The sequence below is a fragment of the Pan paniscus genome, chromosome 6 (assembly GCF_029289425.2).
Source record: "Pan paniscus chromosome 6, NHGRI_mPanPan1-v2.0_pri, whole genome shotgun sequence".
Taxonomy (NCBI): Eukaryota; Metazoa; Chordata; class Mammalia; order Primates; family Hominidae; genus Pan; species Pan paniscus.
In genome coordinates, this window is record NC_073255.2 from 99,357,728 (window position 1) to 99,429,816 (window position 72,089).

Genomic DNA, 72,089 nt, shown 5'->3' on the forward strand with positions numbered 1-72,089 from the left:
GATGAGAAACTTGTTGGGAACTGGAGTAAAGATGACCCTTGTTACGTTTTAGCAAAGAGACTGGCGTCATTTTATCCCTGCCCTAGCAATTTGTGGAACTTTGAACTTGAGAAAGATGATTTAGGGTATCTGGAGGAAGAATTTTCTAAGCAGAAAAGCATCCAAGGGGTGACTTGGGTACTGTTAAAGGCATTCAGTTTTATAGGAGAAGCAGAGCATAAAAGTTTGGAAAATTTGCAGACTGACTATGCCATGGAAAAGAAAATCCCATTTTCCGGGGAGAGATTCAAGCCAGCTGCAGAAATTTGCATAAGTAGCAAGGAGCCTAATGTTAACCTCCAAGATGGGGGGTGGGGGTGGGGGGTGGTGGGGGGGTGTGGAAAATGGCTCCAGGCCATGTCGGAGACCTTCAGGCCAGCCCCTCCCATCACAGGCCCAGAGGCCCAGGAAGAAAACGTGGTTTTGTGGGCTGTGCCAAGGGATCCCGTACTGTGTGCAGCCCAGGGATTTGGTGCCCTGTGTGCCAGCTGCTACAGCGTGGTGGAAAGGGGCCGACATACAGCTCGGACTGTGGCTTCAGTGGGTGGAAGCCCCAAGTCTTGGCAGCTTCCACATGTTGTTGAGCCTGCGGGTACACAGAAGTCAAGAACTGAGGTTTGAGAACCTCCGCCTAGATTTCAGATGTGTGGAAATGCCTGGATGTCTAGGCAAAAGTTTGCTGCAGAGGCAGGGCCCTCATGGAGAACCTCTGCTAGGGCAGTGCAGAAGGGAAATGTGGGGCCAGAGCCCTCACACAGAGTGTCTGCTGGGGCACTGCCTAGTGGAGCTGTGAGAAGAGGGCCACCATCCTCCAGACCCCAGAATGTTAGATCCACAGACAGCTTGCACCGTGCACCTGGAAAAGGCACAGACACTTAATACCAGCCCACGAAAACAGCCACGAGGGAGGCTGTACCCTGCAAAATCACAGGGGTGGAGCTGCCAAAGACCATGAGAACCCACCTCTTGGATCAGTGTGACTTGGATGTCAGACTTGGAGTCAAAGGAGATCATTTTAAAGCTTTAAAATTTGACTGCCCCGCTGGATTTCAGACTTGGATAGGCCCTTTAACCCCTTTGTTTTGGCCAATTTCTCCCATGTGGAATGGCTGTATTTACCCAATACCTGTACCCCCATTATATCTAGGAAGTAACTAGCTTGCTTTTGATTTTACAGACTCATAGGCGGAAAGGGACTTGCTTTGTCTCAGATGAGACTTTGGACTATGAAATTTTGGGTTAATGTGGAAATGAGCTAAGACTTTAGGGGACAGTTGGGAAGGCATGATTGGTTTTAAAATGTGAGGAGATGAGATTTGGTGGGTCCAGGGGCGGAATGATATGGTTTGGCTCTGTTCCCACCCAAATCTCAACTTGAATTGTATCTCCCAGAATTCCCACTTGTTGGGGGAGGAACCCAGGGGGAGGTAATTGAATCATGGGGGCTGGTCTTTCCTGTGCTATTCTCGTGATAGTGAATAAGTCTCACCAGATCTGATGGGTTTATCAGGGGCTTCCACTTTTGCTTCTTCCTCATTTTCTCTTGCTGCCAACACGTAAGAAGTGCTTTTCACCTCCCGCCATGATTCTGAGACCTCCACAGCCATGTGGAACTGTAAGTCCAATTAAACCTCTTTTTCTTCCCAGTCACGGGTATGTCTTTATCAGCAGCGTGAAAACAGACTAATACATGTACCCAAATATAAATAATGGCTAGTCAATGCTGCATTTAACAAATGTTTAGAAATATTAGTTTTTTAAAGGCTATCGTAAAATATATAGGTGTGTTTGTGTGTTTACTCACTCTCAAGCAAATGTAAGTGATAACCTATCTGCATATCATTTTCCCTTCTTACACAATGAATTAGTTGAAACACAGAATTTCTAAGGTTACTTCTGGTTTGGTTACACTTTTTGCACATATGTCTCCCTGCAGAGATGTGCGTATTATATTAGTACACATATAAATATAAAAGCTGATACTGGTTATGGAGAAAAGATGGACCATTTGCTACAGTCTTTGGTAATAAATTCATAAGTCACAGGTTGGTAATCATTTCAAGACAGTATTAATTGGTTTGCCTCTTTTAGCAAGCCTAATGTAGATTACTAAAGGAAGTATATAGATTAGAATACTCCTTAGCTCAACTACAAATTTTAGAATCCTTTCACATCTTGCTGCAAAATTTGTTTGTCTATTATGTTTTATTACAATGTCTTCTGCTTTGCTAGATTTTGCTTTACTAATTGGGAAACTGAATGGTGGAAATCCATGTGTTAACATAAATTAGGAACTTTTTTTTCCTCGATGATACAGGCTAAATATGATCTCTCCCAAAGGAGCAAGATCTATTATAGCAGAGAAAATTGACTCAAAGTTAAAGAGATGAGGTTCATGTTGAGCCAGAAATGAAAAACAACATTTTTTAACTGTTTGAAATTCTACGATAATACCTTACAATATCACTGACAATATAACTTAGTCTTAGGCAATATTTACCTGACTTATCAAACAATTTTAATATATATTTGTGGAATATGAAAGAAAGTTATATTGTCATATGCCATGGAGTGGGGAGCAGGACTCAGAAGCATTTTGCTGATGACCAGGAGAATATTCATGATTTAAATAATAAATTATAGAGTTTAACTATATAAAATGTATGACTAAAAGCTCTAAAGCAGATAACACAGTTTTAGTGAAGCACTAAATAAGTGAGAATATTTTATCTGTGAGGGTAATTTGAGGAGCACTTTACCATATTAAATACTAATAGTTTTAGAAAGTTCATGGGCATCTCAGATTATTTTCCTTTCAATTATTTTACAACTACTTTTTATGATACCTAACACATACACAAAAGTATAAAAATATTACAATAATCCACCAGATAGCCATCATACAATACCAATAGTTGTCAATGTATACTGTTTTATTTAATCTTTATTCTTTCTTACTCCTCTCCACCCCAAATTATTTTAATCCAAAGGTTAGACATCCTATCCTTTCATCCATAAGAAGTTCTTAATTCTAAAGTATTCAATTTTCTAATTTTTTTCTTATTCTAGTTTTCTGTTGTCTTATTTATGAAATCTTTCCCTATTACAAAATTAATAAGGTAGTCTCTTAAATTCTTTCTAAAGTATAGTTATTTTATTTATTATTGCAATTTTATGTCTATAATGCATTTAGACTTGATTTATAGGGGATTGTTTCTACTATGTCTATATACATATCAGTTGCCCAGTATAATTTCTTGAAACTCTCATCTTTTTACCATTGCTCTGTAGTTTCATTTTGACAAACATCAAATGACCCCATGAACATTTACAAAATTGGATCATGTATCAGACTGTAAAGCAATTCCCCATCTATTTCAGTTGATTGAAGTCACGAAGGTTATAATCTCTGATCCTAAATAATTATACTAAAAATTGAAACAGATAACTAGAAAATTCTCCATATCTTTAGAAGTTAAGGGAACAGAGAATATTTTAGAATGAATGAATAAAAATACTATGAGATCCAGTTAAAGCCAAATTGAAAGCTTATATATTTGCCCCTAAATGTATTTTTTGCTGGGTATAGAATTCTAGGTGGAGTTATTTTCTTTCTGTTACTCGAACATTTCAATTTTTCTAGTTTCCATTATTTTTATTATAAAGTCAGCTGTCTTGTGAACACTTATTTGAAGGAAATCTTTCCTTTTTTTCCACAACTGATTTTAATATTTCTTGTTTTATTTGGATTTTATGTAGATTTTCTATGTTGTGTTTAAGTATAAATTTCTTTTCATTTTTTCCTCTAGGGAATCATAAGACTTCTTCAATTTACAGTTTGTTATCTTTAATCAATTTCAAAAATATTTAGACACTGCTTCTTTTCCTCTCCCTGTCTCATCTCTCAAGTTAAAATAAACCAGCTCTTCTCTTTCTCAATTTTATGTCCTCCCTCTCCGTTAGTAATTCCCATCATTTTTGTCTTTCCATATCTCATTCTAGATAGTTTCTTCTGACATATCTTCAGTTCTTAATTGTCTCTTTGGCTGTTTCTAATCAGCCATTAAATCCATCTATCAAGTTGTAATTTGTTATTGTATTTTCAATTTCTAGATATATTTGAACTATTTTAACATATTCTATTACCTTTATAGTCTCCAATACCCTAACCAAATTTCAAACTTGGTTTACATTTCATGAGCTTAATAATAATTGACTTTATGTTTGATAATCCATTACTTATAGCTACTGTGTTTCTGCTTTTTGTGGTTCTGTTACTTCTCAGTTGGTTATAGTATCTTATCTTCTTATGTGCCTGGCTATATTTAATCATGTGGTATGTCAATTGGATTGAAAAATTATTAGACTAATTGGAAGGCTAGAATACTGTTACTGTGTTACAGGGAAAATTTTAATTTGCTTCTTTGAGACACTTGGTAGAATGACCAGTCCTACACCACCCCAATCAATTTTTTTCCCTGTGGATCAAGAATATTCAAATTTGTATTATACTGATTTTGTATAACTAAGGCAAAACTTCTTGACTATTAAGTCAAGCAATGGGAAGGCTTTTCTGTAACTTTTTAAATAAATGTGTTATGGACTGAATGTTTGTGTTCCCTCAAAATTAACATGTCAAAATCCTCACCCCTCAATGTGATGGTATCAGGAGGTGGGACATTTTTTAGGTGATTAGGTCATGAGGGTGGGTCCCTCATGAATGACATTAGAGTCCTTATAAAAAAGACCCCAGAGAGTTGTCTATCCCTCTTTCCACGGTGTGGGAACATAGTGAGAAGATAGCCATCTATTAACCAGAAAAACTACTAAATGTGCTGATACCTTAACATTGGGCTTCCCAGCTTCCAGAACCATGAGAAATATGTGTCTGTTGTTTATACCACCTAGTCTATGGCATTTTTTAAAAGCAGTTTGAACTGACTCAGCCAAAGTGTATATCTTGTCTTCCCATCAGACTACATATTTTTCAAAAAAAACAAGCTTGTTAAATATTTTATGAGCTCAATATGGTGTTATTTACATTAAAAACCTTTATAAGTTCTAATTTAAATCAAGAAAAGTATACTGTGATGAGAATCAACAGAATTACTAAGAATTCTGAACTAAATCTTGACAGGGCCCATAAAAATGATTAACATTGATATATTTACTTTGATTCAAAATTAATGCTTAATAGCTTCAATAATTTCTCCTTACATTGATGATGAGAATCCAAATGTATTAAAATAACTGTTTTATTGATGTCTTTCATTGCCAAAACACAAGGTTAACTCCTGTGAGAGTTTCCAGGCACTTTCTATGTTTATGACTAATTCAGATGACATTAGAATTATATTTCATCACTAAGTACTTACTGTAGTTGTAGTTGTTTTTGTGGAAGAAGTTGACTGTGTTGTGGTCCAGGGAAGGACATGAATTATGACTGTTGTAGTGGCTGACAGCTGACTAGGCTTATTCCCACCTAATTCATCAGTGACTTCAATAAGTAGCTGGAAAGTCATAGGGCTCTGAACCCACTGAAATACCTCATACTGGAAATTTTGTGTGATGGCCAGAAAGGAGGATTAACACCTAGTCTCCTAAGTGTGAATTGATTATTTGTATTTCCTGAGAATGATTAGGTAATAAAAAGGAAATAAAATTACATTATGTATTGTGATTTCTACTGTCTTACATTTTTATTTTAAAATATGGTTCATAATATATTTCCAATGGTTACAAAATATCTCACATGAGTATCTTGTAAAATAGCAGAGAAATAACATTTTTGAAATTATATGACTTACCTCCTACAATTGAATAGCTCAGATGTTCCTGTGGAGAATCTTTGTCTGAACAGTTGAGCTGAATGAAAGGACTCAACAGTGGAATAAATTTGAGTTTCCAAATGTGGTGGATTGCATACAGGAGGCTCATCATTCATATTCTATAAAACATAAATATATTCTATTTCAGGTTATGTCTTAAAAATCTTGCTGTACTTCATAAATTATTTGACTAATTTTAGATGCATTATTTTCAGCTTTATAACTGCTAATTATTTATTGCTCATCACTTACAGTTCATCTTGAATAATATATTTTAGTGTTTCGTCACAGATACTTTCTAGTTTGAGGATACTCAGAAGTAAATTCTACATCTTATTTTTAATTTTATGAATGAGGAATTAATTTTTATTTAATAGATGCCTATTTCCTATGTAATAAGGCTAGGACAGATAATCATGACATTCATGAGATTATTGAATTTTAAAGTTAGATTGGAAACTTAGTGGTATAGACATTATTAATCTTTAAATTATTATAGACAATATTAATAATTTCCCTTTATTCCAGAAGATACATGACATCAAGTCTCTTAAACAATATCTCAGGAGCATTCACCACCTAAAAGGAAGCGTATTTCACTATTAGACAATCTTGTTGTTAGAAACATTCACTTTTAATGATTTCAAGTCCTTTTTTTTGCATGTAAACTCAGCATAGATTTTGTTCTAAAGAAATTCACATTCTAGTAGATCATGTGACTTGTTTCAACCATACCGATGATTTCAGCAATTAGATTGACAGCGGAATTATATTATCTTTGGGAATGTTTACATTATTTGACTCTAGATTATAGAATCAAAGAGCCTAAGCTTTGACTTTGATACAAACTGTCTGATAAGCTACTTGCCACCATCTTTCTTCTTCCCTGTAACGGACATTGCTAGTCTATTAAAGTAACTGTTTCATTGATATCTGTCATTGCCAAAACATACGGATAACTCCGTGAGAGTTCCCAAGCATTTTTTATGTTTACAACTAATTCAGACTATCTAGAATTATGGTTCATTCCTAAATTCTTACTATAGTTATGGCTCCTGAAGAATATACACAGTCTCAGAGTTATTTTCAAAGTAATACTCAACGAAGACACTACTAATTTTTCAGAATGAAATGTAAAATCAATCCAATTTATGCCCTTGATTTAAGAAAATGAAGTGCCTACTTCAACTTATACTTTCCTTACTTTCCTTAGTAATACTTGAGCATCCTTGGGCTCTTCCTCTTTGAACAGTTAGTTTCTTAGAAGCCCACCTGAGAGTGCAGAGCAAATTCCACTGTATTTTTCTCTCCACTGCAGATGCAGCTTGGTTTGCTGGATTGTCTGCTGGAGGCCATAAAGGACAGTGGCTAATATTTAAACTCAATTTCACTATTTAAATACTGATTCCTTTAAAATTAAGGCATTGTTAACCATATTTCCCAGGAAATGACACATCATTAGTCTCCCTCTCTCCTTCCAAGTATAGCTTAAAAAAGGGAAAGATACCATCTGTTCATTCACAATATTTTTCATAGCTGCTTTAGTAATAGTACATAATAATAAAACAACTAATATTTATTGAATATCTACCTACATTAATACATATACCACACAATAACACCATGAAAAATATCCTGCAATAGAAAGTGAAAACAGACAAAATAAAATGTGCAAGCTCAAACATAAATAGAGAGAACCTGAAGTCAAAACACATAACTCCACAGTCCAAATTTTAACTGGTGTGCTATACTGCCTCTCTACTTAATACTGCTTTCTACTTCACCATTATCAGAGTTTACACTGTTACCAAATGTTCTGCTTCTGTTATGTGCTCTCAGAAAAAGTCTCCTTTATATCTTAAAAGATATTCTGAATAGTGTCACTTCATTGAAAGAGGGGCATTTCTCAGTCTTTTAAATGATTGTTCAGTTTCCATGCTCTCAAAGCTGTTTCACATCTAACAAACTCTGGTTGTTCTGTTTTATGATTTCTTTATGTTTAATTTTTTTTTTTTTTTTTTGAGACAGAGTCTCACTCTGCCATCCAGGCTGGAGTGCAGTGGTGTGACCATGGCTTACTGCAATCTGGACCTCCTGGGCTCAAGTCGTTCTCCCATCTCAGCCTCCCAAGTAGCTGGCAGCATGCTCTATACCCAATCAATTTAAAAAAACTAAAATTTGTAGAGATGAGGTCTCTATTGCCCAGGCTTGTCTTGAACTCCTTGGCTGAAGTGATCCACCTCCGTTGGTCTTCCAAAGTCCTGGGATTACAAGCATGAGTCGCCATGCCAGGCCGTAAGCTTACATTTTAAATAAAATTCTAAACACTTTCCCCTTGCTGATCAAATATTTTTTAAATTAACCAGCCATACTTGTAACATTTTAAACTGAAATTTTGGTTATAAAACACTTTCAAATCAAACACAGGTATCTAGGTTTGTCTATGAAAAGAAAAATTATTGCCCAGTATTTAAACTAAACTCTCATTTCTTCCTATTTGTTTCTTTCCATTTTATAAGAAAGGAAAAATATGTACATATATATTTCAAGAAAATACCTGTATAAAACCAGATGTGGAAAAGATATTGAAGGCACAAACAGAAAAACATTGCAGAAATCAATAATCAATGGCTATAATAAGATGTGGGTGGAAGTTACTGTTAAAATACGTTTGTTTATTGTATTATCTTATATTCTGATTTTCCCTGGAGTAGAATAAAAATTTCAGAAAAACTGTTTTCCTTTGAGCTAGAGAGAATTTGCTATTAATATGAACACACACTGAAATCCACTCCATTACTTAAATAACTCTCACGTCCTATAATACTGTTATTTAATTTTATATTATCCTTAAGATGCCCCTCCCCCTTAAGGAAATGATATTTCTTCCATGTAAGGAATGCTTAGTAACCTTTCTAGGAGTAAGCTGAGAGTTCTTCAGATAACTATATTTTTTGGACCTACTGATCTACATAGCTTTCTTGCTTTGCAGAGTGTGAGTGCTAAGTTATAGAGTTTTATGCTATAGATACGTTCATACAAACTACAGATACATTTCACATACAAACACACACACACACATCTATATCTAATGGCTGAGATCCTATGATTACAGAACAATCAAGCTGTTTTAAATCCTCAAAACTGGACATTGGCAGGGTTCCTCACCTCTACAACTTTGCATGATGTGTCTCTTCACAGAAAATTCATTTTACCACTCATTTGCCCACTGGACTTACTCATTCCTTCACCTTTTCCTCTCTCCTCAAGTATTCATTTGTGAAATAAAGCAGATATACTGAACTACTAATACTACTGATTGGAATATGCAGCAGGTCTTCCATAAACAATATATTATAAGACAATATATTATTTAAATTTCAATTGTCTCACACTAAAAAGTCATAGAATAGCACTTACGACCTCTAATGGCTTGATTATGGGGGTTCTAGCGTAGTATCATCACTGTAAGCATAGTGTCAATTTATAAAGAAGCAATGAGAATTGTTTAAGAACAAGCACTTTATGGTTATAAGAACAAGAATTATTAAATGGGAAGAGCATGAGTTAGTTAATTGAATTGAAATTATCCATGCATTTTCTTATGAAGCTTGTTACCTTTAAAACTGAATCCATATCAATACTATGCAGCCATAAAGAAGAATGAGTTCATGTCCTTTGCAGGAACATGGTTGAAGCTGGAAGCATCATTCTCAGCAAACTAACATAGAAACAGAAAACCAAACACCGCACATTCTCACTCATAAGTGGAAGTTGAACAACAAGAGCACATGGACACAGGGAGGGCAACATCACACACCCGAGCCTGTTGGGGGTTGGGGGGGCTAGGGGAGCGAGAGCATTGAGACAAATACCTAATGCATGCAGGGTTTAAAATCTAGATGACGAGTGGATAGGTGCAGCAAACCACCCTGACACATGTATACCTATGTAACAAATCTGCATGTTCTGCACATGTATCCCAGATCTTAAAGTTAAATTTTTTAAAAAAGGGAATCCATATCTTTAATGAGGACTCAACAAGCCTAAAGAGAGTAAAAGCATTATTAAAAAGGATAAAGTAGAAGGACAATATCCTTAGTGAGTATAATAATATTCGTTATCCAGAAATTGTCAAAAGACTTTCAAAAATATTTATATGATTATTTATGGCTTTTATTTATTGGTGGCTTCCAAGTTCATCTCTTGACCTAATTTTCTAGAGCTGTAATTTTTCAACCATCTTTTTGCCATCTCCTCTATATTTTTGGACTCTGAGAACATGTTGGAAGGAAGAATTATTCCTTCTCCAATATCATTATGACTACCCTTTAAGCTAGTTCTTAACATTAAGCACTAGGAGACTCTGCCAGTCTTGAATCCTCAGTTCCCATTTCTGAGGTGCTGTTTCTATGACATGGGCTTTAATATATTATGCCAATGTTGCTTGCCAGAATTAATCTTGGCAAAAGACCATGATTTCTCTAACTGAATCTCCAGTTACAACACAATATAGCACATCCACGTTTCTAAATGTTCCCAATTAAAATATTAGAACTATTGGTCTGTGGAAAATTGTTTGATACAAATCTACAAGAGAGAGAGAAAGTTTTTAGCTATTTATAAACTTTAAATAATTGGAATTATTAAACTTCTGGAATGCTCATACTCTAAAATTTTGTTACATTTATTTATTAAGTAAATTTCAATAACTAAAACAAACAGCCAATTTATCTGGGATATTTTTAAAAACTGTTCCCTATTAAAGAGACATAAATTAAGTTGGAATTATCTTTAATAAGAAAAAGATTTTAATTTCTGTATTGTTATATACTTAGCTAATATATTATAAATTTTTAAATATTTATTAAAGAAACCAAAGCTATCTATATTTTATTTTTAATACATGATCTCAATATAGAAATTATAATTTTAATATTATTTCTTATTATTTTCTTCTTGCATTCTGGAGATAGGATAGATTTTTTTAAGTGTAAAATTTGTGTCAATTATTAGAATACAAATAAGATAAACTTCTGGACAATTTGGACAGCTAAGAGCCATTTCCTTAATATAAATTTCAGTTAAATGAATTATTTTACATGAACGCTTAGTAGAGTTGAGCCAATTTTTAAATAATAACATGCCAAGCGAAAATGGACACTATATACTGTTTCCTATTACCTGAAGGAGGGTAGTAGTCATAAAATTATGAAGCTGAGAACTCACTCTACAAGAGGAAAGTAAGAGCCTGAGTACTTGTAAATAAGACATTCTCTTGCAGAAATGTTTAGAGAAAGTGTGAAATTTTTATATTTCTTTTAACATGATAGACAATTATTTGTATGAATATTCAATGCCTATTAGGAGTTCATGGACAGACAAACAGGTTTATATAAACCCTTAGTGTTTTAAAATTTTGGCCCTCATAGATTAACAGACTAAATGGTGATAATTTGGGCAAAACTCTTTGAATGTAATATTCTATAAATTATATCACATATAAGTTGGTGACAAGTTCATGAAGCTTTTATTTTGGTCTCTACCTATATATTTACCAACTATAAAAAACAAAATGGAATTCTGAATTTCCCAAATCAGGTAAAATTAGTAAATTTTTCAGTTCATAAAATAATCAACTCTATTAAAGAATCCCACTGTATTTCATGTTATTTTTAACTATATTTGACACCAAATCTCTCAAGAACAAACCCATCTTCAAACGTGAAGAATACTTACTATATATTATAAAGATTACAAACACAATCACTTTTAAATTTATACAATACTAATTTAACATAAAATGATTCTTTACATTTTTGTTAACATAAACTAGTTTGCTTATATTCTTGTTGAAATTAGTACTTAACCTGGGCAACTTCTATTATTTACAGTGATATAATGTTTTCGTTTTAACTAGAACTTTAATAATCAACATTAGAGTATGCCATAGCAGTTAAGCTCCAGGAGTTTGTTTCTATTTGATAAGATAGAACTGGAAACATGAAACAAAAACGATGTGCTAACTCCAGTGTTACTGTTAAAGTTCAGAAGACACAGTGATAACAGTTAAGAAACAGTTTATAGAAGACTAACAGGCAGTAACATTCAGAATTTACTATAATGTCATATAAATATTTTTGGCTTGTTTACATTTTGAATAATCAGACAAAAATTCTCTAAATTTAGGATTTTATTATATATATTTTAAAATAAATGTATATGCCGTTATTAATTAATGTAAACTCAAATTATTTTATTGACTTTGAAAGGTAGAAGAAATTTAGAGATTTTCTAGATTAGAAGTCATCAACTGGGCTGTACATCAAAATTTGTGGGGCCTTTAAAATGTAGCTACTCAAATCTTAACTATTCATGTCTTCTTCCCTATTTAATTTATATATATATGGAACTGAAGCCTCATCATTTCAAAACACAGTTCAAGTAAAAGTGTTTCAAAACACAGTTCAAGTAAAAACACCGAAAGGCATTTCTTTTTCTATTGACATTTATGCTTTTGCACCTGTAGATGTCTCTATCTTTTGGTACGTATATGCATACTTATATATGTATTTATATACATATCTATGTATATATAATATTATACCTGTTATATTTAGATATATATTTGTATATCTATATTTATATATGTTCATTTATACTTGTACATATATTTGCACATATATAATTACATATATTTATAATTGTGTGTGTGTTTGTGGTTATAGACACATATGCACATGAGGGGATACTTGGGGATACCAGAGCATAAAATGCTAATTATAATACCTAATTATGTATGTTTAAGACATGGACAGATGAGTGAGGGAGATGTCTTCATGTAAAGGCAAGATAAGTGCTTTTTCTTGTTTCAAAACAAATGGAGAACAATATAGTACATTTATTATTCCTATAAATGAGAATAGCTGTGATCTCTGGTGAAGAGCATAGTCTGACTTGGAAAGGAAGGAGATCCCAGAAGGCATTTCTGGTACAGTGGTGCACAATCAATCAAACCAAAGAATTCCCAAGTTCCTAAACTGGACATTGGTAGCTTGATTGTTTCTGTTTGTCAATGTAACATGCTCTCTGCTAAATAAAAAAATCATAAATGTAATCGCAGTATTACATTTGTAGGTAATTGTACATATAATCCATAATATAAAACTACCAAACATTAATAATGTGTTTGTACACTTTTTAAATATTGTTCTAGAAATTGTGGGAAAACATAATACCATATGGCAATATGTCTAACTCCAAAAAATGAACATTATAGTTGTGAGATAAAACATTTATATATTAAATCTTTAAAAAATTCTGTATGCTAAATCAATCACCTGAGAGTGTTTTAGGTTTTTAGAGCACAGAAAGAGACAGCAGTTAGAAAAGAATTCTTACAGGAAGTAGAGGAGAAATACAGTACAGAAATTCATCTTCAGCTAGAAAAAAATTACAATTTATTATTTTCTTTTTTGCCATTATAAACGGCCAGATAAGAAAACCTCAAATCCTTTCAAAAATTATGTTTCCATTTTCATTTTACTAAATAAATGTATGTCCAATTGTTGGTTAATGTAAGATCCAATTTATTTCACATAATTTGAGTATAAGAATTAAGTTAGAGATTAGTCTGTTTTTGAATTGTCTGTTCCGGAATTATCTGAAATTCTTAAAAATTAAAAATACCTAATTTTCCAAGGATTCTAATTTTGTAGGCCTATGATGGGTTCCAACAATTTCTGTTTTGAGCAAGCTACTCATCTGATTGTGATGTGCAGAATGTGTAAGATCACTGTTTCAATGAATTGTCCAATAAATACTAAATATGGTTGAGGATTTGATGAAAAATTCCAAGTCTTTGCAGTAGAGTTCAAGATGCAAAATGATAGTTACAGATTCCTAGAATGTTCCAATTCCCCAATTAGATTTAGGTTCAAGTATTTCTATTTGTTATATGAACTTTGTATTTGCCTTTTGTAAAGTGACAGATTTTCCACTATAAACTGTATTTTGTGAGTGCTTTATGGCTTTATTTTTTCTAACACTAGTATGATGGATTATGTATGATTCATTATATGATACAAGTCATGATTCAATTTTGCAGACTAATAATCTAAATCAACAAGAGCTATACTAGCACTACTACTATTCATATGATACATTTCATTTAGTTTACATGAAATTTCAGTAGAGCTGTAAAGTTAACGATTTATTGTCCGCATAAATGTAGCTCTTAGATTTGGGTTCCCATTTTTACTAAGTTAATGAGAACTAAATTTTTTATCTGCGTGGAGAAAATGTTTAGGTGGCAATTAAAAAAAATCATCTGGAACATGCACTTAAATATCTCTTTAAATTTTATATATCAATATATTTTTTTAAACCTTTAAAAATCTCAAGTGGAAACTCAGAAAAACATGATGATGCTCATCAGATAAAAAGTTAAGAACAGTGGGGGATAATTCTTTAAAATTTGTAATCAAAATACATAATTTTTACTCTAAAATATTCTTAAGTGCGTTGACTGTGTGCACCAGTGATTTCCAAAGAGCAGGTTGTAGTACTATCACCAGCATACATTAATTGAATTAAAGTAATCAAAAAGTCTATTTGAGAATTTTGCTTTTGATGGTAATCAGATCAGCAGCTCTGAAGGGCTGTACTGCTACAGATAAAAAGGTTCTAGTAAAATATTATGATTAATGTGTACCATGGGATCTATAGAATTGACATTTTATGGTCAGGAGAAATTTTTTTTAAAAAAGAGAAATTGCAACTCAAATTTGCAAGTAAATGATAAAACTGGCCAGTGACTTTATCAGCACTTCGATCCTGAGGTTCAGATTTGAAGCAGCAGGAAATAAGATAGCTGAAAACCAGGTACAAAAGGCTGCTTGAAGATTACAGTAGTTTTTAATGGGTAATGAGCCCTGTCTCAAAACAGAAGCAAAAGGTAAGTTCTTTTTGGAAGAAGGCATCCTCAGCTTTCACTCCAGGATTCCCATTAGATCACTCATATATGAATCAAAACCAAAGATCTCATAGAGGAAAATGACCCATTAAATGAGCATTTGCTAATACAGTCAATAGGAGTTTAGGCCTCTAAGTGCTTCATATATTTAAATTATTAAGAGATAAATATAAAATGTTTAAAAAGTAAAACATAGACTATCAGGAAAAAGAAGCAAAGACTATAAAAAATGATCCAAGCATATTTAAAAAGAATTAAACGTAACTTTTAGAAATTAAAAAAAAATGGTTTAAAACAATGAATAGGTTAACAGTAGACAAAACGTAGTCGATGAAATAATCAGTAAATTGGAATGTAAATGTAAAGAAATTGCACAGAATGTAGTACAAAGAAATACAAATAAAGAGGAATGATTAAGAGAAATGGAGAATCAAATGAGAGTGTCTCATATCTAATTGGTATCCAAGTTCTAGAGAATAAAAAGGAAGGAAAATATGCACCATTTGAAAGCATGGTGACCATATATTTTCAAGAACAGATAAATTCACATATATAGAAAGCATAATGTACTTCAAACAGTATATCTAAAAATGAATCTATCAGAACACATCATAAAACTAACACTAAAGAAGAAAAGATGTTAACAGAAGTAGTATTTGCAGACTTCTCAATTATTGCTACTATTAATTTGTGTTAATTGCATTATCTTTCAAGAATATTTAAGATAAAATATTAAATGAAATAAAAAAGAGTTTATCATTACTATTCCCACATTCTAAAGGCATTTATAAATATTTATTTGAAGAAAAGAAAAAATCATCACAGAAGGAATGTCTGAACTTGAAGAAAGAAGGAAAAGCAAAGAAGTGGGGCAATGGGTTGGTACATCTAAACCTACAACTTTCCATTTCTGCTTAAAATCAATGATAATAAAAATAAGTAAATAGTGTTATTAAAAATACAAACACTGAATACATATTAATCATATGTATATCAAAGAGACAAAGTTAATTTAAGTATTTTAAGATTTTGAAGTTGACTGGGAGAAGCTTTCAATATTTAGTACGAATGTTTGTTAAGCTTTTATACCAGTTTTCCAATTATTGTCTTTCAGCTTTAAATCACTCTTTTTGCCTTGATTGTGAAGCTGGAGTGCTCTAACTTTTGAACATTTCTCTTTACTAAGTGATATAGTTCTAGGCTTTGTGAATAGAGAGTTCTGGAGTTACAGTACCAAGCAAAACCCTCAGAAGTATGCCTCTCTTCCAAGTTTCAATCCTCCTTTTATTATAATCATTATATATATATATTTATTTATTTTTGTCATGGGATTCCAGTAATCCTCAGACAGCGTCCTACCCACTATCCGCTCACATTCCCCACCTAGCAGCTTCCAAGTAACTCCAGGAAATGACTTCCACTGGTAGTTCCACCTACACCCTCAGGCATGCTCTCAGAGCAGCATTGGTGGGCTGCTTTCCCATCAGTGGACTACTTTCCTGGCAATGCCAGCTGTGTCTTCAGGATACTCTGTCTGTTTCTAAAGACCAGTTCAGGCCAGAGCCTTCTGGCAGCTTTCTTTACCATGAAGAGGCTGCATGTTCTTGTAGTAGCTACATCCTCCTCCAGCAGTAATATTCTCAGCCTCAGAGAGGGAGGCCCTCTCCTAATCTTACAGTGTTTTCACTGTCCCTTCTTCCTGAGCCTAGAGTTAGTAGCTATTCTTTTATACTTGCTATTTTTGGAACACTTAGTGTTTTCTTATAGCACCTTTGTAATTCATTACAATTTATTAGTTAAAACATCTTTATATTGAATTTTAAACTGTATATTATTTTATGGTCTGCGTTTTTAAATTGGCAAGTTGCATTTATTTACATTCATTGTGGTTGTTGATATATTTGGATTGACTTGTATAATCTTACTTGTACTTTTTAAGTAAAATTCTTTATATTAAATTTTGCCTGTTCAAATGAGTAAGGTTTTTGTCTATTTAATGAATTCGTTCTGACTGGTTCAAGAAAAATTTTCAAGGTGACCACTAATATATATATATATTATATATATATTTTATATATATATATTATATATATATTTTATATATATAATATATATATTATATATATATTATATATATTTTATATATATAATATATATATTATATATATATAATATATATATTTTATATATATAATATATATATTATATATATATAATATATATATTTTATATATATATAATATATATATTTTTATATATATATATATAATGTATTATTTTGAAACCAGTGGAGGGAAAGAACAGAAAACAATTCAGTGTACTAAAAGAGAAAAAAATTAAGAAAAGGAACAATAGACAAAGTTTTTAGAAAGTACAGCTAAGATCATAAAACTCAAATTTGGATATATCAACAACTACAATAAATGTGAATGTACTCAGTTGCCAATGAAAAAAATACCACAATATTGAGTTTGAACATTAGACTACAGAGTTATACAAAGAGCTTTTTACATAGCAAAAGTATGAGGACACAGAGAGGTTGAAAGTAAAATGAAAAAGGACAGATAGTTGATAAATACAAATGGCAGGCCAGTATTAGGTATAAACAGCATTCATATATTAAAGAATAAAAGAAATGTGTTCATTTAAGCAAATAAGCATAGTTTAAACAAATAAGCACAGGAGGAGATGCTCAACATGTTATTAGTCACTAAGGAAATGCAAATTAAAACCATAACAAGATACCACTACACATTTATCAGAATGACTAAAATAAAAATAGTGACAACACCAAATGCAGGCGAGGATGTGGTGCAACTGAATCACTCACACTTTGTTGATGGGTATGTAAAATGGTCTAGCTGCTGGACCAAGCTTGATAGTATAGTCTTCTTATTTTTAGTTTATTTTGTTTTTGGTTTTCTAGTTTCTTGAGGTAGTAATTTAGATTATTAATTTGAAACTTTACTCATTTTTAGCATTTACTGATATGAATTTACTTTCATGTACTGTTTTAGTTGCATCCCATACTCTGATAGTGAATTCATATTTACACATTGAAGCATATTGATGATAAATGTTTTAAAATCCTCCTCAGACAATTCCAAAATCAGATTCAACTCAGTGCTGAAGTCAGTTGATTGCTTTTTCTCATTCCACTTGTGATTTTCTTACTTCTTTGTATTACAGGTGATTTTCTATTGTATCTTGAATATTTTCTCTTATATAAAAAGATTCTGGGTCCTAGTTAAATTGTTTTGCAGCAACAGCTGTCATGTTTAGGTTTAACACACGGGCATTGCTCACTTTTGTGAGCTGTGTTCCCAATGATTAGTTTAATTATCAGATGCTTTGCAATGTTATTTCAGTCTAGTTTGTATATCTGGTGCCACTGGGACTTTTGCTGTTCACTTTGGTCCTTTCTGAGGTGGTAAAAAGGTTTTTCCCACTGGGTGTCGCTCCATCAAGAGGTGGATCTGAAGTCCACAGGGACAAAGTGTCTTTCAAGCCTGATGACTCTGTCTGCATCTTTCTAGTTACTCCCACTTGCCCCAGTGTTTACTGGTGGAAGGGAGGAGTCACAGGCATACACAGATAAAGATGCTTCTTTGACTAGGCACTTTTTATGTTGAAAAGCATTGCTTTTGCCTTTAGGAGACATAGACCACTTTCTGGGCCAGGTCCTTGTTGTACTGAGAATTCCCCCTTGCAGTGTCTTCTGCTGTCCCAGTGTCCCTAGGCAGTGGAGGAGAATCTCAGGCCTATGAGGTTGAAAGGTATCCCAGGGCTGGCCACTTATAGTGGTTGCGTGTCTTTTGCTTGTTCAGCTTACCTGCCTTGTTGTCTCTCTGTAAGAGATCTAGTCGCAAGAGAGCGCTTCTAACAGCTGCTTATTGTTGGTGAAAATCCTGATTAATCCTCAATTTTTTTGGACATTGCTGACATTGTCAGAAGGATTCCCATTCCCTCCTGAGGAGAAATGAGTACTCTGTAGGCTGCCTTCTATTCCTAGGTTGGGCTCAGGAAATAAAGTCTGGTTTACCTTCTCCTGTTGGGTGGGAAGACGTGAGGTGATATGCCAATATATTGTTCCTCAAATCCTGGGGTTCCAAGAAATAATATATTCTTCCCATCTTTCAAAGTTCTTCCTAGGTTGCTTCTTGTGTTATTTCCAGGGTTCACAGTTTCGTCTGGCAGGAAAGCAGGGAGAAAATGGACTATGTGATCTTGACTGGAAGTTAACCTGCTCTTATTGAAAAGGTATTTAATAATTAGTCTATTCCTAAAAACTCCAAGACCAGGGAGAAGGCAGAGGTCATAGAACATTATGGACCTTAGGGAGAGAATATTAATTTGCAATTGGTTCCAGGGTTCTTTTTATTTATTTAACTATCTTAACTTTTACAGACATTCACCAAATATTCAATAATCTTTCCTTTCTCTGGAGAAAAGGGAATAAAAAAATCTTTGTTAATTATATTTTTCTTTAAAGTCACAATAAGATTTTCCTTCAAAAAGTTTAATTACACATTATTGTGACAAATGACATATGCTGTGCTTACCAAATTTTTGTGAGACATCTTTATCTCATTATTGTCAGTTTATTTTTGTATGGTACCATAAAATATCTGCTCAACCAGTGAATCTGTCTCAAATGAAATAATGGATCAATGAATTAATCTCATCATTACTGGTTATTTCTGTCATAAGGAGACTATAAAAGGGACATTAATACCCCCCTAGCTTGATGCAGACACTTTTGTGTGCAATCCCACACAATCCTGCTTGGGGCTGCAAAGTAAAAAGAAATTCCACAGAGGGCTGAATGCAGTGTGGTAATATTCAAATTTTACATAATGTTGTTTGAGTTGAAAATAAAGAGGTTACTAAACAGTGCTCAAAGAAATCAGAGATGACACAAACAAATGAAAACAACATTCCATGCTCATGGATAGGAAGAATCAATACTGTTAAAATGTCCATACTGCCGAAAGCAATTTAAAGATTCAGTGCTATTCCTATTAAACTACCAATGACATTCTTCACAAAACTAGAAAAAAACTATTTTAAAATTTATATGGGACCAAAAAAGAGCCCAAATAGCCAAGGCAATCCTAAGCAAAAAGAAAAAAGCTGGAGGCATCATGCTACCTGACTTCAAACTATACTGCAGGGCAACAGTAACCAAAACAGCATGTTACTGGTATAAAAATAGACACATAGACCAATGGAACAGAATAGAGAGCTCATAAATAAGGACATACACCTACAACCATCTGATCTTCCACAAAGGTGACAAAAACAAGCAATGGGGAAAGACTCCCTATTTAATAAATTGTGCTGGGATAACTGGCTAGCCAGATGCGGAAGACTGAATCTGGATCCCTTCCTTATACCATATACAAAAATCTACTCAAGATGGATTAAAGACTGAAATTTAAAACCCATAACTATAAAAACCCTGGAAGACAACGTAGGCAATATTATACTGGACATAGGAAAGAACAAATATTTTGTGATAAAGATAGCAAAACCAATTTCAACAAAAGCAAAACTTGACAAATTTGATCTAATTAAACTAAAAATCATCCACACAGCAAAATAAACTATCAACAGAGTACACAGGCAGCCTACAGAATGGGAGAAAATATTTGCAAAGTATGCATCTGACAAAGGTCTAATATCCAGCCCCTATAAGAAACTTAAATAAACTTACAAGCAAAAGATAAACAACTCTATTAAGAAGTGCATAAAGGACATGAACAGACACTTCTCAAAAGAAGACATACAAGCAGCCAACAAACACTGAAAAACTGCTCAATATCACTGATCATTAGAGGAATGCAAATCAAAACCACAATGAGATATCATCTCACACCAGTCAGAATGGCTATTATTAAAAGAAAAAAATAACAGATGCTGATGAGGTTCCCGAGAAAAGGGAACATTTATATACTGCTGGTAGGAGTGTAAATTAGTTCAGCCATTGTGGAAATAAGTGGGGCAATTTCTCAAAGAACTTAAAACAGAATTACCATTTAACCCAGCAATCCCATTACTGGGTATATACCCAAAATAATATAAATCATCCTACTATAAAGAAACATGCACACATACGTTTATTGCAGCACTAATCACAATAACAAAGACATGGAATCAACCTAAATGCCCTTCAATGGTAGACTGGATAAATAAATGTGGTACATATATACCATAGAATACTATGCAGCTATAAAAAAGAATGAGATTATGTCCTTTGCAGCAGCATGGATAGAGGTGGAGGCCATCATTCTAAGCAAACTAACACAGGAACAGAAAACCAAGTAACACATGTCATCACTTATGAGTGGAAGCTGAACAATGAGAACACAAGAATACCAGGAGAAGAATAACAAACACTGGGGCTTACTTAAGGATGGAGTGTAGGAGGAGGGAGTGGATCAGGAGAAAAATCTATCAGATACTATGCTTATTACCTGGGTGACAAAATTATATGTATGCCAAACCCCCATGACACACAGTTTACCTATTATAACAAATTTGCTCATATACCCTTAACCTAAAATAAAAGGTAAAAAAAAAAGAAGTTTGAAATTAATATATGCCTAATTATGAGGTTTGTCCTGCCCCCATTGTTTCATTCTTCTACCTGCCTTCAAGATATCATTATCATACCCTAAAATCCTTGACTTGACTACTACACAATGTGTGTATGTAACAGAATTGCACATATACTGCATACATTTGTACAAATTTAAAAATAATACCATCATCAAATATAACCTTCATCCTGAAACAAGTATTCAAAATTGTCTTGTTTTGTTTTAACTTTATAACTTTACAAAGTGTCTATAATGATGTTTGTAATCTTTTGGTACTTGAATTATTAGCCTAATCTTCCCCTTTAATTAAGTCATTAAAAAAATGAATAGCATATTGCTAGGTCCCATGCATATTGCTGGGTGTTATTACTGGTCATTTCACCATAATTTCTTCATTTTGACAACTGCATTGCTATTTACCATTGTTTTTACACAACATCAAGATCTTGGGTATTATTTTGTATGGTAGGTGCTAATTTTTAATAAAAATGACTTATCTAATGAAAGAAGGCCATAGCATAACAATGATGACAGTGAGTCATGAATGTCCAGTTTTGTGTACTTGAAGTCAACTTTATGAATTAAATGAAAATGTCCTTTCAGGCTTTTGTTTCCAAAAATCTGACAGAAGCCTCTTTGTATTATTCAGAATTTTTCAGAGAAACAGAACCAATAGGATATGGGTGGGTAGGTAGATAGATAGATAGAGAATTGGCTCACATAATTATGAGAGGCTGAAAAGTCCCACCGTCTGCTGCCTTTAAGCTGGAGAACTAGGAAAACTAGTGATATAAGTTAGTCTCCGACCAAAGGCATGAGAACCAGGGTTGAGGGGATGGGGTGGAAATCTGCTGGTATAAGTCTCAGAGTCTGAAGGTCTAAGAAACAGGAGATCTGATGTCCAAGGTCAGGAGAAGATGGATGTCCCAGCTCAAGAAAAGAGCAAGATTTGCCCTTTCTCTACCTTTTTTTCTGCTCCGGCCCTCAATGAATTGGATGACATTCACCCACATCAACAAAGGCAGACCTTTACTCAATCTACGGATTCGAATGCTAATCTATTCCAGCAACACCTTCACAAACACACCCAGAAATAATGTTTTACTAGCTATCTGGGCATCTCTTCGACCAGTCAAGTTGACAGATAAAATTAATTATCACACTCTTCTATTACAAAATACCTGAAATGATAAATCTGAGCATACAGAATTGAATTTACAGGATAGAAGGGGAAGTTTATAGATGTCACCCATGGAGAAGAAACTGAAAGCCAGAGCAACAAGAGTGCAAACTCACTTTGCATGGACACTAGAGGCTCAATTTGGGCAGCTTTGCACATGGCCCAAACGGTAAAAAGGCTTGCCATTTATGGTTTGCTCAGGGATCATGGGACGCTAGGCATTGAGACTGTGTGAGACAAGAAGTTAAAACTGGAAAGTCTGTGCAGAGTCACAAGTCATGAAAGCTGGTACTCTCACTGGGACTAGAACTACATACATTCCACAGCAAGAAAGATTTCTCAGCCCAGAGATCTGATAAGGAAAATCAAAAGTTCATTTAGATAAATTAAAGTCACAAACCTGTGTTTGTTCTGGTACAGAGTTCAAATTTACCTTATTTTCATACTGCGGAAATCCTGATGAAAAGATTAATAAAAAATTTGATTCAGAGTACACGGTATTCACAGAGTGCAAGACAGAAATAAAGGCAAATTTGTTCTAGAGGGATAATTTTATGAGCTAAAAACAATGGGCTTTTTATTTTTAAAAATCCCTATAAGTGCGCAAAATGGTAAAACAGAAGTAATCGTCCAGGAAATAATAGGACTACCTAAAATAGACAATAAATATAAGTATATTTGAATTATACTTATTTTATATTAAGTAAAATTTTAAATATTATAAACCACAAGCAAAGCATAAGGCCATATGAAAAATATAAGATTTGATCAAATGTCATTATTCCTGCCTTATAATTTGGAAATTATAGTAAACACCATGTAACAAATATTTTTATGTAAGGACAGACTTTATGTTAATTATAGTTTATGATCTCACTATTGAACTCTACTCTGCCTTAATAATTATAAACAAATGCAATAAGTAATTTCCCAAATACAGACAATATGGCCTGTCAAGTATCCCTACATAGTGGGAGGCTCTCTACAACTTAGGCAAGATAATTTTGCTACCATTCAACAGCTTTATTTGAAGGAAAACAAACACTAATCTGAACTACCATATAATACAGGAACCAATGAAAGTAATGGAAAGTAATGATCTCTTTCTCTCTCTTTTGAAAATGGGTTTAGTTTGCAAGTAACAAGTCAGGGTAGCCATTTGTACAAAGGTTTGCTAAGAAAACCAGAAATGGTACTTGAATTATTACTCAAATCCTCCCTTTTAATTCGGTTGTACTTTTTGGAAATTAGTTTGAAAGACTGGAATATATCCCTTAACTGGCATAATGGGATTCAAAAATCATTCCTTTATTATGTTTTTCTTCTTAGTTTATGGGATCAATTTTCCATATGGTATTTGTAGTACTTACAGGAAAGTTTGTATTTTGGCTTTCTCCCTGGTAAAACACATGTTCTTGAGTTCTCGGAATCTGATTGAACATCCTCTGTCTCAGAGGATGCCCAAAGGCTATTTTTATGCTATCTCTGGGGTTTATACATACACAGCCTCCAGCCAGAGGCTGGACTTTAATTACTTTAACTTAGGAAGGCTTTCCAGCTGAGGAATTGTGGGTGGGCATGGACATAATTTCCCTTTGTCTCTTTTTCCCCCTCGTACAGACTCTTCCTTTTAAACAAAATAAAAAAGTAATAATAATGCTTCCCACCCTTGCTTTCATCCTGGCTTCTAAGATTTGCTGCATTAGAAAAACACGAGTAAAGTAGTAAGGATTAAACAACATCATTAAAAATCTAAGCAAATTCATATTCAGGTTCAAACAAATAACAAAAATAAATCTAACATCCTTCTGGCTTTATTTCTGCATTTTCTTGTTTGGGCCAAAGAAGAAAAGAGAAAACTGAGAAAGAAAACTTGCATGTGTATATGTATCCAATGTTGTTGTCATCCTAATGTTCAGAGTCTCATGAGAAATCTGTTTCCCTTGCAAGTGCAGTTTTATGTCTGACACACAGCACTAATATATTAAGATGGTATGAATGTTGACAGAAAGCAAAATGGCACTGAAGCCAACACAAAAGTCTCTGCTAAATCATAATCTGGAATTTCCTTTGTTATGATCTGGCAAATTTCCCACTATCAAACTGGAGTAAAAATATAATACTACTGGGGATTAACCAGTATTAATTTGTCCAAATCTTTTCCATGCCCCTTAAGTTTCCAATACTATTTATTTATATTCAGCATATGGCCTTGTCTACTTTAATGAATTAATACAGGGCATTCCAGATTAAATCCCCTAATTTTTATCCCCTGACATAAAGGTTCAATGACTGTTTGTCCATTTAAAAAAAAATACCACGTATCTATCATACTTTACCTTTTACAGGCACAATTTATCAAGTAAGCCTCATAATCGCTCTAGGAGTTAGATGGGAAACAAAACATTGTTCCTATCTGATGAGTAAGAGAACAGAGATTCTGAGTAGTAAATGGCTTGGCTAAGTCACCAGCCTGGTGAATGAGCAAACAGGTGCCAGCCACAGGCTTCTGCCTACCAGCCTACACATTCTTGAGTCAGAATTTGGGGTTCAAATTTTGTCTCCATGGCAGTTCCTAGACAAGGAACCTCACAGTTACTTTCTTGTAAAATAGAAATGAAACCTTTTTATCTTTTATATTTTTGTAAGAATTAAAGGATATGTTCTATACAAAGTATTTAGAACAGCAACTATATGGTATGTTGTTAATAAATATAATTGTTTTTATTTTTTCCCTAGAAATAATTTTTTCATCGCTTTGTAACCTTAGTACCCCTACTTATATTCTTTTTCTCATTATAGTCTATAAATATCCTTCCTCCTTTAAATACTGTAACTTACTCTCTACCTCAGATCTTTTCTGTCTATCAACATTTTCAGGATTCTTTATTATACGTGCAAAAATGAACATTGTTACTCTAAGTATCATCTTTTTTTTTATCCTCTACTGACTCAATTTTTTTCTCTCGAAGAACCATGCATGAATCACGTAACTTTCCAGCTGGAAATGACCTTCCAATTCATCATCTTTGTTTCACTGATTAGGCACATAGACCACAGAGAAGTTACCTCTTTGTGCAAGAAAAAAGGCACCACCTAAGAAGTAGAATGAAGCCTTGAAACCTAGTCAGGTCTCCTATTGGGAGGGAACAGTGTACTCTTTCACACTCCCACACTCGTTCTGCCTCCACTTATACACTCAATTATCCATCAGTTTTTGCCTTTTGGATTTTAGCTCCACTACTCTTCTAAAAAAATAGTAACTTTTGGCTCACTCTCTTCAGAATATAAAACCCTTGACTTCCTTTTACACCTCCAGTTTGCAATAGAATGCACAAAGTTGAATTTACATTTTAGTTCTGATATGCACAGGAGGCAAGAGGGTGGGGTCCCTGGTGAGGGCTCCACCCTCAAGCCTGGAAACCCACGGCCCTAAATAAGAACAGGCATTCCTGTTTTCATGTCCAAATGTTGCCTTTTCCAAGACCACTCTGGCCCACCACACCCCTATCCTGTACCCATATAAACCCCAAGCTCCACTGGCAGAGCAGCAGAGCGGCACAGCAGAGAAGGAGAGAAAAAACAAAGAGCTGAACGTGGAGAGGCGAAGAGGCAACTGAACGTCAGAGACTATGGATAGACGTGGCTTAACTTCAGACAACACGATTTTGGAGAGAAGCCCGGCCAGAGGCAACCAAGCTTCAAGAAAAGATTATCTTCCCACTCCATCCCCTTTCCTGCTCCCCATCCCACTGAGAGCCACCTCCATCACTCAATAAAACCTCAGCATTCACTTTCCTTCAAGTCTGAGTGACGTGATTCTTCCTGGATCCTGGACAAGGACCCAGGTAACAAGAGGGTAGGGTGAAAAAGGCTGTCACCCTGACTCTCCACTGAGCTGGTTAACACTTAGCTGCCCATGGATGGCAACTGCTGAAAGAGCACTGTATCACCCCTAGACACTGCCATGGGGCCGGAGCCCAAAGTGCTCGCCCTGGCTCCAGCACCTGCTCACCTGCGTGCTCTCCCTCCCATAAAGGGTTTGAGTTAGAAGCAGCCAAGCAAATGAGCCACACCCCTGTCACAAGTCCCTCGAAGGGGTTAGGGAACTCTCCCATTTCAGTTCTTCTGTTAAAATGTACCAAATTTTTAATTCTTATATTACCTACTAGAAATGCTCTACCAAACTCTAATTTCACCCTCTTTTCTCAAATGCACTTCCACCTTTGGTGACTGAGTTCTCTCATTTGGCTTCAATCATAACATCACTGTAAAATCATTTTATAAAACTGATTAATCAATTTAGTGTATATTTTTTGAACTCCAACTATGAGACAGGCCCTATGCCACAATAGAAACTTTACAGGCTAGTGGGATTCACTGGTGTGCTGGTACTTAACAACTGACTCAACCCCCTCTCCAAAGAAAAAGAAGTCTCTAATCCATAGACTGCCAAATTCCATGATGTAAATATTTTTAAAATATTTAAGCTACCAAGGTGTTACTAAATGAAACGTTGGGAAGAGACACTAATAACAAACATTTGCAATCCAGTATGAGCTCTTTCCAACATGCCAGTGAACTTGTGAATATTCAATGGAAAAATCCAAGTAAACATATATTTATAAACTTCATAAATGCTGAGTCTAACTTGGACTTCTTTCACAAGTACTTGCAAAGAACCTAGGTTAATTTTCCATTACAGACCCCCAAATCCTCACAATATTCATCATACATTTGTTTTTCCCTTTGCAGAAAAAAACGCACTAAAAGTGTTACTACAGATATTACTGAAAAGAAGCCATTCTTTGATCTGTGTGCACCTTTTAAAAAAATTATTAAACTTCATTTGTTAGAGCAGTTTTGGGTTCATTGAGCAGAAAGTAGAGAGTTACCATATACTTCCTCTTCCCATACATGCACAACCTCCCCACTATGGATACACTGCACCACAATGGGACATTTGTTGTAATCAATGAACTACATTGACACATCATTACCAACTAAAGTTTATAATTTACATTAGGGTTTACTCTTGGTGTTGTATGTTGTATGGTTTGGGGCAAAAATATGACATGTATCCACCATTGTAGTATCATACAAAATCCACTACCTAAAAATCCTGTGTTCTCCCAAGCTAAATCATTCCTTCTTCTCCCAAACCCCAGAAACCACTCATATTTTTACTATATTTATAGTTTTGAATTTTTCAGAACATTATATAATTGGAATCATATAGTGTGTGGCCTTTTCAGACAGGCTCTTTTCACTTAATAATATGCTTTTAGGTTTCCTCCTTGTCTTTTCATGGCTTGACAACTCATTTCTTTTCAGTACTGAATAAAATTCCAATGTCTAGATGTACCACAGTATATTTATATATTCACCTACTGAAGGCCATTTTGGCTGCTTCCTCATGTTGGCAGTTATGAATAAAGCAACAGCAAATATTTGTATACAGGTGTTGTATTGACATATATTTTTAAGTCATTTGGGTAAAATACCAAGGAGCACGATTGCCAGATCATACAGTAAGAGTATGTAAGAAACTACTGCACTCTTCCAAAGTGGCTGCATTGTTTTGCATTCCCAGAGCAATGAATAAGGGTTCCTGCTGCTCCACATACTCACCAGCATTTGGTGTTGTCAGTGTATTAGAATACTTTTCATCATTCTAATAGGTTTGTCATGATATTTTATTACTGCTTCAATTTGTAATTCCCTAAAGATACATGATATTGAACATCTTTGCATATGGTTACTTGCCATCTATCTATCTTCTTTGGTGAATTACCTGCTCAGTCCTTTCCTCATTTTTTATTCTGGTTGCTTGTTTTCTTATTGTTGATTTTTAAAAGTTCTTTATATATTTTGAATAACAGTCTTTTGTCAGGCATGTCTTTTACAAATACTTTCTCTCACTGTGAGTTTTCTTCACTTACTCTTGATATTGTAATTCATAGTAAAGGGAAATTTGATTTTAATGAAGTCCAGATGATCAATTCTTTATCTTCATGTATCATTCCTTTCATGTTGTATAATATCTAAAAATTCAGTCCCATCCCAAAGTCCTCTAGGTTTACTTCTATGTTATCTTCTAGGAGTTTTACAGTTTTGCATTATATATTTAGAGCTATGATCCATTCTTAATTTTTTGAGGAAATGCATAAGGTCATTGTCTCAGTTCATTCCTTTGCATGTGAATTTCTGGTTGTTTCAGCATCGTTTGTTAAAAAGGCTATCTTTGTATTGCTTTTGTCAAACGTCAGTTGAGTATACTATGTGGGTCTATTTCTCGACTGTCTATTCTGTTCTGTTATTCTGTCGTATATTCTTTCACCAGTACCACACTGTCTTGATTACTGTAGATTTATAGTAAATTGTGAAGTCCCATAGTAGTATCAATCTTCTTTCTTCTCCAATAGTGTGTTGACAATTCTGGGCCTTTTTCCTCTCCAAATAAACTTTAGAATCAGTTTGTCAATATCCACAAGATAAATTGCTGGGCTTTTGACTGAGATAGCATTGAATCTATAGATCAAGTTGAGACGAACTGGCATCTTAAACATTTTGAGTCTTCTATCAATGAACATGGAACAACTCTCCATGTAGTTTTTCTTCAATTTTTTTAGAGTCAGTTTTGTAGTTTTCCTCATATACATCTTATACATATTTTGTTAGATTTATACCTAAGTATTTCATTTTTAAGGGTGCGAATGTAAACAGTATTGTAGTTTTAATGTCAATTTCTACCTGTTTGCTGCTGATATATAAAAGAAAGCAATTGACTTTAATATATTAAACTAGGCTGGGCACGGTGGCTCACACCTGTAATCCCAGCACTTTGGGAGGCTGAGGCAGCCGGATCAGGAGGTCAGGAGATCAAGACCATCCTGGCTAACACAGTGAAATCCCGTCTCTACTAAAAATACAAAAAAAAATTTGTCGGGCATGGTGGCGGGTGCTCGTAGTCCCAGCTACTTGGGAGGCTGAGGCAGGAGAATGGTGTGAACCCGGGAGGCAGAGCTTGCAGTGAGCTGAGATGCACTTCAGGGTGGGCCACAGAGCGAGACTCCATCTTCAAATAAATAAATAAATACATACATACATAAATAAATGACATATATATATATATATACACATATATATAACTAGTATCCTGCAATCTTGCTATAATGGTTTATTAGTTCCAGAAGTTTTTTGTCTATTCTTTTGGGTTTTTTTACATAGAAAAATATGCCATCTGCAAACAAAGACAGTTTTATTTCTTATTTCCCAATCAGTATACTTTTTAATTCCCTTTCTTGTCCTGTTGCCTTATCAATGATGTTGAAAGCAGTAGTATAAGAAGAAATCCTTGCTTTATTCCTGATCTTAACAGGAAATCCCAGTTTTCCACCATTAAATATGATGTTATTTGTAGTTTTTTGTAGATTTTAAAAATCAGTTCAAAGAAGCACTCCTCTATTCTTGGTTTGCTTAGAGATTTTATCATGAATTAGGGTGGATTTTATCAAATGCTTTTACTGCATCTATTGATATGCTCCTGGTATTTTTCTACTTCAGCCTGGGGATTTGATGGATTATATTCATTGATTTATATATTTTGAACCAGCCTTGTATACTTTGGATAAACACCAGATCATGACATATAATTATTTCTATAGACTTTTGGATTTGATTTGCGAATATTTTATTGAGGATATCTGCATCTACTTTCATAAGAAATATTGGTCTGTAGTTTTCTGAATAGTGTCTTAGTCTAGTTTTGATATTAGACTAATTCTGGCCACATGACACCTTTTTAAAATAAATAGATAAATTGTACCTTTACACAAACAGAACACAAAATTCTTACAAAGTACTTCTGACAGCTTTGTCCAGAAACGGAACCAGCTTGCACTGTTTGTAGTTAAAAACAAGAGAGGTGCCTGCATATTAACATGACTCAAAATAAGCAATACGTTTATGGTTCTGTGAAATTACTGCCAATTATTTTTGCCCCAGTGAGGTTACAGCAAGGGTCAGAAAACTTCTATTTACAAGGAGGCATATGGTTGTGGGTATAATACTTTGGGACAATAGTATTTTCAAAATTTGACAAAAATTTGTTCTTATAAAAGAAAAAACTTTGTCATTTATTTTATCAGTAGGTAGATTCTAAATGCATCATAATATTGTTTTGGGTAGAAAACAAAGAAATGCAAAGCAATCATTTGTCTGTTGTCTTTTTTCTTTTCTCTTTTTTGGGGGGAGAATTAAAATTTGCAGTCTTAAAAGCAAGACCAGATTCCTTACTTTAAAAGGTCTTAATGTTAGTCCGGTATTAATAAGACATTCATCCTGATTTTGATACCTAATTTATAAAGATCCAACCTATTTCTATTTCCTTTTATCTATCTTCAAATTGGTTCCCTTTCACTACTTGAAGCCTGAATCATAATTTCACCTAGGTCCTATTCTATACTTGCATAATCAAGTTCAAAACCTCATATTGATTTTAACTGTTCTTACTCTTTTTTTTTTTTTTATGTCAGGATTCATTTAGTTACAAGTTTCACAAACCTGGCCTCTTTAAAATAAATTTTTTCTATCCTCCAGAGCATTTTGCTTGTGACTCCTTTTTGGCCCATTTGCTTTGTACTATAGTTATGTGTAAGTGAATATTAACTTACCCGATAGACTGTACCTTGAGAGCATATAATTTGGGGATGTTATGTCTACTAAGTTCTAGCCACTGTATTTTTCCTCTTTAAATTTGTTGAACTAAAATATGACATATAAAATAGATACATGTTGTTTTGAAAGTAAATAATTTTTTTGTCTTGAAAAAGACCAATTGAGTGTTAATGTGAATGTAAAAAAATATAAAACAATTAGAAAAGTCAAGTAGATATTGATGGTCTTAATAAGATAAAAAAAGAGGAATCAGGACGTGTCAACCAAAACATTTTGTTTAAGTTCAAATAATTTCAGCAGTAATATCCCTAAAACTAATCCCTAAAGCTGCCATCCAGAACACTGCAACAGATAATTTTTCCAAAATGTTTTATCTGGGCTGGGCGCAGTTGCTCACGCCTGTAATCCCAGCACTTTGGGAGGCTGAGGCGGGCAGATCACAAGGTCAGGAGTTTGAGACCAGCCTGGCCAACACGGTGAAACCCCGTCTCTACTAAAAATACAAAAATTAGCTGGGCATGGTGGCAGGCGCCTGTAATCTCAGCTACTCAGGAGGCTAAGGCAGGAGAATTGCTTGAACCTGGGAGGCAGAGGTTGCAGTGAACCAAGATCACATTATTGCACTACAGCCTGGGCAACAAGAGCAAAACTCCATCTCAATCAATCAATCAATCAATCAATCAATCAATGTTTTACCTGTCAAAATGTATGCGTAAGTGGTTAGACCGCTCATTAGTACTTAGATAATCTAAGCCATGTTGTTATATTCACAGTTCCTGATCTTATTTTTCATCTCAATTATCTAATTTTTGTACATTATTTCTCAATGCATGTTGTAAGGAGCATTGCTTTCCCAAGATATGCCATAAAAGTTATTCCATGGGCAATGACTTTGGAAACTATTATAAACTATTACTCCCAATCTTCTCAGAGAAATTCATAGGGCATAAGTATTAAACACCCTGAGAATTTGATCAGAGGATTTAAAAAATTGAAATTATTGATCTCATACTTTCCTATATATATCTACATTTATCTGTCTATCTACCTACCTACTTACCTATCTACCTACCTACCTGTCTGTCTGTCTGTCTACATTATAATGTAGTTCTACTTTGATTAATGTTACTGAATTCTGGCCAGATTTCCCAAATAACCTTTACAAAAAAGTATGCTTATCATATTAAGTAGGTAAATGCACATGATAGTGTAAAAATTAGAGAGCATTTCAGTCTCTCTATGAAACCATTCAAAGTTGGTAAAACTCAAGTAGTGATTGTAACAGCTAAAACAATAATAAATACTAAAATGTATTCACTATGTCCCTGGCACTGTGAGGGATTCACATTTTTATTTAATCATCTGCCAAACCCTTTGAGTAAGTATTGTTAGCAGATGTCACTTGTGAGTAAACTGAGGCCCACAGAGTTAAGTAACTTTCTTAAGCTATCCAGTCCATAAGGAAAAAATGGGAATGTCTGCCAGGTTTACCTAATGCCAGAATCCATGCTTCTAACCATTATTTTAAACTCGCTTTCCAAAATAGAAATGGACTAAGATGACATACGTGATTGCTATGATTTGAATTGAGCCCTTCAAAAATATATGTTCGAGTTTTATCTCCTGATACCTATGAGTTTAATATTTTTTAGAAATATATTCTTTGTGTATGTAATCAAGTTAAGATGAATCATATTAGAGTAGTGTGTACTCTTAACCCAATATAATATCCTTATAAGAAGGGGAGAATCAACACAGACAGAGACACACAGGGAGGGCATCATATGACAACAAAGGCAGAGATGACAAAAAAGACAGAGATGGGGGTAATGTGTCTGCAAACTAAGGAATGCCAAGGCCTTCTAGCAACAGCAGATGCTAAGAGAGAGGCATGGAAGAGATTATTCCCTAGCGTGTTCAGAGAGAACATGGCTCTGCTGACACCTTGATTTTAGACTTCTAGCCTGCAGAACTGGAAGGGAATACATTTCTGCTGTTGTAAGCCACCCCCAGTTTGTGTTACTTTGTTACAGCAGCCCTAGAAAGCAAACAAAAATAATCAAGTACACTCAGCATTTAAAGCTAATAGGATGCACATATTTCTCATATTTTCAGAAATGTTTACAGATCATTAGGAAAGTACTGTTATAGAATATAAATCCAATCCCCAAGATTATAATGCCACGAAAATAATTAAAATTATTTTAAGTTCATGCATCTAAAATAATAATAATAATACTATGTGAATTATCATTTAGGAAATAAATATACATGCTTTTATTTAAAGATGTGTTATATATGCTTACTTTTTATTAATTTTGCTAAAATTTAAATTAAATAAAAGATTCTGTATTTCTGGTTAATAATGTATTATGGGGAATAAGTCCTGTGATTTATTTTTCCCCCACTTAACAATGGAATAATTTACAGAAGAATTTGAAATTTTCAAGACAGGAAATGCCATTTTATGTCCATTTTTGTCTCTTGGTTTTGTTTAATTATCAAATCTCTCTCTCTCTGTAGATACATATATGTATATTATATATATAAATATGCAAACATGCAGATAAACACATATATCTATATGTGAGTATATATCTGTGTGTTTTTTCCAAGAAATACACTGGTTTCTTGTAATGATATATAATACCCTCATATAACATTGAGTCATTAGCCCCAGGTCAATTGTATTCCAGTAAAAATAAAAGATGAGGCCAAATCAGAGACAATGTTCATCTCAAGTAGTTGATTTAATAAATCACTTAATACTGGAATAAAAATGCCAATACAGATAAATTTCAGATTGCACAGATATTTCAATATCATTTTCTGTGATTTTCAAAACACAATATTATCTTTTATTATTGTTGAAGCTGAAATAAATATTTGTTAAAATAAGTAAATATTAAACTTTACCAAGAAACCTCTGGGTTTCCTTATATTTTATCATTTACCAGTACTGCAAAAAATATCAAACAATTAGAAAAGCACATAGTTTCAAAGAATATTAACTGGTAAAATTGAAACCTATAATTTTTCCCCAAACCAGTTGCTTATATAAATTTTTACATAATCTTATAACCTAAATAAAACCATGAGAGCATAAAAGAAGTGTCTTGATACTAGAAAAAGATTGCTGTTGCCAGGTGTGGTGGCTCATGCTGGTGATCCCAGCACTTTGGGAGGCTGAGGCAGGCGGATCACAAGGTCAGGAGTTGGAAACCAGCCTGACCAATATGGTGAAACCCCGTCTCTATTAAAAAAATACAAAAAATAGCCAGGCATGGTGGCATGTGCCTGTTATCCCAGCTACTCGGGAGGTTGAGGCAGGACAATTGGTTGAACCCAGGAGGCGGAGGTTGCAGATCACGCCACTACACTTTAGCCTGGGCAACAGAGCAAGACACCATCTCAGGAAAAAAAAAAAAAAACAAAAGATTGCTGTTTGCTATAAAAGCATGCAACATAAAGATGGGAAGAAACTTGTGGAAATTCCAACTATTTGGGAACATCTGACTATCATCCAGGAAATTCTGCATTAGGCAAAATAGACTATACCATGTTGCAGTAACAACTAAAACATGAAATCTGATTCACTTAACTTGGAACAAGGTTAATTCTTCCCTATCACAATAAAACATGTTAAGAAGCTCACCTTGGAAGAGTTTTCTCAAGGAGTGACTTAGAGATCCAAGTTCCTTTCATCTCATAATGTTTCTGTCTTTAAAAGATGACCTAAAATCACCTTGCAAAGGCAAAGTGGACTTTACACTTGGGTTTTTATTGCAGGCTTGGGAAAGGGCATCTGCTATATCTGAGTCATGTGGCCCCAATCTCACTGAAAAGAAGTCAGAAAATGTAGTATCCCTCTGTACCCATAAAATAAAACAGGATCTGGTAAGCACAAAATAATTTATCTGCCATTACTTCAACTACATGACTGCAAAGCTGCACGTTTGAGAAAACATCAATAGTCACATTGCTTTTGAATATCAGTGAGGCAAGTCTAAGTTTCTTTTGTGTAAAATGATAGAGAAATATAGGTTTCTCTTAGGTTTTCTCCAGCTCTAGAATTCTCATACTTAGTGACAATAAGCACTTAGGCCACAATGCATTTTTTTTCTACTCAGAGTTCCTAAGAAATTTACAGATAGATAGATAGATAGATAAATAGATAGATAGATAGATAGATAGATAGATAGATATGTAGATAGATAGATTGATTTACAGACAGTAATTATGTACTTAATTATTTACTGAATATATACATATATATACATGAAAGAAATTCTATGCTTATTACATAGAGATAAAAGATAACAAGAAAGAATCCCGCCTTCAAGGGCTTAACTACCTCATAAGATAAAGAGTGTTTATTATTATATAAGCCAGAAAGATTTCTGTGACAAAATATAGATGTAAAAAAATCACTGGGACACTGAAAAAGAACAATTAATTTCCAATTTAAATTTCTACTAGAACTGTGATGGGGTTTTTCCTTCTTCTTCTTTTGTTTCCTTCAGCTTGCATTTTTCAAAATTTTTTTCTCAAAGTGTGATCTCACATCTTATAAATAAAATCTGTAGTAGGTTAGTTCTTTATGCTATATTTTTAAAATTTTTAAGTTATGCCATATTTAGTGCATGCAAGAAATTGATTTACAGTTTCAGTTTTATATTAACATAAACAAGTTATGAAACATTATGCTTTTTAAAAATATCCAAGCTTAGTGATTTTTATGCTGAGGCTTTTATTCCATAATCTGCAAAAAATTAGAATATTTTTGAAGTGTTTATCAGTCACACTTAAGTGGTTTCTAGTTTTTGTTTTGATGAGGCAATGACGAAAATCCAATCTTAACTATGTACAAGCAAAAGAACAACAATTTTCATCACTTTCTTCTCCAGCTATGGAAATGTTTCTAGTTTATTCATTTATAGAACACTTGTATAGTGCTTATTACTATGAGCCACTCAGTACTTTACAAATATTTGCTTTTAAAAACCTCATGTCTACCTTCAGGGGTAGGCACTACTATTATCACCATTTTACAATGAGGAATCAAGTTAAGAAAGGTTCAATAACTTGCCCAGCTTCACAAAAAACCTGAAGTGGTGAACCTGGGATTCTTAGCCAAGCATTCTGGCTGAAGAATCTCTGCTCTAAACATCATGCAGTGGTATAAAAGAAATTTGGCAACATCATTGTCACTAAATACATGTGCATATAGTTAATGGCTCTAGCAGTTAGTAGGCATCCAGGTTAAAGATAAATAGATTCAGTATCCATTTATTTTTATTTTTTTGGCATGAAAAGCTTTCCAAGAGAAAAATAGCCACAGACAGACATTCAGCTCTTGGTAATGCCTTCATGCTTCAGATGGTCATTTCTGAGTTTTCTAACATCTCTCTGTTAGAAAGCAAAATTCTTAAAATTTCTTTTCCAAAGAGGCAATTTTCTTATAAAACTAGATAAATTTAATGGGGTTGTTGCCATGTACTTTCAGACTAGTTCCTTAAAACAGCAGTCAGTTTTAAGAATTTGACTATCCATAAACACATTCAAAGAAAGACAAACATTAATTTATATCATTGACTCTATTAGTATTTTTAGAGGTAAAAGAAATAGCTTATATTTTTACATGTCCAGTTTAAAGCACTATACTCCTTTTAGTGTTTACAAATAAAGGGCATGTGTTTGGTAACAGTTTCTTTAAAAGAATCACTGAAGTGACAGTGATTATTTAGAAAATATGCTCTAAGGAAATTTATCATGCTCTTTGTAGGAGACAAAAGAGCCTTCCATTTTTTTAAATCCAAATTCTTGTCAGCAAGTACATGATGGGGTAATAGACAATATATGATTATGCTACTTTTTTATATATCAGTAAAGATATTCTTAATTTTTCTTCAGATCTAGGCAGGAGCATTATTGGTGAATATTGATTTACTTACCTTGTGTGTTACAGATACAAAGATTTTGTCTTTGATTAGATAAATGTACATTTCCTTGCAGTTATTTGCTTTGTTTCACAAGAAAGGCCTCCTTCTATGTGCTTTTCCTAATTTACATAAGGTACAACACTGATAGCCAAGAGAAGCCACCAAGGTCACACCCATTTAAAAGGACAAGTTTTTATAACTTTGTAAAAACTTGTTTCAGGTATCAGGACTCAACTCACAAATTATGATTTGATAAGAAAATCTGTTGAAACTTCTTCGGCTCATCTGGTCTCAGAACTATTTTTCAATTTTCCAATAAATTGTTTTTCTCACTTTTTACAAATAACGTGAGGCTCCTTGTCTTGTAACAATGCAACTTGGTTGGATGCTTCTAGTAACAAGTTCTCAACCGACACAATACTAAATGACCTACAGCTTATTTTATTACAATAAATAGTGCCCTTGTAAATATCAGGACCACATTTAATTTTCACTAATGAGCACTTTGTTGAAATATTCAGAATGCCTTGGTGATTTGAAACTAGGTACAATGTAAACATTGTAGTCACTAATTTCTAATCATTGTCATTGCAAAAATGATCTATAAAAAATAGTTATTTTTTCATATTTCTTTTACAAAAGGTATACTCAAATATGCCAATACTACCTAGAGCTTCTGTGCAGATTTATTGTGAAGTAAACACCATAACATATGTTAATAATTAGCATCTCAATAACAATTAGCAGCTCACTAATATAAAATAAAGCCACAACACTGTCATATTATCATCTGTACTGAAGTCAGAAATAAATCTCACAACAGGAGGAAGTAAACAATACCTGTTCACGAAGTCAACTTACAAAAGTACACTAGCCTGTGCATTGTACCCAGGTTCAAAGCCACTTCTCCCCAGTCATTTCGGGTTACAGCCAGTGAAATGGGTGTGAAATAGCTGTGCATTGGTCTGTAAGTTATGGCTGTTTTCTAAGAGTTCGTAATTTTAGATTCTGAGCCCATTTTCTGCCAAATTTTTTTCTTCAGGAATTTTCTGCCGCTTAGGTGGATGTTAGGCCTCTCTAGGGAAGCTTTGCTTTTGTTTCTGCCAGGAATTCCTCACAATAAAACACCAAGACCCCTTTCCTTTTAACGTCTTGTCTGGGTTTTCCAATAATTTGCAGTGTGCATAATTCAAACCGAATATATTTCCTTTACATTTTGGAGGACGCGTTTTCCCCTTAATTCAGAGCCTAGGTCTAGATGGGCAAACTTTCTTATTGTCTACTCCAGGCTAGCATGTGAAGGTGTCCTTTCCAAGTTTTCATCCTGAAGGACCTCTTATTTTATGAGGTTCCAACTGCCTGCCCTTATTGCTCCCAAAGTTTTACTTCCTGTTTCCAAGTGACTGTGAAAACCTAAGCCTCTTCTTTACAGAGAAGATGCTCTCAGGGCACTTGGCAGCATTGAGGAGCCTCTGTTTTTGGCCCCTGAAATATCCCCTAATTTTTTTTTGAGGTCACATTTCCACATTAAAGGCTAGTTATATTCTATCATATATTTCCAGGTGTTTTGTGCCAGGAAATTCTTTGGAATATTTACCTTCTAGGTGAAAATGGAAATAAATTGTAAATCATGTAAATTGTAATACTGCTGATTATGGTGCTCCTGGTGGGGCAGGAAAATAGGGTCTGGAGGCAGGGAACATAAGGCCAATTCACAGTTCAGCTATGACAGGAAATATCCTCTCCACAGGGTGAAGGCCAAGTAAATGACTTTGTAACTTTACTTCATCCTCTTCATTTACAAAGGACATACCCCAAATAGAGGGTAGTTAAATGCCCCAAAATTCTGTAACAAGGCCTTTGAGCCCCTATGCTCAGGCCTGCTCCCACACTGTGGAGTGTACTTTTCTTTTGAGACAGAGTCTCGCTCTGTCGCCAGGCTAGAGTGCTGAGGTGCGATCTCGGCTCACTGCAACCTCCAACTCCCTGGTTCAAGGGATTCTCCTGCCTCCGCCTCCCAAGTAGCTGGGATTACAGGCGTGGGCCACCATGCCCAGCTAATTTTTGTATTTTTAGTAGAGATGGGGTTTCACTATGTTGGCCAAGATGGTCTCGATCTCCTGACCTCGTGATCTGCCCGCCTTGGCCTCCCAAAATGCTGGGATTACAGGCGTGAGCCACCATGCCCGGCCTGGAGTGTACTGCCATTTTCAATAAAAACCTTTCCTTCCTTCCTCGCTCTGTTTGTGCGTTTTGTTCAATTCTTTGCTCAAGAAACCAGGAATCTGGACACCCTCCACTGTTAACATATTTTGGAGAGCCAGCCAGGAGGAAGAAGTTAGCCCAAAGTTTGGGATTTATTTTTCTCCTTTCTCCTTTTCCTTTCTGCTCCATACAGGGGAATTTCTCTTTCTCTTTCTCTCTTTCTCTCTCCCTCTCTGTCGTCTCTGTCTCTGCTTCTCTCTCTCTTTTCCTTTCCAACCGGGGATCCTTGGTGGGCAGCGCCTAAACATGGAAGCAACTGCAGGTTTCTGGCCATGGCCAGTGAAACTAAGGGGTTTCCATGCGGAGACGCCTAACTGCCAACACCAGGTTTGCTTAAGGAATCTGGGTCTTTTTGATTTTTGTTTCCTTTCTTTCTTTTTCAGTCTTTCAGTGGCTGTTTATAATTGCTCTGCCCCAAAGGGGGAAGGACTTTTTAAAAAATCTTTTCTGCAGGTGTTCCCCGATCCCTGCGTGTGGTGCGCCTCAGAGCAAACTCACACATGTTTCAGGGGACTTAAACATTCTTTTCTTATGCTAAATTCTTCCCTTATCATACTCAACTGGCTAAGGACAAAAAGGTCCACCTGGCACCCAGTTCTCATTACAGTTCATGGCTATTCTTACAAAGCTCATAGTATGCTCTGGAGGGGAAAACCGGCACGCGCCGCTGGTGCCCACCTAAGGTCAGATTGGACCCCACAGGAGGACCCTCCAGGGGGCCTGCAGACCTCAACCTGCCCCAAGGGGATGCTCTCTGCTCTCCGCAGAGGTTCTGAGGTCTAGTACTAAGCCCTCCTTAGAATTTTCTCTCACAGTTGCAATGCTGTTTGGCCCCAACATTGTTTGGAATCTGGAGTTTACTGTTGAATGGGAAAGCAGAATGGCATTGCATGTATCCAGGCTTTTGTTCTGCGGTTCTAAGCAGGGGGACTGATTAATGTGTGACACCCCCCTTTGGTACTGTTTGGCACCAGGGCTCTTTGGAGTCTGGAGAGGTTTGGCCTTTAAGAATCAAACTGCCAGGCCAGGTGCGGTGGCTCACACCTGTAATTCCAGCACTTTGAGAGGCCGAGGCGGATGGATCATGAGGTCAGGAGTTCAAGACCAGCCTGGTCAATATGGTGAAACCCCATCTCTACTAAAAATACAAAAAAATTAGCTGGGCATGGTGAAGCATGCCTATAATCCCAGCTACTTGGGAGGCTGAGACAGGAGAATTGTTTGAACCGGGATTGGGAGGTTGGAGGTTGCAGTGAGCCGAGATCATGCCACTGCACTCCAACCTGGGCTACGGAGTGAGACTCTGTCTCAAAAAAAAAAAAAAAAAAAAAAAAAAAAAAGAAAAGAAAAGAAAAAAGAAAAGAAAAAGAAAAATCAAACTGCTATGGAGACTGCTTTACCCGAAAGTTTGGTTCACAGCCTTTATTGGATTATCTACTGTGGCAAAGAAGTAAAACCAGCAAGCTTTTATTGCTATCTCATGGCTAAGGTTCCAAGCCATTGGATCTTCATTTGTGTGTGCATACATGTCTAGAAGTGTTTATTTGTATGTACACTTATTGTTATATGTTTTACCAAAATTGGCTTATAAGTAAAAGAACGCTCATAAATTAAGTAAATAAGTGTAAGTAATTTTCAAGTTCACGTGACTTAAAGTGTAACTTTACTAAACAAGCTAGCTTTAAAATTATTGGTGGAATAAAAATAGAAATGCCATCAGAATTGTCAGTATACATTTTTGTCTGAATTTTATGTTTGTCTTTGCTAGATATTTTAAAATGTCAGTGTTAATTCAAGCTGGGAGCTGCTTGGGGAAAGCCTGCCTCCCATTCTATTCAAAGTCTCACTGAGATAAATACATATCTGATTGCTTCCTCTGGAAAGGCTAATCAGAAACTCAAAAGAATGCAACCATTCCTCTCACACCTACCTGTGACCTGGAAGCCCCAACTCCCCTCCCACTTCGAGTTGTCCTGCCTTTCAGGACCAAAGGATGGTTCATTTTACATATGTTGATTGGTGTCTCATCTCCCTTGTGAAAAGTAAAAAATTAAGTACAGTGATTAGGATAAATGTTTGAGGTAAACTTTTTGTGTAAATTAAAATCTTAAAGTTATTCTTAATGCTCATTTAATATCTGGGTCATTTCCAATTAAGAAAGTGTTGTAATATGGGGAAGTATGCTACTAAAATTGTGGAGTTGTTCTTATCTATAAATGCCCATATCTAATAGTTCAGGATTTCTTGCTTTTTAGGGTTTCACTAAAGTTTCAGTTTACTAAGGATAAAATTCTGGTTAACACATAATTCTGTATACAACATGTGCCAGAAAGAGTTATGTTATCAGTGGAAAAAGAATAATTTTGTCTAATTCAAAAGTTATCTAAAAGTTAAATTACAGATTTAAAAAGGTTGTTTATGAAACAATGTAGTAAGGAATCATTAAGTATGGGAGAAAGATGTGGAAAAAGTTTATATAATAAAATATTCTTAAGAACCTAATAAAGAATTGGGGACATTTTGCAAATTAACATGTTCATAGTTAAAGCTCTTGGTCTTGATTACAGTCAAATAAGAAGTATTGTAAAAAATGCATAGGCAGTTTGGCAATTTTTTTTTTTAATATAGTTAAGCATTAAGCTGGATTTAGCATGGAGCCAAATTTCACATACATGCTTGCTTTGCTTCACACTATGTTTACTGTTTTTCATGGATAATGCTAGAGTACTTATTGGTCATGTGCCTAAGGTGGATTTCTTGATTGGACAGAATGTATAATGATATTGGTGAACTTAAGGATATTGAATTGTGTGTCAGGAATGAAATATTCATTATGTGGGTTTTGGGGGCCCTAGGTAACACTATAGTCTCCAGGGTAAATTGAGTAGGAAAATTTAGGGTTGGTTTCCTGTTTGTTTTTGCTTCTAGTTTTCATTTGTTTGCTGTTTATTCTCCTCTGGCTTTGCTTGTGTATCCTTATATATAAAAGCATGATGCTTTTTAGTTTCTAGTGGAAGGCTTGTATTTGGTTCTATGAATAGTTATTTTGTTTCCTATGCATTTATAGGGAGTCATCATTTATTCCATTTATCTGGAATTCCTAAGGTACCTTGGTCAGGCCGCAGTAATTAATGGAACACACCAACTTTTTATCCTTATAAACTAACTTTTTAGATTTTAGGCTAATACTTTAAGCATGTTGAGTATACTTTCATAAATAGAATTGGAGTCATATTTCTCTCTCTCTGCCTAATTTCTCCAAAATTTGTAAACTATTTGTGAATATTCTTAATTCATGGCAATATGTTTGTTTGCATACAGTCAAGCAGGGTCACTAAGGCTGCTTAGGGAGAGAGAACTCAGAAACCTGGCATGCCAGCAAAAGGATAAGAATTTCTTACCAGTCAATCTCTGGCCTTTTTCTGTGCAAACTGGTTAATCACCTCTGTAAAGTTTTAAATTAATTGGTTTAATAATAATGAGAGCTTAAATAAAATATTTTGCCAGAAAAGTAGAAAACGTACTGCCTCTTAGTTCACATGACTTTAGCAGTCTTTGGGAAATAAAGACGGTTTTACAGATTATTGGTAAAATACAATGTATTCAAAATATACACATGTGGTCTAAATTATGTTCAAATATTAGGTTTTCCAAATGCTTTCAGGTCATAAACTGCTTCTTTGGCTTTTGAAAATTGTTTAACTTGCCTGCTTTCCAGCTAGATAAGGCCAGGAGAAACGTGGAGTTGGCCACACTCCTAACTATGCTGGAAATAGTCAAACCTTAGAACACAACTTACCAGGTTTTACATTAAAGTTAAAATTGCTAAGAGTCGCCACTGTAACTTGCAGTTAATACTACTGGAAACAGTTTCACATGCAAGGTGTGTAAAAACAGTAGAATGTATTTTTTCTTTTGTAAAAGGTTATAAAAGGTTTTTGATTCTTTAAAATTTCTGCATCATCATTTTGACAAAATAAGTAATTTATGGTAATCTGGAATTCCAAAATCAAACTTCAGTTTCAAATTTGTCTTTCTTAATGCCTGGTTTTCTGGATGGATCAGAGGGCCCCTGAAAACATCCAGAAATGAGGTAAACAGGGGTATTTGTCATGTTTAGGTACATGGAATTGCCAAAATGATGTTCAATATTCTTTAGGTTATATTTTTGTGAATAATACTAATATATGTTCCAAAATAGTATGGGATTTCTAAAGTAGTATATGCTATCAATTATAATTATGGTTATTATGCTAAGTTATGGTAAACCACAGAAATAACCAAATTTCCTTGTATAAAGCTACTAACTCAAGTAGAACAAAAATTAATTAAACACCAGGAAAATACCTTGTCAGATTTTCATGTTAAACCAGCTGATACTGAAATTGTTTAAATAGTTTATAACCAGTGCTTGATCCTGTATTCCTGGGCACATAATTAAAGCTTCAGGTACAGTTGGTCACTTGGTGGGCCATTTAAACAGTTTGTAAAGGGTCATTGTCAATGCATGTTTTCTGGTTGTATAAAAGTTTTCCCATGGAAGAGGGCTGATATCATAACAGATTATTATGCTACACTGTATTTTCACCAGGTGAAAAAGCTTTTTATGGTTTGTATCCTCTGAGAACATCGGAGAAAGACTGTCCTTGCCATCCACACTACAACAAAACTTCAGGACCTTGGGCTTTGGGTTCATAGTCTCAAAATTGAGATCCCACCACACTTTTGGAACTGTGTACCTATTGGAATGTATTTTACCAATAATCTGTAAAACCTTAACAAGGGTAAAGTTAACCAGGGAAATTTCTCCCAAGAAGAACATGGCATCCTTGATGTGAACAGCCTTTCCCAAGTTCACAGGTTAAGACTTTTACTGTCGTGAAACTCTTTTCTTTGAATATTTTTTTTCTTGCTCATGCCTCTACAAACAAACAAACAAACAAAAAAGCGGTCTGTTATGTGCACTTATGGGGTTATACTGTTATTTGTGAAGGAGTTTGCAGCCAGCCTTATACATGGATAACCTTATCTTTGATAGACAAAGACAAAGGCCCAATGTAGGCAAGAAAGTTTAATGGTACATACATTGCCTCATAATCAGTCAAAAACAAAACATTGGTTCACTCCTCTAAACCCACATCATGGGTTAAAGAGTACACTGCCAGGAGGCCTTCACTCTTCTAGAAGGGCATCATTTGTTAGGTCCTTTTCCCATGGTTTAAAGTAAAAGAAGCAATGATTAGAAATGTATACCTCATGATAGGCTCTGTAGCTAATTCTACTTAAAAGTTATTGTTAAACAACAGACTTTGAATTATCTTGTGAAAATTATGCTAAATAATAGAATTTAGTAAACAGAAAAGTACCTGTGCAGTTGCTGACACTTGTGGCCTATGGAGAAATACATCAAATGCAGATTATAAAAATTCAGTTGTAGAGGATTAATGAAAAGACCACGTAGTCAAGCAAGTAGATTCTTCATTTAGCTCATTCTTTAATCTGTTTAATTTTAGGTGGTTTGGTTTATGGGGACCCTGGGTAAGGAACATACTCTGAACTATTGGTATTATCCTCCCAATAGTCATAGTAATAGTCTCCCTGGTGAGCTGTATTCTCTCAAAGCTTTTAAGTGCTTGCATGCAGCCATCTCTAGAATGTCTTATGGTCTCTCTTCAATGGGAATGACAAGAGCTGAAAGAAATGTGCAACAGTAAGGACACTGTAATCTATAAATGACATGCTGAGACCAGAAACCCAAAATGATGGTAACTAAGAGTGATGCTGAGGCCCTAAGTTTTGGTCACACTCTCACCTAAGTGAGAACCTGACCAAAAAGGGGGAATTTTTAAAACAAAAGTCTGGGAGGCCATTGTTTTGGACTCAGCTCATGCACCAGGCCCCAACAGACCAAACGAAACCAAACCAAAATGGAGTCTTTGTGCTAAGACTTTAAGGAAACACATGGATTCGAGAACGAACAAGTTTTTTTTTTTTCTTCTGCAAATCTTTATAACAAACATTTCTGACAGCATAGTTATCCACCCCCCGGAAGTTCCCATTAAATATTTTAACCAAATTCATTTCCTCTCGCCTAGAGACTATCCTCCTTCAGATGATCATGCAACAAAGGTTCCAACCAGTTCCAGGTGAAGACACCACCCCTGGCCATCAAGACGCTACCCTGCCTCCACTAGATAGAGCAGGATGAGTTCTGTGATCCCCAACAGATAGGGCCACTATGCCTCAAGCCAGCATGAAGCAGTTACAGAAAAAAGATCATTGGTCCCTCTGCCTCCCACAAAGATTTACGGGGATCACATCTCTCAGTGGGGAGATGAGGCAGGAAAATAGGGTCTGGAGGCAGGGAACATAAGCCGATTCACACTTCAGGTATGACAGGAAATATCCTCTCCATAGGTCCGTAGGCCAAGTAAATGACTTTGTAACTTTACTTCATCCTCTTCATTTACATAGGGTATACCCCAAGTACTGGGTATTTAAATGCCCCAAAATTCTGTAACAGGCCTTTGAGCCCCTATGCTCAGGCCTGCCCACACACGGTGGAGTATACTTTCATTTTCAGTAAAACCCATCATTTCTTCCTTGCTTTGTGTGTTTTGTCCAATGCTTTTTTCAAGAGGCCAAGAACCTGGACACCCTCCACCATTAACACTGGGATCAGGAATAGCAGGAGGCAGCAGCAATTTGTTCTTTCGTAACTTAATTTGAGTTATCTATAATTTACATTTGAAACAAATTTGTACATCTTACAACCCCAAATGGAGCATCTTAGTGAGTGACATGCAACCTAGATAAGAATAACTATACCAGGCTGCAAGCTTTTTGAAAGCAGATAAGTTAGTTCTCAGAATGACCAGAGGAACTACCATACAGTTTGGCCCAATGTTTGCACTGTATTTTAAAAGTGAGGCTTCATATAAAAGGAATGCATTGGGCCTTGAAGGATAAGAAGAATACTAAGAGGTACAGAAGAGAGTAAAGGATGCATTAAATTGAATTCAAAATCCAGAGTTCTTAAAGCTGATGCTATAATCCAAGGATGAAAGCAGATGAGTAGATGTCATTACGTAATGACAGTAGCCAAAAGAGATTTCAAATATCCTTGGAAGTCATAGTGGTTAGGAATTGCCTTTATTATAAAACACGTGATATGGCCGGGCGTGGTGGCTCACGCCTGTTATGCTAGCACTTTGGGGGGCCGAGGCAGGCAGATCACGATGTCAGGAGATGGAGACCATCCTGACCAACATGGTGAAATCCCATCTCTACTAAAAATACAAAAATTAACTGGGTGTGGTGGCACATGCTTGTAATCCCAGCTACTCGGGAGGCTGAGGCAGGAGAATCGCTTGAACCCGGGAGGTGGAGGTTGCAGTGAGCCGAGATTGCGCTACTGCATTCCAGCCTGGGTGACAGAGGGAGACTCCATCTCAAAAACAAACAAATAAACAACAAAAAAACAGGTGATAATTATTTGTAGGGTGAAAGTGGGATGTGTGCTGAACTTCCTTCCTTTTAAAATGTTCCTTGAAAATCTAGTGCCTGATTTTGTCAAAACAAAGATGTGTGCCACCCAATTCTTGCTTCTGTGAAATATGCATTTTCTAGCAACCAGTTTATCATCATGATGCAGTTTATTACCATGACCTAAGAGTTTTCTTAGAAACATGAGCTTCAGATCAATAAATCAATTGGCAATAACAAATTTGAAGTTGGCAATAGCTAATGGCATCTGTAAAATTTATCTCATTAAGACATGCTACCATACATTTGGAAATTAGTTTATCTGGGAGGATATAGCAGAATCTTGTGTACGTGTTTTTTGGGTGCTATATTAGGAGTCTTTTGTTGTTGTTATTTTAGAAACAAAAGGTAGGCACTCTATATCCGAATTGCTTCAATTAAAATTTTCAAGACATAGAGATCATGTGGAGAAAAATATTTAATCACATGGGAAATCATCTATGAAAGATTTCCAGATGTTTATAAAATAAAGATTGCTATGATTTGAGATACTTTTCCACCACAGGAATCGTGAGAGTAGTCTTTGTGGTTATGTTTTTGTCAGATGATAGAAGGGTATTGTAACTAAAGGGCTGGGACTAAGGATTGGCTCTACTTTCAATAACTATGCTAGGTTGGTTATTTAACTCTGTAAACAAGAGCTTCTTCACACATAAAATGTGAATATTAATTTGTATGTGTTGCCAAAAACCTTCAGAAAAACCTTGTGCCAATTCAATTTGAATTCCCAGAGAAATGAGCTGTCAATTCCCCATACCATTTCCAACAAAAAATATCATCTGCTTTATTTTATAATTCAATACAAAAAAAAACATTAGATTGTTTCATTTTCCTTTCTTTACTTGCTAGTAAAGTTGGTAATATTTTTCATATATTAACTTTCAATTCCTGTTGAGATTTTTTTCTTTCTGATTATAAAAAACACTTTATTGACTAAAAATATTAATATTTGAAATTACTTTATAAATGCTTCAAATATATTTGTGCTAATGTTTTGTTTCCTTTTTAATTTGCTCTATGCTGTTTTTGGACTGAAGACAGGTTAACTGTCTTTGTAGTTAGACCTGGCAATCTTGTCCTACATGAGGTCCCAACTCTCTTAGATGTCACACAGGTTAATTTGCATATAATGAGAATTCATGCTTGCCTTGTGATGACCCTTCCTAAGTTAACATTTCATAATTATTTTCATATGTTTCTTCATATTAAAGATTATGTTACATATTAATTATCTTTTTAAAGTAGGAAACAGTGTTCATTGTTTTCCAAAATGGATTCTTATTCTAACTTCATTTATGTAATAATTTATCATTAACCTACTATTTTATATCTTGGATCCTAGACGTACTATTATTTTCCATTGATATATATATATATATATATGTATCTATCATTTACTAGAAATATATATTTTAATGCTATAACTTTCTAACATTTTTATGTTTGCTAAGCCAAAATTGGTATTACTCTTAGGATACTTTGAACAGCCATTACAAAATACCATACATAGCATGGCTTAAACAAAAGAAATTATTTTTTCACAGTTCTAGAGGTTGGTAAGTCCAAGATAAAGATCTGGCAGTGTTCAGTTTCTGGTGAGGGCTCTTTTCCTGGTTTGCAGGTAGCCACCTTCTCATTGTGTCCTCATATGGCAGAGAGGGAGAGCAAGCTCTCTGGTGTCTTTTCTTAGAAGGACATGAATGCCATCAGACCATGTTCTCACCTTCATTTCTTCCTCTAATCCTAATTACCTCCAAATACAAACATGAGTAATTTCCAAATGCAGTCACACTGGGAGTTATGGCTTCAATGTGTGAACTGAGAAGGGGGGGTATAATCATTGAGTCCATAACAGTATTGAACTTCCATTTATAAATAACATACATTTTTGTTATTTGTTTATTCTTACAGATAAAATTCATCCATCTCTGCCCTGGCTTTAGGTAATAATACTCTATTGAGTTTACTTTCATATGTCAGCTTCAATCTTTTTTTGAACAAAGTGTAGTATAAAAAATTTTATTGTACTAGATAATTTTGGCTTCAACTTATTTTTTCTAAATGATGCATTTTGATAACTTCCACCTAAAGTTTGGTTGGAAGTATTTTTAGAGAAAAGGTATTTAAATTTAGTAACAGTGTCTTCAGTAAAGTTAAGCTCACCCATCTGATGGTAGGAAATGTATAGCTTTTTGCCTACTCTCAAGAAATCAAATATTCTTTCCTGAACCAATACTTCAAGTCACATAAGAGAAAAAATTTGAATGATTTTATACATGAAGAACAGAGATCATTTATTCTTATACCTATTGGAATGTAGGAATTCACACATGAAATGAAAGTGACACTAATAAGTTTGCAGAAGTGCAACTATGAAGGACATCTACTGAGAAACTGTGTCTTAGAGTGTATTGGGATGTATTATTGAAAGCTGGCATAAGGAGAATAGGTTCATTAGCTTATGACATCTTCTGAGTCATGGTTGAAGCCATTCAAGCCACTTTATTAAATTTCTCCCTACAAAGATTTTTGGCCTGGTTTATTGTGTTTTCCAGACATAATAAGCCTAAAGTGGGGATTGTAACAGAGTCATGACCACTGCTAACTATTTTAGCTCACTAAGAACACATATGAAAGTGTTCACCAGGCAAGAGTATGCACAGGCTCTAAACAATGTCTGTGGTTTTAAATATTTTTTTATGAGAAGTTATTGTCTTTTCCATAGGATCCAGTGTTAGAATTCTTACTGTTCTCAAGTAGCAAAAAGAGTGTAAACAAAATCATAAGATTAAAAAATTGGCACTATCTATAAAGGCAAATTTTCTTTCTATATGCTTCTGCCAATGAAAGTAATGTACAGAATTTTATTGATGTAAGTCTTGAACAAGTCAAGTAAAATATATTCTTGCATTAAATTTTTTTTAGAAAAACTTAGAATTTTTGCCTCTATACTTCATGTTTGTGAGACTCTGAGGCTGATCTCTCAGAATCTTTATTAGTAAAGAATATTAAGATATTTCTTCCTTGAAAACCAGAGAGGGTGAGAAGAGGAAGACAAACCACCAAAACAGATTAAAATGTATCAAACTAACTTCTTAAAAATCTAGGATGTATGTTTGCTTGCTTATGGAAATATGTTTAACCACAAAATAATCCTTCCAACAACTTCTGAAATACAACCAGAGGTATCAGCACTCTTCATCTAAGTTCAGATTTGTAAGACAATCAAATTAGTTTAGAAGTCACACAGGTTAATTTGCATATAATGACAATTGTATCAATGTATGTTACAATTAGAATATTTTTGGACCAACATGCTATTCTCTCAATTTAGATCCATACCCAAGACTCTGAAATGTAACCATTTACAACTTTCCTTCATTTTTATTTCTCTAGAATGTGCTTTCAAAGGGATAACAATGTCACAAGCAGTGACTCATTCTTACCAGAACATTGATGGTCACCTGAGCAGTACCACTTCTCTGTCTGAGGGGGTCAGGGATGGCATCTTTGTCCAAGTCTGTTACTTTTACAGCTATCTTGTACTGTGATTCAATTTCTCTGTTTAGTGAATCTAATAGCTTTATCACTCCTGATGCAAAAATAAAGGGAGACCTGTTATCCCAGGATTAGTAAATATTTTCAATTTATTCTAAAATGTTAATTCTATAAATGAAATCATTACAATAATGAATAGAAATTAACTAATACAAATCAATTCATTATATATTCATACCCCTAAAGTGTAATTATAACAGGTATTAAAGTATGCACTATTTTACTCACCTGTTAAGTCATGTTCTTGGATACATGGAAAAGCACATATGCATAGCCTTTCTGAAGATCAATATAGCAAAGATCAAAGCTTTAGTGCTTTGCCTTAGGTAAGTAAGAATTTATGGATACAGCTAACAAATCCAGGTGAACATTAAATAGTTCAAGAGAAAGTTTTTAAGATGTTCTCATGATCATAGTTTCTAAATAAAATAAATTTCCAATGAGTGTATATGAGCTCTTTACTTTTATGATTAATTGATGTCAGCGTTTTTACAATACCTGTATCTGGTTCAATGTAAAATTTGGGAGGTGTTCCCAAATTGCCTCCAACAATGGTATATTCCATATTATTAAATGGCCAGTCTGCATCGGTAAATGTAACTTTTCCAACTAGTGTATCAACTGGACTATTTTCAAATACACTGAAGGTAAATGCCGACGCACTTCCAATTGGATTCAGTTCATTTATGAGACTCACCCTTACAATGAGTGTAATAATTGCTATGGAAAAGAAAGCACATAAAAATGCAGCTTAGGCAATAATGTGTCTTATCAATAATCCTTTTTTTCTTTTCTTTTTTAATTAACACCTCATATTATATATTACATTTATTATATTTTATACTAAAATCTCAGGGCATAAATTATACATTTATATTGATGTTTTAACATTAAATTATTGCCTTTTCACTTATAAAGCATTTTAAAATAAGTTTAGGAGTAAAACATTCCATTGATTCTTTTTGAACACTTGTCAAAGCAATTGTCTTTTACAGTGTGTTTATATATAAATACTACTATTCTGAATTAAAGATCATAGTTTCCAAAATCTGACATACTATTCACCAATTGAAATATAATTAAAATACTTCAGCATAATAATGAAATAAATGCTATTTACTATGAGAATCTGAGTATTAGTATTTTCTCTAAAGTAGAATAAACAAATAATTCCTTGAGAAAGATTTTAAATACACAAGTATTCTAAAAATGTTGATTTTTGACATTGTCTTTTAATAACTGTAATGTGCTGTATTAAACATTTGGGTTTCATTCTCTCTAGTTTGTTTTTATGTAGACTCTCAGTTTTTAAATAGCTGTGCATGAGCACTAAATAGGTTAATATAAGAATATATTGCATACTTTAACAGATTATTGGAATACTTATAAATATGACAAACTTCTCAGATCCAATTTTTAAATGCACTGGGTGTTTTCTATGTCAAACTATTTTAATATTTCAAATTGGTAATTTCTTACTTGATAGTACAGGACTTCCTTCATTAGACACTTTCACAAACAATGTATGTTTGAAATGCATTCCTGCAAAAATAGCATTATCAAAATCTAGATGTCTAGGTCCAATCTGTAGATGAAAAACAGTATATCAATGGTTCACTTTGTTTTCTTTGGTTAAACATCTCTTTTGTCATTTACATGAATCCAAAATGAAGACATATGAAACTTATATTGGTAACTAATTAGTGAAAGTGATATTCTACAACAGCACTGTCCAATGGGAATATAACGTGAGCCATAAATGTGTGCCACCTATGAAATTTAAACCTTTCTAGTAGCCATATTTTAAAATAATACAAATAAACAGTAAAATTAATTTTAATAAAGTATTTTATTTAATCAAACATATCCCAAATACTACCATTTTAAATTACAATCAATATCAAAAATACTGATATGTTTACATGTTTGTTCATTCTAATTCTATGAAATTCATTGCTTAATTGAAAACTGTAGCATATCTTAATTTGGACAAAACATATTTCCTGAGCTCAAAGGCATATGTAGATAGTGGATTCCGTACTGGAGAGCAAAGTTTTATATAATATACAACTATAAATTTATTGCAAAACTAAGATGATATTACTGTATATTCTGGAACTTTGTAATTACCATACATTGTAAAAATATGCTAAAAGCAAAAGTAGGGTGTCATATTTATGTGCATTTGTTCAGCCTGATTCATTTGTCATAGATTGCCATTTTCTTATACATTCTCTTCATAAACAGTTACTATGATGTGTAAAAAGTAGTCAAATGGGGGAAAATAGTTTTTCATCAATGAAGTAGCATATTAAGTGATCTCTAAGGTGCTTTTCAATATTAGAATTCTGTAGTCTATATTCTAAATAGATAAAGAAAAGTAAAGAGAACAATGGCACTGAATCATATATCAGTCAGGAAGTTAATAATTTACACCAGTAATTATTTTGTAAATTTATTGTATGCCTTTTCTATCTATCGATATTGAGAGAATATGAAAATACAGAAATAAATTTAGCAATGAAAAGAACTACAACTACAATAAGGAAATAGCCAGAGGCAGACACAGCATCTATGGAAATTCTATATGTGTCAGAGATAGCATTAGAAGTCTGTAGAAATATCATTGTGACAGTAGGTGCTCCAAATAGTGAAAAATAATTAATTGCATTCCTACTTTACTGCAGATCACAAAATAAGTTCTTTTACATTTAGAAAAAGTTAAATATGAAAGGCCACTTGTAAAAATATTTACAAGAAAATATAGGATATTTTCCAAAATATCAGAGTATATCACACCAACAATAACAAAACAAGAATGGATAAAGACATGATTATGCTTTTCACACAAAGGAAATACAAATATTTAATGTTTATCCACAGAATTGGTGAATATATGGAATGATGTGCAATCTCATTATCAATCAGGCAGAAACATGTTAAACGATGTGACAGTAGAAGTTATTATAAGAATATTGCTCAAGAGCAATGCATATCCATTTCAGGTGACAGTATAAGCTGGTACAACCTCTTTGGAAAGCAACTTGGCACTAACTCATATAGTTGAACATTTAAATACATTATAACATGGCAGTTCTGTTCTGGGGGCACTAAGAGAAACACACAAGAATGTTCATTACAATGATACACATAACACACAAAAACCAGGAGGAAATTCAAATCTCTACCAATGGGAGAATGGTTATAGTCACACAATGGAATATTAAGATATATAATGGGACATTACAGCAACTAAGTGACTGATAGGTAGATAGACAGATAGATGATAAATAGACAGATAGATGATAGCTATGATAAATGAGTACTCCCTGTTTGACTCAAACACGTAATGAATCAAATATCAATCACAGAAGACTGCATAGATATACCACGTTTTTAAAGGTCAAGAACTAAGCAAACATAACCATGTTATCTAGTAATATGTACATTGATGACAAAACTCTAAAATCCCCAAGTCAATGACAAACACAAAATTCAGGATATTGGTTGTGTCTAGAAGACAAGCAGAGGGATGGCAAAGGGTAGCAGCACAGCTGTTAGTAATATCCTAATTCTGAAGTGAGATGATGGGCTCAGGGGTTCATTTTATTGCTATGCTTTATTACTTGCAAATATGTTACTTATGTTATCTACTATCAAATATTACATCATAAAATAATAAAAAATGGATTGACTAGTAAAAATATATTGGGGTGATTTTTCAGGTCAATGCTCATTAAAGAGAAATAACCTCATAAAATACATGATTAGTAATACTGACTTAAAGAAATATTCATTTTTTATTATTTTATTAATAAGTTCAATATATTGCATATGAAATCATTTGGATTCATTAAATAGTAATTCATTGTTAAACATTACAATTACATGGCTATCACTGGTACCCTGGTGAATATCATTCCTCAATGAGTAAAGGTAAATTTAAAGTTAATATCTACTAGTCTACTAGAGCTGTAATCATTATTTTAACATAAAATTCTTGATGCTTATTATAAATCATAGTTTTGAGTGACTGCTAAGCTCTTTTTATATCATTAATATAATACACATGCCAATGTATGGCATCTAAGAACAAATGTTTTATTTTTAATTTTTTAAAATTTGTATTTTAATTATGCCCTTTTATGAGTTTAAAACTCAAACATCATTGGAAAGCCAAACACATGTTCTGTGTTCTTCTAGTAAATTTTTTATTCCCTAAGCATTAAAATTGTGTCAGTTTCTTTTTTTACACACTAGCTTCTTTTCTCTAGCTGCTTTAAGATAAGGATGTTGCCACTTTATGACTCTTTTTGAACTTAATCACCCTTTGAGAAAAATACTATTGTTCTCATTCCAATAATATAATAGTTGGAAAAAAGAAAAAGAGGTTATACCATATGCCAGGGAATTTAATAAAGATTAATATTTCATAATTTTCAGGCAAAAGTAGAAAGCCATCATAAAATACTCTGGGTCAATAGTTTTGCTTCTAGGAAATTTATGTGGCTGGTTTTATGATTTTAGTCAAATTAGAACAGGTCCACTACAAAAATTTTGTTGTTGTTTACTCATTTATTTTGTGTGCTTGTTTTATGTGTTTTCTTCTTGTTAGAGTTGCATGAATAAGGGAGATTCAAAGAAATGTTATTCGGTGCAATGATATTCATATTCCTAATTGAGGATATTTTTAATGTTTTATTATTTTCAATGTTTATCAGGATACAAATGTAATATATGTAGTTTACAAGTATCTGTTTTGATATTCTAGTCATATCAACAATATATTCTAATTGCAAGGAATTATGAAAATGTGGCATTGATGCATTTGGCAATAATGTTACTAAATCCTGTCAATGTCTTACAAAAATGACTTTTACAGTATAATTTTGTTCATTTTGTTTACTCATTCATTCAGTATTTTATTTTTTATTGATACATGGTGTACATATTTTGGGGTACATGCAACAATATATTTGTATAATTTGTAAAGATCAAATCAGTATAATTGGGATATCCATCACCTTAAATATTTGTCTTTTCTTTACACTAGAAATATCCATATATTTTCTTCTATTTTGAATTATACAATGGATTATTGTAAACTGCTGTCACCCTACTGATGAAACACTAGGTCTTATTTCTTCTATCAAATGGTAGATTTATACCCATTAATTGCTCATTAATAAATATATATATCTCTAAAAACACTGAATATATGTCAGAAACTAGTTTAATAACAATTTTTTTTCTTTTACCATCTAATGGGAGATACAGATGGAATGTGTGATTAGTGCTATGGTTGGAGAGATACAAAATGCTGCAAGAACCCAATGAGACGTGCCTAATCCAGACAAGAGGGAGAAGAAGTATCAGGGATGGCTCTTAAAAGAAACAATCTCTAAACAAAACCATGAGGGTTATGCAAAAGTGTGTGAGTACTGGGGATACAACATAACTGAGGAGGAATTTCTAGCAGTATGAATAGCATGAACAGCAGGACTAAAAGGCAGAGGTGAAGGACATCCATTGTTTTAAGATTGTGAAAGTGGTTCTGTGCTTCTCATCCACAAAGTATAAGACAGAGAATGATAATGTTAGGGGTTTGTGTGAAATGCAACTTGGATAGAGGTCCATTTGCAATGAATTCAGTATCAAAATAAGGTAAAAAAGTAGTGCTTGTTACCTGTGTCTACTCATCCAGACCATGTTTGGTTTCTTCTCAGTTAATGAAAACAAACTCAACATGGGTTTGGACAACTTTTTTCACAGCAATGTTCAGCCATTACCCAGGAATCTTTGTTGAACACAATGTCTAATCTAACCCCACCTATTCTTTTAAAAATATGTGAGTATAACAACATATAGCCTGACTTAGGTCTCAAAATTTATTGGAAATAAAGTTCTAAATTTCTTTAATTGGTAATATATTTGAGCTATGGTACATCCCAGAATACACTAATAAAGTATGCATATTAATTATCTTCATATACCATATTTGATAGTTATTGAATATATTTATTAAAAGTAACTATGGTAGTGATATGGACAGGAGGCAGGGAAATACTGGGTAGAAAAGGGTGGTCCCCGGCTAAGGCTACACCCCCAAGCCTGGGACTATGGCCCAAAGTGAGCACATGTATGCCTGTTTTCCCATCCAAATGTTAAAACCATCCTGGCCTGCCCCACCCCCCATCCTGTACCAATAACCCCAGGCTCCACTGGCAGAGGGGCAGCAGAGCAGCAAAGTGGCTGAGCAGCAGAGAAGGAGAGAAGAAAAGCAGCAGCTGGACATCAGAGAGAGCAGCTTGACAGCGGGACTTCAGAGTTCAGTTGGGGCCAAATTCCAGGGGAAGACCACCTTCCCACTCCATCCCCTTTCCCGCTCCCCATCCCACTGAGAGTCACTTCCACCACTCAGTAAGCTCTTCTACATTTACCACTCTTCAGTTCATTTGTGCAGCCTGATTCTTCCTGGATGCTGGACAAGAACTTGGGTACCAAGAGGATGGGTGTGAAAGGCTGTCACCCTGACCCTCCACTGAGCTGTTAAGCACTTAAGCTGTACATGGACAGCAAAGCTAAAAGAGCACACAGTAACACACACCCTCTGGGGCTCCGGGGTCACAGGTACCCCCTTAGACGCCATGGGGAAGCACAGAGTTGTACTCCTGCCAGTGCCCAGAGGCATGAGTTCCAGCCCCTGCACCCACTCACCTGCATGCTCCCCATCCTGTGAGGGGTTGAGAGCTGAGGGCTGAGCAAATGAGCCACCCCCTTCGCAAGTCCTGCATAGGGGTCAAGGGAATGGTCCCGTTTCAGTAGTTTTGGCACATTCCAAAGAAATAGACAGTATTTTATTATAGAGCCATTTGTTTGAGGAAATTTATAACCTTCCTAGTTCAGTTCCAAAGATCAAAATTGCATTCCAGCATTCATCTCAAACTAAGATATGTTGTTGGTAATTTAAGGTTCAATTAAAAATCCAGGAACAAATTCTGCCATCAGCTATTTGAATTACTGTAGTTCATTAAGAATTTTATAATCATGACAATAAAATATTTTTCTATCTAAGGTTAATCACAGGGGCACAATCAGAGAGCAACTTAAAAATACTCTCAGTTCATTGTTTGTGAGGGTAAATGTTCCATTTGAAAAGGCATCCATAATCAAATGATACGTTATATTGTTATTGGGAGCAGTTCCATCCTTATCTGTACAAGTTAGAGACTAGAAGAAAGAGTTTCAACTGGGATGTTTTCAGGATGTTCAATTCTGAAAGGAGTAGAATATGGGAAAAATGTGGTATAACATGTTAATCTAGATTTATGCAGATGATAATGTTTAATAGATGTTTAAAAATGTGCTCATATTTTAAATAGTCACTTCTGCCAATAAGAAAAGTACAGTGTTGATGAAAAATTGTGTAAGATAAGAAATTATTCGGCATCCTTGCTGAGGCTAAGGGAATTGAATTGCTATTATGCTGGATGAATAAGCAGCAACTTTAGTATTATGCACACATATTATCATTGAACAAAATGGAAATTAGTATCTCAGATTAATAATTTTATATTTATAAATGCTAGACCTCTATGTGATCTCTTGAGATTAAATATTCCATGCTTTTTCTTTACTCAGATAATATATACTTGTCTCCCACTTAAAAATAAGAAAACTGAGAACTATTGACTATTAAATTTGATAGTTAGCAGGGACTGTTTATTCTTACCAATATTCCTGTGTCCCTCTGCATATCCCAGTTTCCCTACAGCTACTGAAGTAGGCTACATGAGATGTGCTGGCAAATGAAATGCAAGTGGAAATGCATTATATCAGTTCTAGGTATGATGATTAAAATTTGGGGGTACCTTCCACATGCTGTCTTTCTCACTTCTCTTCATATGGTTGGGAGCACAAGGCAACATACTGCAAAGCCAAACAATTGAGTAGTCTAGGATCCCTGAGTCACAGCACAGAGTGCCACACAGTACAGCCCACCAACCTGCACTACTCTTTGCATAAGGGGCAAAGAAATGCTTATTGGGTTTAGCCAATGATATATGCATATGTTATTTTTTAAAACAGCAATCAGTGGTATCTTGACTAGTACACAAAATTATAATGGTATTTTTCTCTTTTTTAAAAGAATACATCTAATGTTAAGCATTTAAAATACCTTAGAATTAAAATAATAGAGGAATAAAAGGTGAGTTGTCTAATTTGTTAACATGAAAAATGTTTTAGAAACAAAAAATTCTAATACCTTCCAATATGAATCTGTAGACTACTAGCTGGAATAGAAAGTAAAAGCAAACAACTATTGGAGTGGCTACAGAATTCTTCTTTGTTCTTTGGCCTTTTGGTTTTTAGCAGAACATCTCTGACAAAAAGTTTACAAACAAACTAAAAGTTGATTTTTGAGTATAATGGAGCAATGGCACCATTTTTGTATGTGGATTTTCGACATTTTTTTATTATAAAGTGATCTAATATATCCCTGCATTTGTATTTATAAAATATTGTTTTCAGTGGGAGAAAGTAATTCAAGCATAGACCACCAAAAGCCTTTTATAATGTATTATAAAATATCATTTATGCTGTGAAAGTGAAAATTTTAAGTAAGCAGGAGCTTTTATTGTTCAACTTGCAGGACTATCAAAATTCTACTGCGTATAATTTATTTTAGGTCCATCTAAATAGTCTTTTGTTGCTGGAAGCATAGATTGCTATGGTTTTCCACAAATTTTCTATATGATATATAATAGTATTGATCATCATGTGATCATTATTAATAACAGATTATCACATGATCTGTTAATTCTGTAATCACACACTGTTGGAAAGAGATATGTTACCAGAATATCAAAGACGAGTATGTTACCAGATTACTCCTAGACTAAGTTAAGTCTTTTTGAGCCCTCTAGTATTCTGCAGAGAGCAATACACTAAGGATCAGAAAATCTAGGTTTCAGGATCCAGCCTACTATGTATTAACTGTGTAAACTTTGTGAGTAAATGAACTCCATTTTAATAATAGAAATAACATATCATACTTGCATTTTAAATTTCTATGTAATTTAAAAGCCAGAACAAAGAAAGTAAGTTTGTATGTGGCTTTAGAGCTGTCATTAAGTTAATGTCAGTAAAATACAAAACGAATTATACCCTTGCGTTTATACAAATATATGATTTCTAATATAATAGCTCTTTTATCTCCCCGAAAGCATGAGCTAAACAAAATAATCCTTTGGAATCCTTTCTAGCTTTAATTTTTATACTTTTTAAAGAATTAATAAAGCAGATTCACTTGTACCAGGTAGGAAATGGAAAGAGAAGCTGCATAGTGTCTGAAAATAAAGGAAAGAATGAAAGGCTTTGGCTTCTTTCCAGGGATGGTACGATGCTTATCCATTTATTTTTCTCCTGCTTCTCTCTGTGCCAAAATCTGAAGACCAAACAATTAGTATCATAACTTACATGTTAATATCCTGCGAGCATTGAGGTGGATTGTTATTTACATCTTGTAGAAACACTGACTGTCCCAGTTGTTGAATGTATTCGCTCATTGTCATAAGCTCTAAAATATAATACCCAAGACTTTGGTGTGGCTATGTCTTCATAATCCAAAGGATAGGCAAGTGTGACCTCTCCTGAATCTAAAAGGCAGGCAGATGCAAATTTTTTCATTACTCATAAAATGAATAAGTTATAAATTAAAAATAGTGGCATGGATAAAATAGTTCTAAGGATAAAATAAAGGTCAGTCATTGATCTGATGAAACTCACACGCTAGTCACAACTGTGGATCTGTAAGGAATGGTGGTTGGGTAAGTGACAGGGAAAGAGAGAAGTCTTCTTAACTGCATATTTCAGAAAATATTTCATGGGAGGGTCATGGTGGGTGGAGTGGGGAGCACAGAGTGCAGGCTAGGCTGGGTGTTGAAAAATGAGTACAGGAAATCCAGGCAGAGACGACTGAGGTGAGGTGGGGATGTTGAAGAGGGTGTAGGTGGAGTGGGGGACAGTAGGCAAAGAGAAAAACAACAGAAATCAACAAAAAGAAAAACTGACAATGTTTTCATTGGGAATTCCTTTTTAAATAATTTTATCCCATCTATATTTGCAGAGCACGTAACCCTTATGTGAAAGGTGCTCTCTCCTTTATAAGCTTGATTTTTGATCTACAGGTAAAAATATAATTGATGGTCATTCTCATTTCCTGCGTTCTTAGGTTCTAGGTATTTTGGTTGTCTAGAGTGCATTCTCTAGCGGATGCATCAGGAAGAACTAATAGGAGATATTGTTTCCCATGTTCTCAAATTTTTATATGCTGTCTTTTATATATGAGGTCATTTTGCTGAATGTAAATTTGTTAAATCACATTTTGTGTCCTCAAGTTTCCTAAATTGTTACTGCGTTAACTTACAGAAAGGATTTATAGAAAAGTCTGTTAACAATGTATTAATATTATTCCCTTGTAAGTGACCTACTCTTTTTGCCTAAAGGCCCAAACACTTTTCTAAAAAATTAACATCTAATAGTTTATTAAAATCTGACTCAGATTCAGCCATTATGGATTAGTTTTTCCAAGAACCTAGTTTGCCTTTTCAAATCTTTTATTTTAGGAATTTTTTTTGGATGATACCTCTGAGCATTTGTTGTATTCCTTTGCCTTTTGTTTGCTTCTTCAGGAATTTTTAGAACATGACTTAAGGTGTTGGCTCTTCTCTGCCTATCTTCTATAGCTCTCATTTTCTCTTTCATTTCTATTTTAGTATAATTATTAATTTTTTTAAAGTTGATGGAAGAGCTTTTTTTTCTTTCTCAGAACAATTTGAGAGTAAGTAGCTGACCTGTTGCCTCAACATACATTTCCTAATAGCAGGGTATTCTCGAAACAGCCATGGTTCATCAAAATCGGAAAGTTAACATCAATACATCTAACACCAAGACCTCCACTTAAATTTCAGTAATTGTCTCAATATATTTTATAGCAAAAGATCCAGTTCAGAATCACGTGTTGTCATGTGTCTTTAGTCTCCTTCAATATGGGAAAGATCTTCAATCTTCCCTTGAGTTTCATGACTTTGAACTTTTTGAAGATTACAGACTAGTAATTTTGGAGAACATCTCTCAAGCTGGGTTTGCCTAATGTGAGCTCACAATGAGATTCAGGTTATGTAGCTTTTGATTAAATATCATAGAAATTATATTGTATTCTTATTGAATGTAATCAGTTTGTCTCACTACTGATGAAGTCCATTTTAATTACTTGACTCAGTGAGTATCTGCCAGTTTTCCATACTCCAAAGTTGCTACTTCGCCCTTTGCAAATAACAAGTATTTTGTAGGCTGGGTGCAGTGGCTCACACCCGTAATCCCAGCACTTTGGGAGGCCGATGCGGGTGGATCACAAGGTCAGGAGTTCAAGACTAGCCTGGCCAACATGGTGAAATCCTGTCACTACTAAAAATAATAATAATAAAAAAAATTAGCTGGGTGTGGTGGTGGGTGCCTGTAGTCCCAGCTACTTGGGAGGCTGAAGTAGGAGAATCACTTGAACCTGGGAGCCAGAGGTTGCAGTGAGCTGAGATCACGCCACCACACTTCAGCCTGGGTGACACAGTGAGACTCTGTCTCTAATAATAATACTAATAATACTAATAATAATAATTTGAAAAGAGATACTTTGAAACTACATAAGCATCTTGTTTTTCATCAAACTGTCCATTTATCTTTGTATTTATATCTAATGGACTCATGGACTCTCATTTTATGATTTATAATCTGTATTATTTATTTTGACGTTCAGATTGCTCTAGAATTGGAAACGGGAACAATTGAAGCTGATTTCTGGCATTTTTGTTTTTGACATACCTTCATCATTCTTCAAGCATGTTCTTGCGTTCTTGCTCGTTTTATACTTTAACTACTGTGGCCTCAAAAAGAGCCATTCCTCTAAAGAGCTTCTATAGGGAAAAATGGTATTTAGAACTCATTGTCTGAGTAATAGCTATACTCATGGCTATTCTGATATTATGCTCCTAAGTTCTTTCACTCTTTAAGTAGGGACACAAAATGTATGTATTTATGTTTCTGTGTCTCTGCATATATGTACACATACAATTACATCAATGTTTATTTGTTAACTACACACATGCACATATACATAGATATACATGTACAAATATATATATATATTTTCCATATATATATGGAAAAATATAAGTTCATTCTGATGCCTTCAATTTTAATGTATCCCCACATGGTTCATTACAGTTTTCTCATTTTCCACAATTGTTACTCACATCTCTGACAGGAGAAACCATCCTTCATTTATCTTTAGCTTTTTATCAATCCCCTGGTATGTAATTAATCTCCCATCTCTCCTACCATCCCCTTCTCACTGCCAGTTCTGGCACCCTTCTCTCTGTCTTTGTATCTATCTCTCTCTCTCTCTCCCCTTAACTTCTGACTTGCCATACCGAACCTTCTCTCCACAAGTCATCTTCCCTCTCCTTCTCAGATTCTGGCTCTCTACCAGGAGATCTTTTGGCTGATATGATAGATGGTTTGGGTTTAACCCAGCTCTTTTCATGTGTGAAAATGTACATCACCTCTTAAAAAGAGAAGACATCTTTCTTTTCTTCTTCTTCTTGTTTTATATTTATGTCGTTAGGGTTAGAAACTCCAAACTTTTGGCCACGTGGAAGGTAGTTAGAGTTACAAATGTCAAAATCCAGCAGATTGAATTCAAGTGCTGGTTCTGCCACAGAAATCAGCAGCATGAGCTTGGATAAATTAAAATATTTTCCAGGCATCATATGTTATGTGAGAATTAGGAGAGTAAAAACCCAAAGGGGTTATTATGTATGCAAAGTTATTATATATGTGATATATAATAAATATTCAATTTATGTTTACTACTGCTCTGGTTTCCATAGGAAAATTTACCTCTCAGAGAAAAAAAAAATCATACAATAAAATCCCAGGGAATGCTATTGTGAGTCTGAATTGTTTGGGAGCCTCCTGGAGCAACCAGATTATACAGACCATTTCCATACTTCTGAGAAGGAAGAAATAATCATTTCTACCTCATGAAAATATGCTAAATATGCTGCTAAATATTTTAAAGATGGTTTCATCTTAATAGAATGATAATCAGGTTTATTTTTCACTAGTAAAAAACACTGTTGAATATATTTTATAAAATCATTCACAATAAAAATATTATTGTACCTTCATTTATAGAAAATTATTTTTGTGTCCCTATAAGTTGATAATGTACCAAGTGCCTTATGTCTCTATCAGTTGCTGTCAACCTGACCAACTTTGTTCCAACAGACAGATTTTCATAGATATTTATAGGTGCATCTGGTATATATCTGTGGGACGAAAGGATTTTTTTTTTTTTATCAATCAGTATAAACAAATGTATTTTTTCATTTATGTCACACAGCAAATATTTTACATTTCATATAATATGTATTGTGTAACAGTTTCAAGTCTGGCCTTCTTAATGTTTTTTCATTGTACATTATGAAATCTATTAGAGAATGTTCACATTTTATAAAATGAACTTAAATTTTCTTTTACCTGTATCCTTTTTCAAGTCCTTCTACTGATTGGTAAATGCTACTTTATTCCACATTACAAAATACTACAGACGTTTTTGCAATGATTTTCATTATTTTTGTGTTTGGTCATATGTCCATATCAGCAAGTGTTTTTTGCCCAAATTCTCTTAAATACCTACATTGACTTTGCAATATGAACATATCAATGTACATTTTCTAGAATATTTTCATTATTAAAAATAAATACCAGAAAAATATGAAGCTTTGGATTATTCCATCAAAAAAATTGGTTCTCTTCTGCAGTTTCAAGGCTGAAATATAAATGAGTTGGCTTCCAGTGCATGTAAAAAGAGCAATAAAATACAACTCATCAAGGTTTACTTTCTAGATCCTTTAAAATATTTTTAAAAAATTAACAGTGGAAACAATAGCCAAACACTGGTCTTTATCCTGCTATGAGAAAAATTTCTGTGGCTTAATCTTATCATTTAAATATTTAGATTACTCATTGCTTACGTAAGAACAGGACTCTCATCACTGACATTCTGGACGTTGATACTGATGGTGCTAACGCATAACTCCAAAGACAGACAGGTTTTGCCTATTTCTCACAGCAATCACTAAATGGAAATGCTAAAATAAATAAGAGAAGCTATAATGTGGGGGTTTTTTTTTAAGTGCTTAAAATATTTAATTTCGGCCAGGCACGGTGGCTCATGCCTGTAATCCCAGCACTTTGGGAGGCCAAGTTGGGTGGATCACCTGTGGTCAGGAGTTTGAGACCAGCCTGACCAACATGGCGAAACCCTGTCTCTACAGAATTAGCCAAGCCTGGTGGCAGGTGCCTGTAATCCCAGTAACTCGGGAGGCTGAGGCAGGAGAATCACTTGAACCCAGGAGGCGGAGGTTGCAGTAAGCAGAGATTGCCCCATTGCACTCCAGCCTGGGCAACAAGAGTGAAACTCCATCTCAAAATAAATAAATTAATTAAAATAAGTAAATAAAATCAAAATGTCAATATGTACTTTCTAAATAAAGTTAATCCTGAACTTTGTATGAGAGAACAAAGAAACAAAACGAACAAAGGCAATTTGTTTAGGAGTGAATGGAAAACAGCAAAGTTGACTATAGGAGAAATGATCCTATAATACCAGGGTGAAAAGTATTATTATAAGCAACTAGCCAAATGTCCTGGAAAAATAGTTGTTGCTTTTTTTTTTCTTCAACTCTCACATAGTGGTGTTATCTCACTATACATAAGTTCTGGCCAAAACATTTGCAGTTTAGAAAGTCATGTTTTAGTTAAGATGATGTTAAAACAAACAAACAGACACAAGAACAAAACACAACAACATCAACAACAACAAACAGCCTGATAAGTCTACTACTGGAAATGCTGAGAATTGCTTAAAGAAACTGGAAAACATTTGAAATTTAAATAGTCTCATTTTCCAGGATGATTTGGTAGGAAAAAATGATTGGTTATGTGTTTTCATCTCCTTATACCTCACTCTTCTTTCCAATTATTTGCAAATTTCAAATTTGATCAGGTCATCGCAGGGAAAAAAGGCCACACCAGGTCTCCACAATCACATAAAGCCAAAGAGAGAGGCACTTTTTTAGATAATTCAAGACTAAAGAAGTGTACTTTTATTTAATTACCCAGAACATTGCCTCTGTTCCATGCTGTTGAATATGAAGACAATTCCTTCTCCAACTTTTATATACACCCACAGAAACACACACAATGATTGAAATAATATTTAACTAAGGTCTAATGAAAAAGTACACATAATGAATCACATAAGCGTCTAAATTGATTTTCTTTTAAAATGAATTTCTGCTTGATCTTGGTGAATATGAAAATGCAATTACATAAATTTGATAACTTTTCATTTCAACTTAGATATGTTTTTAAGAATTATTTTATTGAAGGGTATTTAAAGGTATTCATTGTTTTATATTCAGTTTTATAATTAGTCTCACCTTAGGATTTGTTTCATAGTCCAAAAGAGGTTCAGTGGTTTTAGAAATAACACCATTATGCAAATCCAAAGCAAAGTAGGCAGTGGCATTAATTGAAGAATTTAATATTAAAAACTGCAGCACACACATATACACACAAACATGGTTAATACATTATTGAGTAAGCATGAATTCTGAACTGACAGCTTTGATGCAACGATTTGGCAAGATGTAAACCAAAATAAATTTTGCAAAGACTGCCTATAAATTAAAATCTGAACTTACTTTCAGTTCCAGACTTCAAAAATAATCTATATATTCTTTCACATTTTAGTTGTATTTTTTTCCAATGCATTTTATACTAAAATATTAGAGCATTTTTGGTGAATAGCTTTCAATAATTTCATAATTAGTTTACTTTCTAGTGTTGCATTTACAGATTTTTCCAATATAAAAAAAAAGCTGTTCCCTCTTGAATACTCAGGAAGTATATCTAAAGGAGGCACATGCACTGAATTATTTGGAAGAAGCCGTTTGATTTCATCTCTGAACTGATTTTCTGTATGGCAAAAATAAAATATTGCCTTGGACAAAGCTATTATTTTTATGGGCATCGGCATGTTTCTCTCCATTGTTATCAAGACAAATATTAAAGATTTTGAAAAGGATTTCATAAAGAAAAGAAATTATATTATAAACACTCACATCCAGATTCCAGCTCAAAAAAACCCTCCAATAAAACCTGGGAGATCTGATACCCAATGCCATTTCCAAAGAATGCATAATAGCCATTTTGATGGTCATATTAACCATCTTTCATTTGCCTGTAAGTGAACAACAAAAGTTGGCTTATATTAGACTAAAATCCTCTTAAATGTCCTTATGAAAATAATCTCTTTGTTTTCCCCCATTATTATGGTTTTAGATTTGTTAAACATCATCATTTTCCAAATGTTTGTTTTCTCTTTCCTAATGACTTTTACAATAAAATCTAGATATTACATTAATTTTTGGTAATGGAAACTATGCATGTAAGCACATAATTATAATGGATACTTTTGTAGACACCCATCCTTCACACATATGGACATATTCTAGTTTAAATGCACACACCCACGTACCCCAATATCCTAACTCTATCCTCCCAACACACACACTAACACATTCACACAAATAGATGAGCTGAACCTGATATACCAGGAATTACATTGTTCCTGTGTTGTAATCTGTCCTCAGTCTGAAATTCACATGAGCAAAAAATGTAATCAAGTGGATTAATCAATATCTCATTATAATCAGGTAACCAGAAAAATTATATATAGACTAAATTCTCCACAGAGCTTTCTCCCAAACTTTAGTTTCAACCATATTCCCAAGTGATATTTATGTGTATCTTTATAGCAAGCATGAACAAACAGAAAAAAAAGTTAGTCTCTTCTATGGAGAATTTGACTCACTAAATTTCGGGCAGAGTATTCCAGTGTATTAATCAGATTTATGATATATTGCATCATCAAGAAAACAATTTTTTTCTTACAAATATAATTAAAGGTCATATGTATACCAGAAAAATTTCTGAGAAAATACACAGTGATGAATTATCTTAAATTTCTTCTTTACCCCCACTTAAGCTGTAACCGTTTTGTCACCTAAAATTTATTTTCTCCTCTTTATGAATTATTGCTAAAACCAGAATTAATATGAAGGCCTAAAATATCCTTTACTCACATTGTATGTATAATAAAGAAAATATGCCTGATTGGGATGAATAAAAGGCAATGAACAATGAAAGAACATTCTATTCATGCTCGTAAATGTCATCAGATAAATGCCAATAGATGTAAGCTCTAGTTTTTCACAATGCTTTCAGACCATTTGAAATCTTGTTTCTTTCATTTTGAAGCCAGAGCATTTTAATTCTATGTTACTACTTCCAAAGGTTTAAGTCTCCTCTCTCACTTCAGTGACTACCATACACATAAAGAACACTTTAATTAACAGCCTGGCAAAATAATATTTTGTGCATTAAAAATTGAGCACTCTTTTGGGTTTTTTTTCTCATCCAAGTTGGGCAAAAATAAATAGATGAAAATAAAAAATCTTACTTCAACTTCCTGTCCTAGATCTGGATCTCTTGAAAGAATCATACATATAAAAGTAGATGCAGGAATGTTTTCAGGAACAGACACTGAAACACCTATACAATTACACAATCATGAACAATAATTTAAATTCAAATGTCTTTCTTTCACTTCTTGCTTCATGCTGGTACCGTAAATTACCATGCTGTATTTTCCTTAAAATGATCTTCTTCATATTTGTTTCAGAGAAACAAAAAACCCCTACAAATACTTACTCCCATTAACATCAACATTTAAAAGAGCCATCATAATTCAGGTTGATATTCATACCTTTAAACTTTGGGCTACTGTATAGAATGTGATATAATTGCTCAAAGTCAATGGCCACTAAGATATGATTTCTACTTTTATTCTTTTATATTAGGATATTGAAGCTTTTTGTCTCCTTTCACAATCATGTACAAAAAAGTAGAGCACAGCCTGTGAAGACAGGAAGAAATGCACTTGAATTCCTGCTCCATCACTATTCTCACCTGTACAATGGGGATAAAGTACTTCTCCAATCTTAGTTTTGGAGATTAAATAGAATACTATACATAACACATCTCTCAAATGCTCAACAAATGCTACTTGCCTTTTTCCAACCATAGCCCCTCATCCTCTTTCCAATGCTACCAACTATGATTCTGTGTAATCCCAAAATCAAATAACATAAATGCACATTTAGACTACTGATAGTTTCTTTACCTGTTATGTGATTCTACAAATACTTTTTTTTTAAAAGAAAAAAGGCTTAATGTTTACTGTGCAGCTGAATCTTGGATATCAAATCCAGTGAATATTGTATCACAATCTAGACTGGGTAGTCCTGTAAGGGTCTCTTTACAGGACTTTCTAAGGATGTTATAGAACAACTTTGGTGCGACTAGGACTTGCTTATTTTGAACCTTTGTTTCAAACTGAACATGTGTAGGCAGATTCTCTAATTTAGTGATTTGTTCTGGTTAATTATAGCAACTGGATAATTAAACCCAGTAAATGAATTGAATATGTGTGTGTCAAATCAGCAGCTTGAAAATCATGTCAATGTCTTTGGTAATTCTTGGTCACAGAGACCCACAGAGTTGCCCTACTTTAAACAGAAAGTGACTTCTTGTCCTCGCTTCTCTTATGTCCCAAGGCCCACAGCCCAGATGATGGAAGAGGAAGACATCCCGATCTTGGTACTGCTCTAGCAGTTTATGCTGGTTCAGCCAAGCTTGTAGTAGAAATCGGGTCAAAATGACCTTCTTGAGATCCACGTGTATCTTTTTAAAGTTTACTATAATTTTGGAAGACTGAAAGGAAATTACAAAGAACATCAATTAAATTGTTTCAAAGTGGTCCAAAAGATCATATCTTCACAAACACCAAACCCATTCGTTGGTACATTGCCAAGGCTCACCTAGGAGACTTTTCTTGGTTAAATTTAGTTTCTGTGAACAAATTTCTTTAATATAAACTTCTATTTTTAGATATGTTTATTATTATGTATATCAGAAGATATGTTCTGATTCAAAGTAATAAATCTGTGTGTTGTGCGTTTTGGAACTTTTGGGTTTCCAAAAAGGTGATGTTTCTGAACATTGAGAAGAGATCATTCTGGTGGTAAGAAATAGAGCAGCAATGAACAGGCATCCAGGAAAAACAAAACAAAAAAGAGACTATTTTAATGAAGTTTGCCTTGTTCCACTTGCCCTCAACTTCTTTTTTATCTCTTTGCCTCCCAGTTATTTGGGTAGTTTCTCTTAATAGAAATAGAGAAAGAAAAGCAGTAAAACAAAGAAAGCAGAAGGAGTAAAGTCTTTATGGTAGGTGAGCAAGTAAAGTTAGAAATAAATGGAGAGAAAAAAATGAAAAGACTAACTAATAGAGCAGATATAATTGTTGAGATCCAGTGGACCCAGCCAAAATTAAATCAAGCCAATCTATGTTTTCTGAGATCCAATCATGTGCAAGGTCTCAAGTATACTCAAATGTTTTAAATATTGTGTTTTTAGGTCCTCATGAAAAACACAAATACACCTAAGAGTGAGGTTAGGGAACAGTGTATGAGGTTGTGATTGACACAAAGTAGAATAGCATATTTTATCATTTTGTCCACAAAGACATACTGATTCCAATAGATGATGCATGCTTTCTTTCATGAGGTAAGTGAAAGAATAAAATTTCATTTACAAAACTTAATTTATCAAACTTTTCAAGACTATGCCTATTGTAATCATACTGAAAGCTACCTCTATATATTACTTTAAATCTATTATAGTTTGTACAACTGAAAATTTATTTTAAGCAAGTATTTTTGGAGGCAAGAATAGCAGATGAAATAACTACATACTACTAGGAGTAATGATGACACTTAAGAGGCTGAAATTTTATATAAATACAGCTAGAATTTTTAATTTAAGAAACATTAAAAATGAATAGTGGAGCAGGTTTACTAAAATGTTGGAAAAGAATAATTTATTATAATCATACAAAAATAAATAATTCTATACAAATGTTATATGTGTTTATAATTATCTATTTATATGTGGTATATATATTATTGTATACACCAAATTAAAGGAAATGTGTTTATAGTTTGTATCATGTATCATTTCATGCTTATTATTTTTTGAAGATAATCTTTAATGGTTAGCAATTCATCAAATGGACATAGTGTCTTTTAACCAATTTCCTATTCTTAGACATTTTGGTTATTTCAAACCTTATACTATTACAAACTTTGAACATAAATCTTGATTATATCTCCATTATTTCTGTAAAGATGAATTCAGGGAGAAATAGGTAGAGATTATAATCATTTTTAAAATAACTGTTCATGAAATAGTATTCTAGGTGGCTATTCTAAAATCCCACTTTATGAAAGTGATAATTTCTGTATACCCTAGCCAATGCTGATTTTTTTCCTATTATTTTAATATTTTGGCCAATTTAGTAGGTGAAAATTGTATTTTATTGTTTAGATTTGTATGTGTTTGATAACTTGTGAGGCTACATATCAATCCATATGTTACAGATACAATCAGAATAATTTTGTCATTACTCCTAATCCCCTATCTGCCACACACGGAAATAACTATAATTTGAATTCAAATTTGAATTATAGTAACTTTATTTTTTTTCTTTTTAGGAACATGCTATGTCTCTCACTTTATTTGCTTTTATTTACCTCCCATTTATAAAACTAGAAAGCTTAAACTATAATTCCAGTTTTATTTTTAAATTTTATTATTGTCTCATGAATTTTATCAAAAAATTGACTTGTATTATACCTGCTCCTGTTAAAAAACTTGGATCACAGGAAATAGGATCATCTACATTCTCCACAAAAACTGTAAACATATAGCTGCTGGTATTATTCCCATTATCTGTTGCCTCAGTTTCCAAAGAGTAGATTTTGGAGTTACTTGGGTTGTCAAGATTCAAAGGCTGAAGAAGAGTGATTGTTCCTGTGACGAATAAAAATAAATAAAATGAAGAAAAATGACCAAACTAAGATAATCAAGCCTATGTTAGCTTATTTATGTTAATGATGTTTTAATTCACTTAACAATATACTTTTTTCGTACATGAGAAAAGCAGTATTTCGCAATTCTATGTCCATTGGAAATATTTTCTTAAAAGCTTCTGTTTGCTGGGTGCAGTGGCTCACGCCTGTAATCCCAGCACTTTGGGAGGCTGAGGCGGGCAGATCATGAGGTCAGGAGTTCGAGACCAGCCTGGCCAGCATGGTGAAACCCTATCTCTATTAAAAATACAAAAATTAGCTGGGCGTGGTGGCGCCTGCCTGTAGTCCCAGCTACTTG

The 72,089-nt window shown here is 34.1% G+C and overlaps 1 protein-coding gene across 1 annotated transcript; it reads right to left on the bottom strand.

Moving 5' to 3' along the window:
• Positions 1 to 5,960: 5,960 nt before the first annotated feature.
• LOC130541656 (desmocollin-2-like) lies at positions 5,961 to 52,197 on the bottom strand. The gene is made up of 5 exons (XM_057302736.1): positions 52,092 to 52,197; positions 51,111 to 51,332; positions 50,501 to 50,646; positions 18,884 to 19,031; positions 5,961 to 5,986 (listed from the first exon to the last, which is right to left on the bottom strand). The coding sequence occupies exons 1-4, from the start codon at positions 52,150 to 52,152 to the stop codon at positions 19,020 to 19,022; spliced, it is 441 nt and encodes a 146-aa protein (XP_057158719.1). The 5' UTR covers positions 52,153 to 52,197; the 3' UTR covers positions 5,961 to 5,986; positions 18,884 to 19,019.
• Positions 52,198 to 72,089: the final 19,892 nt, after the last annotated feature.

Excerpts from the sequence above, each read along its gene's own strand:
- LOC130541656 (XM_057302736.1), bottom strand. The coding sequence starts at position 52,152 with ATGCATTTCAAACATACATTGTTTGTGAAAGTGTCTAATGAAGGAAGT. Across the intron at positions 51,333-52,091 it reads AGGAAGTCCTGTACTATCAA|CAATTATTACACTCATTGTA; the intron begins GTAAGAAATTAC and ends TCTTTTCCATAG. Across the intron at positions 50,647-51,110 it reads TTACATTGAACCAGATACAG|GAGTGATAAAGCTATTAGAT; the intron begins GTATTGTAAAAA and ends TTTTTGCATCAG.